At 50.4% G+C, this 62,277-nt stretch overlaps 1 protein-coding gene and 1 pseudogene across 1 annotated transcript; one reads left to right on the top strand and one right to left on the bottom strand.

Annotated features, from left to right (window-relative positions):
* Positions 1 to 36,122: 36,122 nt before the first annotated feature.
* Positions 36,123 to 45,457, top strand: LOC133766373 (guanine nucleotide-binding protein G(I)/G(S)/G(O) subunit gamma-5-like; annotated as a pseudogene).
* Positions 45,458 to 49,762: 4,305 nt separating this feature from the next.
* On the bottom strand, positions 49,763 to 50,527 carry LOC133766372 (inositol oxygenase-like). Its single transcript, XM_062200034.1, has one exon. It carries the CDS (start codon positions 50,525 to 50,527, stop codon positions 49,763 to 49,765), a length of 765 nt encoding a protein of 254 aa, XP_062056018.1.
* Between the last annotated feature and the right edge of the window lie 11,750 nt (positions 50,528 to 62,277).

Below are 62,277 nucleotides of genomic sequence, written 5' to 3'. Positions count from 1 at the left end.
AGTGGATTGCAAAATCCCAGCTCCATTTTTTTTCTTTTTTTTTCCCCTCTGGTAATCTTTTGTGGTTGCAAGCCAGCTTTGCAGAAGCATGTCCATATCATACTTTCCCTCCAAATTCCTCTAAGAAATTGGGAAATGCCTTTGTTAGACAGAGCACACAAAAAGTGTGTTCCTGGAGGGGGAAAAGGAAGGGAAAAAGAAGCCTTTTCCTTATCTCTCCATCTAAGGGCCTTGCACAGGGCTCCAAGCCCCAGACCTGAACTGCACTTTTTTTTTTTTTTTTTTTTTTTTTGCTCAAAACCAAGCTAGGCCTAGGCGTTTATAGAGAGTTTAATGTGTTAAATTTGTTAGCTTGTTTTTAAAGGAATTATTACACTGTTCGACCCTAGCATAATGAAAAGATTTGTAGGCAGCAAAGAGAAGGCGACGGAAAAAAAAAAAAGAAACCTATCTTTCATTTTTAAGAACATCAAAATACAAAGAATGAGGATTTTTGTTTTTAATTTCCAAAAAACATACCCTTGAAAGAAATCATAACCAATTTGAATGATCAGCCTGCCAGAAATCCACTGGAAGGATTCCCCTAATCCTTTGTTGGTGATTCCATAAACAGGTTTTCTGTAGCCAAACCACCTCCCTTTTCTGAGCCCCAGGTTGCAAACCCCTGCAGGGGCCTCTCCCTCAAAGACCCAAAGGGAGGGGATTGGGCTCGTGGCTGGACATCTTTTAGGGGGCCTCCAGGTAAGTGAAGGACCTCCTAGGTCCTGGCTCTTCGGAGGATCCTGCATTCTCCTTAGGCCTAAATGCTGGGAAACTGGCTTTGTCCAAGGAGAAGAAAGGCAAGCCTAGGAACAGAAAGGCGTGGGTGTTTCTGGGAGCTCCTCCCTTCAGCAATCGAGGGAGAGCCGGAAGTCTGGGGGTTAAGATGCAGGCAAAGAACCGTTGTCAGAAATCGTAGGCTGGGGAGAAGCAAATTGAGAACTTTGTCATTTTTCTGGCGCCTTGGTTACTTTGACCTTACGTCTGAGCTTCCTTAAAAGGAGCCTGTGTTTGGGTTCACTTCCTACTCTGCAAGAGGAGGGGAAGAGAGAGAAGAGGAAGCTAGGATGGCTCTGAGAAGGTCAGTCATCAGGCTTGCTCCTCTGAGGGCTCGCACTGTAAGGAGGGAACACACAGGAGGTGGGCACTGAGTTCCTGCTGGGAAGGGACCTGGTGGCTCCTGCAGTGCAGGGACCCCTGGGCACTCTGCCCCCGAGCCTACATCCTTGCACCCTGCCTCTCGCTGTTCCCATACCACGTAGCCCTTTGCTTTGCGTGTCCCATAGCTCACCTTAACCACCATGAACTAGGAGATGGATCATAAACTCATGGGCGCCTCCACGTAAAAACGGCCCAAGTTCAACTTGAAATGTTTTGCCACTGCCATGGCTGCACTATAATGTTATTTATAACTCTTCGGGGGTACGGGCTCTTCCAGCTGCTGAGAATATTGGCTGCAGACTACTCCCAGCTGCGGCCCTCACTGTACGTTATCTTGGATTCATCTTGTGACGGTTTAGGGGAAGTATCTCACCCAAGGTTATACTCCCTCCCAAGGAGGGAGCCAGCATCTGGCTGAGGCTGAGAGAGAAAGGCTTGGCCCTCTTGCCTTTCTCTGGGCCAGATGGAAGGGCGTGCTGTGGTTGGGATGCGGGTGAGTGACTGCCAAAGGTTCACACGCTGGAAGCTCTGTCCGCAGCGTGGTTGTGTTCCAAGGTAGTTGACCACTGAGAGGTGCAGTGTCCTGGAACATCTTGAGGTCATTGGGGGCTCTGCCCTGGGAAGGAGTTAGGGTCATTTTTCATGGGACTCTGGTTAGTTCCCAAGAGACTGGATTGTTACAAGCAGAGTGAGGCTGGCCCTGGAATCTTTGGCTTCCAGTCTCACCACTGTGATGCCATCTGCCACGAGACCCTCACCAGAGGCCAAACACATGGAGGCCTCTTGATCTTAGACCTCCAGCTTCCAAAACTACAAACGAAATAAACATGTTCTCTTGATGCAATAACCAGCCTTGGGGATTTGTTAGGGCAATAGAAAATGGACTAATACAGTCAATTTCTTCCTTCTAATCCTGGCCACCTCACTCCACAGGCGTATTTCCCAAGATGGCTCAGACCTGCTTCGAGGTAAACCAGCCCCGGACACCCAGCCAACCAGATCCATCTCCCAGGGACTGCACTGTGCTCTCGGAAAGTGGTACTCATTCCCTCTCATGGACCCCATCACCATCTGCTGGGAGGCATCTACTTCCCTGGTGACTGTCGGTCCCAAGCTCTTCTCGCCATATCCATTCCCAGACTCAACCTCAGCCCATTGCCTCGGTTTGGAGCTGCCCTTGCCGTCAACCTAGCCAACTGCCAATGCTGTCTCCACACTGAAACTCTTTTTGGAAAGGCAGAGCAAGAGGGACTGAGAGCAAGATAGCTTCCATCCACTGGGTTTGCTCCCCAGAGGCCCACAGCAGCCAGGGCGGGACCAGACTAAAGCCAGAAGTCAGGAGCCAGGAATGCCATCCAGGTCTCCTACGTGACTGGGAGGCATCCAAATCCTTGAGGCCCCTCCTGCTGCCTCCCAGGAAGCTGGAATCAGAAGCAGAGCCAGGACCCCAACTCAGGTACTCCCATATGGGATGTGGGCATCCCACGTGATGGCTTAGCTGACTCACCAGAATGCCCGCCTCCAGGAATCTTTCTAAAGATACTACCGCATCACCCACATGCTCAGACTTTGCCTTGTCTCTCCACTGAGCTTAGAGTGAGGTCTAGGCTCTAACAGCACTAGAAGGCGCCTTGAGATTCAGCCCATCTGCCTGGCCTCACCCTGCGTGCACGCCCAGCTCCAGGCTCAGTGAACATTTGCTGCTCCAAGTGAGCCCTCCTTCCTGGTGCTGCCAGGCCTGCACACGTCTTCCAGGAAGCCTCTCCTCACCCTTCCCCAGCCTCCCCTCTAAGACCTGTGGATCTTGAGGCCAAACTAATATCACTCACCCAGAGAAACCCTCTCTGACCTCTCCCCACACACAGAATGGATTTGGGGGCCCCTAGTGTATGTGCATAATTTGCCCTTTGTCACATGATATTTGCAATGTCTTTGACGTGGTCCCTGTGCGTCGAGAAGCCTGCAAGTTCAGGGACAACGGTTTCCCCAGTGCCATCACAATTAGCAAGACATTTAAAAATTATGTGTTCTGAACATCGAGATTAACACTTACAGGTTTTTTTTTCTAATGACATTTAAAGATGAGAGATGATCAAATACTTCATAGTCTGCTGTTAAACTTAATGATAAATATTTGAAAGTTGCTTTTTGAAGCTTCTTATTTAATACCAAAAGATCAAAATCCACATGTTACTGGAGAAACACCACTTGTTTCTGAAAAAGTAAAAACACAAATAGTAACAATGCACATGTATATTATAAACAAAAAGCAAATATTAAAATATGAACATAATAACCAGAAAATATGGCTGCAAAATAAAGCACGTTCATGTGTCAGCAAACAGAACACACTTAGAAAATATTGCTGTAGGCTTACAGAGATATGTATTAGAATAAATTACACAGTGTGGGAGGTTTGCTCAACTGTTGAAGAAACGCATAGTGACTTATTTTAACACTTATTTTACTTATTTATTTGAAAGGCAGAGTGACAGAGAGAGGAAGAGACAGGAAGAGAGAGAAAGAGAGAGACAAATATTTTCACTCTATTGTTTCACCTCCCCAATTGGCCACAGTAGCCGGGGCTAGTCCAGGCCAAAGCCAGGAACCTGGCACTCCCTCCAGGTATCCCATGTGCATGGCAAGAGCCCAAGCACTTGGGCCATCATCTGCTGGTTACCCCCGGAGAATTAGCAAGGCGCTAGCTAGGAAGAACAGCAGCTAGGACTTGGACTGTGGTGCTCAGTCTGACATCAGGTGCCAGCGTTGCAGGCAGCAGCTTAACCTGCTGCACCCCAGGCCAGCCCTGCAGATACCTCTAACACGCTGCTGCTTAGTTTTATCTGCCTGCTCCAGTCCCAGTGATAACATACCCGAACATGCTTAATTTTTATGAACCACTAAATAAGAAGCTTAGTGGAGAGTGTGTGTTCTCAACCATAAATTATTTGTTTAACCAAAACGTATGATTTTTTTTTGAAGCTCTGTAACAACAATGGCTAATGGAGCAGCTTCTATATAGGAATTAATAATTCTAGGATTAAGGTCTAGAAATGCCAATACATAAAAAATTTATCACTGACTAATTCAAAGTTCATAAATTGCTACAGGACATCACCGGTGAGGCTGATTTTATTGCAAAGGGGGAATGGGGTGGGTGGGAGGCCATTATAACTGTCCCTTTAGGAGTGAGCCGCTACTGCTCTTTGAAAGAAGACGAGACAGAATTACTTTATCTTCATGGTATCACATGTTGGGTTGCTGGCTATGCCTTGGCAAGGAACTTCATTGCTGTTTGGGAAGCCGCAGAGTTCCAAATTTGCCAGCCTTTTCTTTGGTAATACAGTATGTAATGTGCTATCTGGCAAAGGCTTTTAGGGGACCAACAATGTTTAATCCATTTCTATGAGATAAAGATAATATTTTAACCACACGAAGGAAATTACCTCCTGGAAAGAAAATCATGCTAAGGAGAGGGCATTTTGGAAACAAATGTTTGGAAATCACTTCTCAATTGATGGTGTTGTTAAAGGCCAGGTAAGAATACTGCCTCTGACAATGATCAGGAAAGTTCTGTAGTGCCGCAGCTGTGGCACAGCAGGTTAAGCCACCATCTGCAGCTCTGGCATTTATATGGGCGCCCGTTTGAGTCCTAGCTGCTGCACTTGCAGTCCACTCCCTGCTGGTGTGCCTGGGAAAGTAGCAGAGGATGGCCCAAGTGCTTGGGCCCCTTTGCCCACATGCGAGACCCAGGAGGTGCTCCTGGTTCCCAGCTCTGGACGGGCACAGCTCTGGCCTTTGTGGCCATTTGAAGCATGAACCAGTAGATGGATGATCTCTCTCTCTGTCTCTTCCTCTCTCTCTGTGACTCTGCCTTTCAAAAAAAAAAAAATCTTTTTGAAAAAAATGTGCATCATGATTAATAGTGAAAGATCATTTGTCTGTCGCAAAGTGGTACAAAATTGTGTGAGATTTATTTTTCCCACTACAACAGCCTTTAAACCAACTGAAGTGGATTAAATTAAACTTAGCGCAAGATCTTCAAATTCTCTGATGACCACGTGTTATGCCAAGTGTTCTAGTTTGAGTGTTATCCCTCAAAGGCTCATGCCCTGAGAGCTTGTTTCTCAGCGTGGCAATGTTAAAAGTCTAGAAGCCATGTGGCTGGCACTGTGGCGTAGTGGGTAAAGATGCCACCTGCAGTGCTGGCATCCCATATGTGTGCCAGTTCAAGTCCTGGCTGCTCCACTTCTGATTGAGCTACTGGGAAAGCAGTAGAAGATGGCCAAGTCCTTGGGCCCCTGCACCCATGTGGGAGACCCAAAAGAAGCTCCTGGCTTTGGATCGGCCCATCTCCAGCCATTCTGGCCATCTGGGGAGTGAACCAGATAGATGGAAGACCTGTCTTTCTCTCTCTCTCTCTCCCTCCATCTCTCTGTAATAAATAAATAAATAAATCTTTTAAAAACTCTAGAATGCCTAACAGGTGGGTCCCCATGGGAAATGATTAGGCTGTGAGGGTTACCCCACCACCACCAAGGAAGAGATTAACGCAGGTCTCATGGGATTGGATCAATTCCCACAAGACTGGGTTGTTAGGAGGGAGCCTGGCTTGCTCTCTAAATCCCTCCTCTGCGGGCACCCTCAATACCCAGCCCTGTTCTGCCAGATGCATTGCCATGCCTGGAACCTCCAGAACTGTGAACTAAACCCAACTTTTCTCTATCTAGCAGGTAGCCTCAGCAATCTTGTTACAGCAACAAAAAATGGACTAGCACGTCTTCAAGAAAGAAGCATGTTCCATCATACTAAACCCAAAATACTTAGAATTTTATTGAGAGCAAAGTACTTTGCACTAACTAGATGTTAACGACATTTTTAGTCTGTTGTAATTTCAACCTTCTTTTAACTACTTTTGTGTATATTTTTGTAATGTACACATTAGGATAGTGTTACCTCTCATTTATAAGTGATTTTTAAATACATTATAAGTAAATAGGTGAATAATTGAATATTCAAAAAAGTTTATTTATTTATTTTTTAAACTGAGACACTGGGCTAGAAAAATTGCTTGAGTGACCAAGCTCGGCTCTGCTCTCTACGGTAGAAACCTCTATGGTTTCACTTCACCAATTGCCTGCATTTGGGGAAATAAAATGCATGTGGCCCTGAGTAAACTTCTTCCAAGCGCCGGATAAATAGGAAAACATTCCACACGTGCTGTGTTTGCGAAGGCCATGAGAACAGTGTACCCTGGCCACACCCTGTCTGAGCTTTCAACCCAGCCTCTGACCAAATGTCAAGGAGGTCTGGGTTGCACCATTTATGAAGAGCTCCCAGGGCCTCCCCTCTGGCAGTGCCTCTTTGCCTACCCTTCCTCCCTCTTGTCCACCCCAGATAGTCACAACCTCCCACCAAAGAAAATGACCCAAGCCTGTCTTAACCCTAATTAAAATCAGCCAGATGAAAAATAACTAACTTGACCCAGCGTCCTTGTCGGTGCACGAGAGTGCCAGCTGACCGGCTGCAGACACACACATCCGCATGGTGCACCCCCTTGCTATGAACCAGCTGAAGCCAGGGTAAGCAGCAGTCACAGGCCCAGCTTTCTCCTTGCTGCCCTAGAAAGCCCAGACCCCCTCACTGGAGTGTTGGCTCCCCACTCCCAGCTGAACGCAGATCATCTGTCACACCCATGAGAACTCTGGGCGCGCACGCCTGCCCTTTCGATATATGGACAACCCTTCCTGGAATTCCCCCAAAACTTAATGACCGTGTATTACTTCCCTAAAAGCCAGTCCTACCAAGCCTGCAAGTCCTGGCTGCCCAGAGAGCCTGGTTTTTTGATAACAAGGTCATCTTGGCCCCTTGGCTTGGCCAACCCAAATATAGTCCTTTCTGCTCATGCCTGAAGTCATTGTCTCTGTGTTTCCATTGGCATTCATGCTAGACAAGAACCTAAGTCAACTTGACCATGGCCAATGGGAAATTTATGGCACAAGCCATAACCAGTTAAGTTACGCTAAGTTCTAGGAAACTTGCACCATGCACACGGCTCAGTAGCTTTGCAAAGGAAGCAGCAAATAAGTCCTTGCAGGTGCTGCCAATCTGCCGTTCTTTGAATCTGGTCCACCTTCCTTCTACCCTGCAAACGCAGATTGAGTTAAAAGAAACAAAAAGCCTTTTTCTTAGGGCAAAAGATAAACGTGTTGGCCCCTACTTGGCTACCTCTCAATGGATATATGAGACCACCTAACTCCACAGCCTGAAATACTCTCTTGCTCTGAGAATTTGGCCTGGGGCACTTCAGGCCAGCCCCTGGATAACATCTGCTCTGCCCTTGGCTTCCACACTATCTTTCCCTTCCAAGCAGTGCCCCAGCTGCTCTGTGGAAAGCCTGCCCCTTGCCTGCCTTTGCTCCCCCATGTACCATCTAGCACGGAGCAATGTATGAGTTCCAAGTCTCAGAGGAGCCCCGGCAGTGTGGAGCTCCCACACCAAATTCCAGGCTCCCTTGATGCTCAGCAAGTCCCCATAGCACCCTACAGTCTTTGTCCTTTTCCAGCCCCAACTGCTTAAACTTTGAAAAGTTTCTCACCTGATTAGCATAGAATAAGAGTGCCTATTAGTACTGCAGGCCCATTTCAGTTCTTAACTGTTCCCTGGGTGCAGAGCCAATTCCTGACATAAGGCTGGACATCAGGCCTCTGTTCCTGCTCCCTCAGATGCTGCTATGGTTGGAAAGTGTGCCCCAAAAGTGCATGGATGGCAACCTACATTTCCAATGCAGCAACGCTGGGAGGCAATGCCGAATGGGAGGGGCTGGTCATCCCCAGAGCAGGAGCTTGCCACAGCGGCTGCAGGGGCCTCGGCTGCTGCTTCCACACACCCACTTGCCCTTCCACTTTCCCTCTATGTCCCTGCCACACAAGGCCCCAGTTGTGGCTGCCCGATCTTGGGCTCCAGGCCTCCCAAACCTTGAGCTAAATAAACTGCTCTCATTTATAAACTACCCAAGCTCAGGTGTTCTGTTCTAGCAGCGGCAAATGGACTGAGACAGAGGCTGTGCCACAGGCACCTGCCAGGCTCCCCTCCTCCTTGTCTCCCTGACCACCCTAATCACCCCTTCACTGCACCCCCTCCATTCCTGGTTACCCCTTCTGCTTCTTTTGTGCCACGGGACAGCACTGGCCACCATCTGACGTTATGCTTAAGGCTGCCAGGTGAAATACGTGCGGTCTTTGGGACACACCTAACACTGAAAAAATTATTCATCATTTACCTGAAATGCAAGCTGGACTAGGTAGCCTGGATTTTTCATTTGCTAAATCTAGCAACCCTCATTAGGCTGCAGGTCGAATTCCTTTCTCTTCCAACAGACTCCACTCTCCAGGGAGGACAAAGATGTGGTCTGAGTCGCTGCTCTAAAGGCCCCCCATCCCGGGTATAGGCCTTGTCAGTTCTGGCACACAGTAGGCGCTCACAAGCGCTGCAGAGCACCGGAAAGCCACAGCGAGCGCACCCGCAGGGGATTTGAGCACTGAGTGAGCCAGGCCTGCCGCATTCCCATCTGGCCTCCTCCAGCTCCTCGGAAAATGTGCAATTGTAACGGGGATTCTGAGGACGCAAACATTTGCTTCCTGCTCCAGATACCGGATTAAGACCACCAGCACATCGCATGCTGCTAAACCTGGGGCGAGTGACAGCTTACAAATCCTAGTTATACCAATCAGAATGGAGCCATAAATTTGGCAATAAAAACAATCATACACACACACACACACACACCCTTACCCACTGTTTGCCTTGTCTAGAATCTTCCACTTAGGCACACCGTACTCCTTCCCCAAATGACACTCCCTGTTGCCACTCCTCCGAGCTTTCTTCCCACGGCTAAAAGGCAAAACGACATCCATCACACATCGTCCCCGACAGCCAGCCTTTAAAATACTTGGATGCTTCTAGGGTGACGGTTTGGGCAGCTTCATCTGCTGTTCTGACAGCTGCGCATGGTTAGTTTTGACTCGGTTACTTAGAGGAGACTTTGTAATTCTCTCCCAATCACTCATGTCTGTTTACTCAGCTAAGTAACTCTGGTGACCCGTGGCATTCCTCGCAGGGAGCCAGGAAGGAGGTGGAAACCCCAAAGACACACCTTGCCCATTCAACAGCAGAAAAGCCATGCTTTCTTGCCATGGGTCACGCTTTTCAGCCATGTTTTCTTTTTTCTTCTGGCTGTCCCATGTCCCTGTCCCCAACACACCCCACTAGAAGACTTCTCTACAGAACAATTATGAGCAATGTATGAGAATATTCCAGAACTTTCTTGGACTGGGATTAAAAGATGAGTTTATATTGATATGAATTTTTTTCTAGGGGCCGACACTGTGGCATAGTAGGCTAAGCCTCTGCTTGCAGCACTAACATCCCATATGGGCACAGGTTCCAGTCCCGGCTGCTCCTCTTCTAATCCAGCTCTCTGCTTGTGGCCTGGGAAAGCAGTAGAAGATGGCCCAAGTGCTTGGGCCCCTGCACCCATGTGAGACCCAGAAGAAGTTCCCTTCTCCTTCTTTTGGATCAGCCCAACTCTGGCCATTGCAGCCATTTGGAGAGTGGACCAAACTCTCTCTCTCCTTCTCTCCTTCTCTCTGGCTGTAACTCTCTCAAATACATAAATAAAAATTTTTTAAAAATTTTAAAATAGATTTTTTTCTAAAATTTATTTGAAAAGCATAATGATAGAAAGGGAGACAGAGAGAGAGAGATCTTCCATCTACTGGTTCACTCCCCGAATGCATACAGCAGCTGGGGGAACTGAGGGGAGGGGCAGTGGGAGACGGGATTAGATTTGGCCAGGCTGAAGCCTGGAGCCAGGAACTCCACTCCACTCCACTCAGGTGGCTGGAACCCAAATACCTGAACCATCAGCCTCTGATTTCCCAGATGCATTAGCAAGAAGTTGCATCAAAAGTTGAAAGACAGGGCCCGTGTTCTAGTGTAGGTGTAGCCAGTAAAACCACGGCCTGAGATACCAGCATGCCCTATAAGAGCCCATTTGTGTCCCTGCTACTCCACTTCCGACCCAGCTCCCTGCCTGTGGCCTGGGAAAGCAGTGGAAGATGGTCCAAGTTCTTGGGCCTCTGCACCCGTGTGGGACACCAGGAAGAAGCTCCTGGCTCCTGGCTTCAGTCAGGCCCAGCGCTGGCCACTGTGGCCATTTGGGCAGTGCACCAGTGGTTGGAAGAGCTCTCTACCCCTCTTCTGTCTCTCTCTCTGTGTATGTGTGTGTGTGTGTGAGAGAGAGTAACTTTTACTTCCAAATAAATAAATAAATCTTAAAAAAAAAAAAAAAAAAAGAAAAGCCAAAGTGGGACTTGGTCCCAGACACTCCAAAATAGGATGTGGATATCCCGAGAGTTGGCTTAACCCACTGTACTGCAATGTCTGCCTCAGTGCAAACATTCTGAAATCCATGCACAGCTAGGGCCTGCAAAAGTCACCAAGAAGCCATACATGGATTGCAAAATTTTTTGCACCAAAATAAACTCATATTTAAATTCCTATTTTCCATGAATTTTTTTAAGTTCCCCCATATTTCTCAGGACACCTTGATGTAGGGGAGAAAATGGCAAAAATGGTATACGGAGGTTGGCACTGTGGCTCACTAGGCTAATCCTCCGCCTGCGGCATCGGCACCCTGGGTTCTAGTCCCGGTTGGGGCGCCAGGTTTTAGTCCCAGTTGCTCCTCTTCCAGTCCAGCTCTCTGCTGTGGCCTGGGAGGGCAGCGGAGGATGGCCCAAGTGCTTGGGCCCTGTACCTGCATGGGAGACCAGGAGGAAACACCTAGCTCCTGGCTTCGGATCGGTGCAGCGCAGGCTGTAGCGGCCATTAGGGGAGTGAACCAATGGAAGGAAGAACCTTTCTCTCCATCTCTCTCTCACTCTCTACAACAACTCTCTCTCTCTCTCTCTGTCTCTCTCTCTCTCACTATCTAACTCTGCCTGCCAAAAAAAAAAAAAAAAAAAAGGTATACAGAGGGGCGGTGCTGTGGAGCAGGGGGTTAAGCTGCCATCTGCAGCACCAGCATCCCAGACAGGCACTGGTTCAAGTCCCGGCTGCTCCACTTCTGATCCAGCTCCCTGCTGATACACCTGGGAAAGCAATGGAGGATGGCCCAAGTGCTTAGGCCCCTGGTCCCATGTAGGTGACCTAGAGGAAGTTCCTGGCTCCTGGCTTCTGCCTTGGTCCAGCTCTTCTTGTCCTCTGTCCTAAATGACCACAGTCTGCCCATGTGCTATGCTTTTGTGGGTCTTGCCTCTGTTTCTCTTAGGACCTATGCACTCTCTCTGGAGCTGGACTGCTGGAAGGAGCTTCTTCTGTCATTCCCAGGAGACCCGCAGCCAGCAACTCTTCCAAGTCTAGTTAGCTTGAAACCAAGTAACCAAGTTTGTAAGAACAGAGACTAAACAAAGAAGAGGCGGAGCTTGAAGTTTAATCTTCTGGCAGGTGGCCAGCTCTCCCTCCTTTCCAGCCCCCAGACATGCCTTAGCCAGCTCGCTGTGCCGGCTTCACTAGGGCTCCAGTAGCCCTGGCAGTTGCAGCCGGAAGGATCAGACCCACGCTGATTACACACGTGTCCTTCGAAGCATGGTGCTCCATATGACCTCATTTCACCCACTCTCTCACTTGGATCCTGTGGTCATCCCAGGTTGCAAACAAGTTTAGGTAACCTCTTCAGTGCTTTGTCCCAACCAAAATACATGTTGAGACTTTTTTTAAAAAAAATTTTGACAGGTAGGGTGGACAGAGAGAGAGAGACAGAGAGAAAGGTCTTCCTTTACTGTTGGTTCACCCTCCAATGGCCGCTGCAGCCAGTACACCACACTGATCCGAAGCCAGGAGCCAGGTGCTTCTCCTGGTCTCCCATGCAGGTGCAGGGCGCAAGGACCTGGGCCGTCCTCCACTGCACTCCCAGTACACAGCAGAGAGCTGGACTGGAAGAGGAGCAACCGGGACAGAATCCAGCACCCCAACCGGGACTAGAACCCGGTGTGCTGGCGCCACAAGGCGGAGGATTAGCCTAGTGAGCTGCGGTGCCAGCTACATGTTGAGACTTAATTGCCAATATGATGATCTTCAGAGATAGTGGTGGGGGTGGCTTTTAAGAGATGTTTGGGGGAACAAGTCTTTAGCCTACTACTAAGACACTTCCATCCCAAATGGGATTAACTGGCTTCAATTCCTGATTCTGGCTCCTGACTCCACTTTCCCAAGTGCAGATCCTGGGAGGCAGTAGCATTGGTTCAAGCAGGTGGGTTCTTACCACTCATGTGGGAGACGGATTGCATCCCTGGCTCCTAGATTTGGCCTTGCCTTCACTCTGGCTTAGCCCTTCTGTTGTGGGCATTTTGGCGGTAAACACATGGATGAGAGGGTCTATCTGTATGCCAATCTCCTTTTTAAAATATTTATTTATTTATTTATTTGAAATGTGGAGTTACTGAGAGAAAGGGAGAGGCAGACAGAGAGAGATCTCCTATCTGCTGGTTCACTCCTCAAGTGGTCGCCATGGCAGGGCTAGGCCAGGCCAAAGCCAGCAGCTTCATCCAGGCCTCCCACATGGGTGCAGGGGCCCAAGGAATCAGGTCATCTTCTGCTATTTTCCTAGGCCGTTAGCAGGGAGCTGGATCAGAAGTAGAGCAGCTGGGACACGAACAAGTGCCCTCAGGGATGCCAGCATCACAGGCAGCGTGTTACGCACCATGCCACAAGGCCACCTCTCTCTCTCTCTCTCTCTCTCTCTGTGTTTGGGTCCTGGGGGACCCACCCCCATGAAGTAACTAATAACGCCCTTCTCACAAGGGTGGTTTGGCCACTTCTGAGAGCAGGGTGTTACAAAGCGCCGGCTCCTTTAATCCATTCCTCTCTTTGCACCGAGTCTTCCTGCTCTTCTGTGCTTCCACTGTAAGTGGAGCAGCACAAGGCCTCATCAGGGGCCAAGCACATGTGGCTGCCTGCTTTTGGACTTGCAGGAGTATGAGCTAAATAAACTTCTTTTGAATGATACAGTGATAGCAACCGAAAACACTTTCCCAAGCACGCGCCCATTAACAACCGGTCAGCATTCAGGCTCAGGCCGTCTGGCATCCTGGTCTATTTCTTCCAGCTGGACTTGCTGTCCAGATTTGACAGCCCTGAGTCAGCCACAGCCCACTAACAACCCCTCCATGGCCCAAATATTATTGACCCTGTGTATCTGTCTTCAAAACCCCCCACAGCTCTCCAAATAAAACCCTGATTATGTGGGCAGGCAGGGAGCTAGGGAGCAAAGAGGAGCCAGCGAGAGACACCGGCAGCCTCTGTGCAACAGCCTCATGCCACACAAACCCCTCCTGTTGGATCCAATATGGCTACAGGCTTGGCACGCCCATTTCCCGTCATGCACCTGAGCCTCCCTTCCCCTCCTGCAAGACAATATGATGAGTATATGCTGCAGCACCACTTGGAGACACCACGTGTTCAAGCCTGCTCAAATAATGCCCCATTTGAATATTCATTTAGAGCACCACCCCCTACCCCACTAAAGGATGACCCCAACTTTGGTGGGGGCCACTGCCCTTCTTTCCTCATGAAGACAGGTTGCCTGCAGTAACGGCTGAGTGTGTACTATCCCTTTAAGTAAATCTTGTTTTCCATAATACCTGTAGGAGGAAGAAGTTGGAGTAAGCCCAGCTGGGGACCCCATTGCTTGTAACACTAGATTTTAGAGGCTTACTCAGCTCTCAAAATGCAGCCCTAGCTTATCTCCCCAACCTCTTTGGTCCAAATCCCCTGGCTAGAAACACTCCTATCACTTTTTTTTTTTTAAATTAAAGATGTATTATTTATTTGAAAGGCAGAGTTACAGAGAGGCAGAAAGAGAGAGAGAGAGGGAGGGAGAGAGAGGGAGAGGGGAGGAGAGGTCTTCCAGCTGCTGGTTCACTCCCCAAATGGCCGCAACAGCCAGAGCTGCACTGATCCGAAGCCAGGAGCCAGGAGCTTCTTCCAGGTCTCCCACGAGGGCGCAGGAGCCCAAGTGCTTGGGCCATCTTTCACTGCTTCCCCAGACCATAGCAGACAGCTGGATCAGAAGTAGACAGCTGGGACTTGAACTGGCACCCATATGGGATGCCAGCACTGCAGGCGGCAGCTTTACCCGCTATGCCACAGCGGCAGCCCCTCCCATGCTTTTTAACATCACATTTTTAGAAGTCTTTCTTGTCTGGAGAAATTTATAGGAGCACAATCTCTTAACCAGGCACTAGACCCTCCCCTTTGTTGACGTCCTGGCCTGCCACTGGGCCAAGTCCTTCGGCCGGGCATTCCAGGAACACTCCACATGTCCCTAGTCACTGCGTTTATCCCTGGTCTCATTCACCATTGTCTCCTCAGAGAGTACCACATGGGGCAGGCATTGTGGTAACGCCCCGATCCCCTGTTGAAAGCTGGTTTGAGTCTCAGCCCCTCGGCTTCAGCTCCAGCTTCCTACGAAGGCATCCTGGGAGGCAGTGGATGATGACTCAAGTGCCTAGGCCCCTGCCATCCCTATGGGACACCCAGGTTGAATTCTGGGCACCTGGTTTCTGCCTGGCCCAGCCCAGTCTGTTGCTAGTATTTGGAGAAGGACAGGCTGACGGGTGGATTTTGGAGTATCTCTCTGTCTCTCTGCTTTTCAAATAAAATGAAAATAAGTAATTTTTTTAAAAAATTGCCTAAGGTCATGGAAGATACTCAAAAAATTGATGAATAATACAGAGATAGATGAATAGCTGAGGTCAAGGTTAAGGGCATTCAGACTGAGACATTCCTGAAGGATCTCAGAAATATGGTGAAAAATTGCTTCCCTACCCTATCAAAAAGTCTCAAGTAAAATGCCTGATAGGAAAAGTCCCCCTAAGTGACAAAGCCTTCAGGCCAAGGCAAGACCAGATGGTAATCTAATGAACATATTAGCATATCTAAAGAAACTCTGTCAATCAGAAGAGGGCGGTGGGTTCGTTTAGGACCTGGGAAAATAAGCTGCAGTCCACGGCAGTCAGAATTGGGCTTTCGCAGCGCCGACCCAGAGCCTTGCCTGGGTGGGAGGTGCCAGCTGATGCAGCAGGTGTCCCCCGTGGGGGGAACAGGCAGCAGACAGCTGAGTCACCCGCCTTCTTCCCCCGCCCTAGTTCCCGTGGGCCTGGCAACCCGCTTCCGCCTGCAGGATTGCCTAATAATAGCTCCCCTGTGTCGGTCTGCACCCAGCCTGGCACTTGCCTACACCCCTCCTAGAGGTCAGGCCTTGCCTAGCCCAGCTTCAGCTGAGTGATGGAGGGCTTGCTCAAGGTCAAACTGCAGAAGAGCTAGGGTTGTTGGACCCAGGGTCCCCAGCTTGGGAAGCAAGACTACCTGGCTTCCCCCTGACCTGTACCACCCCTGGGAGCATGCCCGGCTCCGCAGGAAACACAGCTGCCTTCTGCTGTGTGCCCTGCCTCCTGCATGGCTGCCTCCTGTGTGCCTCCCTGAGAAGGTGCATCGGGGAGTGAAGACCGAAATTTCACTTCCAAAGGCCTCCTCCTTGGCCCTCAGCTGCTCACTGTTTTCTGGACAACTCCCAAGAACACACTGATGCTCCCACACCTCCGTGCCATTCTTGCCCCTGCTGCCTGCCATCTCTCCCTTCGGAACCACCACCATTGGGTTCAGTGGTCAGAGTCCCAGCTACTCTTTTCGGATCCAGTGTTCTGCTAATGTGCAGCTTGGGAGGCAGCAGGGGATGGTCCACATACTTGGGTTCCTGCCACCCACGTGGAAGACCCGGATGGAGTTCTGAGCTCCTGACTTCAGCCTGGCATGGCTTGGGCCATTACAGGCATTTGGGAGTGAACTGGCAGATGGAAGATCTCTGTCTCTCTCTGCCTCTCTGCAGTTCAAGAACAATGAAAATAAATGATAATATTCTTAAAAAGCGTGGTTTGTTGGCAGCCAACATCCCCCTAGGGACAGAGGGAAATAAATGGGTGTTCTCCTCAAAGCATTGGACAAAACAAATCATTTAACAACCCAACTGTGAGACTTCTGCCAGTGAAAAGGGGTGGCCCTATGGAGATGGACAGTGGGCACAGTCCAGTGCTGACCCCACAAGGGGAAAGGTTATCCACCCCACGCACTTGGAAGAGACCCAACCAATGGATCAGAAGCCTGGGTTTGGCGGTGATACAGATGTGTGACCTTGGCACGGTCACTCAGTCTTCCTGAAATCAGATGCACCATCTGCATGACCAAAAGGACTGAAATGTAGGACTAGGAGTGGGGTTTTCTCTCTCTTCAAGGGCAGAGTAGGTGCTGAGCAAACAGCAAACCGAGCACTGAGAGGCACGCGTGATTTTCAGAGGATGCAGCCGGAAAGTGCGGCGCTTGCATCGTTCACTCCCCTCTCCCTGCTCCATGCTCCTCTCCCCGGCTCTGCAAGCCCAGGCCAACGCCTCCTTCAAGACTGAGCTGCAAACGCTTGCAAGTAGACTCCTGGTTATTCAGAGGAGCCCCTGTGAAATCATCTGCCCCCTCACGCCGTCATGAATATTCATCGTCACTGTGCTAATCACTCACAGAGGGTGTGCCCCTGTAATCCTGCTCCCTCTTCCCCCTCCTCCTTCCTTCCTTTGTCTGAGACATTCCCCCCACTCCTAAGCCTGCTAAGGTCTTCCCAGGTCTCCCCAGTCTAATTCAGGAGAAAGCTATTTCTGGTTTTGAGCTGAAGCACGCTTTAGCTTCTCTCCACCAGAGGTAGTTCTGTAAAGCACGCCCCACCCAGGCCCAACAACAGCTCTGGGTCCTCGCCATCCATCCTTCCTTGACACCCCTGAATCAGACAATGAGAAGCTCTCTGACCACACGGACATCTTGTGTGTTGTGCTGGTGCCGGGGAAGCAGCCAGAGGATGATGCCGTGCGGTCCAGTGCAGGGTAAACGAGGGAAAGAACGCTCTGTCAAAGCAGGCAGAACCAAATCCGCACAGAGAGAGGAACAAGTCAAGGTCGTGGGAGTGTCTGGTTAAACATTCAAAAAATTTTTCTCTCTTTTTATTTTGAAAGAGAAACAGAGACAGACAACAGAGGTCTTCCATCCCATCCCCTGGTTGACTCCCCAAATGCCTGCAACAGCCCTGACTAGGCCAGGCCAAACCCAAGAACCTGGATCTCCATCCGGGTCTCCCAGGGGAGTGGCAGGGACCCAACTACCTGGGCCATCATCTGTTGCCTCCCAGGATGCACCTGGGCAGGAAGCTGGGTGGGAAGTGGAAGAACCAGGTGCGCCAGTGTGGGAGGTGGGCATCCCAAGCAGAGCCCTAACTACTGCTGAATGCACGCCCCTTCTCATGAGCTTACATCCTTATCCCAGATGTCTGCCTCTCTCCTAACGCAAAACCATCTGTCCTTGGCGGCAGCAAGCGTGTGCAGGGTTAGACAATGCATGCACACATTTGGGCCAAGCAAGGTGCAAGGAAGATCCTTATACGGTGGGGTGGATGAGTCAGCGGAAGTGGCCTGTGCATTCCAGAGGCAGGGAGACCAGAACAAGGGCTTCTGCCATTGCCTTTTATGGCAGCAGCCGGAACTCTGTCCTGGCAGTCTCCTTAGGCATTTGATGGTACGCAAGTGTCTAAGCCATTTGTATCATTAGAGGCAGAAAGATATGAGGGAAGGGATCCTTTGTAAAGTTAGAAACTTAGGAAATTTTAGAATGGGAATATAAAAAAATGAAATTAAAAGGAAAATAAGGATAATAGCAGCTACCACAACTAGTAGGCTCAGATAAAAAAAAAAAATTCTATGTTATCCTCTACCCTGTAAGATACAGGGCAATCTCATTACTATCTTGAATTCTCTTGAAGGAGACCCATTATACTTTTCAAGCTTTTCAGGGCGAAAGGAAAAACCAACCATCGCTTCTGGTTTGAGTAAGAATCATTTATTCTTATCGAATGAGAAGCAAATTGCTCCTAAGTGCCAAAAATGTAGAGGATAAAAATGAATTGAGAGTGGTTTCTAAAGCAATATTTTCTGTCTTTTCCTTTGTCTCCTTAAAGGCCTGGAAATAAAATAGCTCATCAAAGAACGCTGTTTCCTTCTCCTATTAAACACACAGAACACTGCCAGGGTAAGAAAGGATGTGGGTGACAAGAGCTATTATCAAATTTTCATGGTTGATTTGTTAGTGGTTCCAGAGAGATAAATAATATTACTCTCCAATCCAACAAGGTCTCCTACCTAAGATTTGTAACATTATTTCTTAAATCAACATAGCTTTCTCTTTCTAGAAATTGTGGCAAAAACCAGGGAGTCGCTGGTTTGATTTAATGAGATTTACACAAAGGGAGTCGTTAGTAACCACAGAAACAGGGCAGGGTTTCCATAATGATCCTGTTTGAATGGTATTCCAATCTGAAAAGGGCCTTTTTAATTATAGGGTTTGGGGGTGGCCGGGGGCTGGGTGTGGAGATGGAAGGGGGTGGAGTGGATGCAGTTTGCACGGGAAGAGGGTGACAAGTCTCTCATGCTTTAAGAGGCTAGCAGGTGGGCTCCACTAACAAGCCCTAACCCCAGGACTCGGCTTAACCCTGGCAAAAATGTTTTTCCTTTTCAACCCCACACATTTGCTCGTTCTTTACTTCTTTAAAGTCTAAGCTCTTCAAACAGAGCTCCAGAGTTCTGGGGGTGTGGACGAAGGCTCGGGCCAGGATAGATCAGAAACGTGCAGCACGTCTGTCGGCTCGGCTTGGCAGTGCTGCTGGGGCTCTCGCCTACAGCCCGCATCAGCACCTCCCAGGCACCGCTGACCTGAGCTATTTGAAGCTGGTGACGCCAGAGGCTGCTGTCTCCAGGATTAACTGCACAGGAGCCAGGATTTTTACAGTGTTAGGACAAGCCAGCCCATTCGAATCTCTCTATTTTTAATTTTTTTTCTTTGAAAAAGCAAGAGGGACAAAAGACACAGATCTTCCTGTAAGACCCCCGACAGGTGTCTCACACTTTTACCGACCCCAGAAACACGATTCCAATCCAATCGCTGCAAGTGCATGAGGAAGTTTATTACATCTGCGCAGATGGGCCATCTCTGTGCAAGAAGAGAGGCCCCGACCATCAACTGCTCAAGGTATTTAAGACTAAAAACCACAACATTAGCATATCTCCATAGCATGACACAAAGGATCACAAGATAAACCGCAGCATGACGAACCATCATAAGATCCAGGGTGAGGGGACAGAAGACCTTGAGTAAGCATAAACACGGGGTCATCATGACCAAAAACTTGTCATATGCTCAGTTATCTCATAAACGCATTAACTAAAGTTCAATTAGCTCATGAAAGCATTTTGCAAGCCCAGCTATTTTGTACAAAAGCAGAACAATATGCAGTTAGCCAAGCGACTCCATTTTAAACCCAGGCTGCCTAATTTCTTTCTTTAAACCTGTCTAATTTCCTTCATTCCACTCTCTGGTTCACTCCTCAAATGCGAGGGCTATTTCAAGCCAAAGCCAGGCTCTCGGACTCAGTCCAGGTCTCCCCACCCTGCCGTGGTTGGCACAAACCCAGGTTGGCAGGAAGCTGGAATCTGAAACAGAGCCAGGATCCAAACCCAAGCGCTCTGATTTTGAATGCAAGCTCCCTAAGCTGCACATTAACCACTGTGCCCAAAGCCCAATCCCTTTTTTGTTTTTAATTAGGTTTATTATTATTTTTTAAAGATTTATTTATTTGAAAGGCAGAGTTACAAAGAGAGAGAGGGAGAGACAGAACGAGAGAGAGAGAGAGATCTTCCATCTGCTGGTTCATGCCCCAGATGCTGCAGCAGCCAGCTAGGTAGGTCTGGGCCATACCAAAGCCAGGTGCTTCACCTGGGTCACCCACGTGAGTGGCAGGGGCCCAGGCCCCTGGGTCATCTTCGGCTGCTTTCAAGACCTCTCTCTCTCTCTGTCTCTCCCTCTCACTGTCTGTAACTCTACCTCTCAAATAAAATAAATAAAATCTTTAAAAAAAAAAAAAAGAGGGGTGGGCATTTGGCATTGTGGATAAGATGCCTTTTAGAACGTCCACATCCCCTACCAAAGTATCTGAGTTTCATATTCCACCTCTGCTCTGATTCTACTTTCCTGCCGCTGTGTACCCTGGGAGTCAGCAGGTGTTGGCTCAAATGCTTGGGTTCCCCCACCCATGTCGGAGATCTGGACTGTGTTATTTTTTTTAAGATTTTATTTAATTTATTTGACAGGCAGAGTTACAGACTGTGAGAGAGACAGAGAGAAAGGTCTTCCTTCCGTTGGTTCACCCCCCAAATGGCGGCTACAGCCAGAGCTACACTGATCCGAAGCCAGGAGCCAGGAGCTTCTTCCAGGTCTCCCACGTGGGTGCAGGAGCCCAAGGACTTGGGACATCCTCTACTGCCCTCCCAGGCCACAGCAGAGAGCTGGATTGGAAGATGAGCAGCTGGGACTAGAACCGGTGCCCATATGGGATGCTGGAGCCACAGGCAGAAGATTAACCTAGTGCACCACGGCACTGGCCCCTGGACTGTGTTCTGGACACCTGGTTTCAGCCTGGCCCGGGCTTGGCTGTTGCTGGCATTTGGGAAGTGAACCAGTAGATGGAAGACCTCTTTCTGTCCTGTCTGTCTGTCTGTCTCTCTGCCTTTCCAATAAGAAGTTCAAAAAGAAGAATTTGGCTTCTCCTAAAGAGAGATCTGGCCTGGCATCTCTGAACGCTTAGAACTTCCTGAATAAATGACAGGAGTGTCCTTGTTATCCCTGATGGCCCCTTGCACCACACCTGGTAGTCTGTCCAAAACAAGTGGCTCCTGAGGGGCTGGGGGAGGCGCCGCCAGAGATGGTCCCTTGGGAAGCCATTCAACGAATCACACTTATGTAACCAGCCCCAGTAAACACCCTGGACACTGCTGCAGGAGGGAGCTGCCGGGGGTGCAATCCCATGAGCACTGTCGCCCATTGATGCTGAGGTCGCACGCCTGGCGTTTGGGGACAGCTTGGGGTCGCAACTCTTGCTGAGGCTGCCCTGGGAGTCTGCTTCTCAGGCTACTTCTACTCTGTGATTTCTCCCTGTAATAAAGGTGACCGTGAGTGCAACCCCTGTCTGTGCACCCTGTGAGTTTTTCTAGCAAATCCGTGACCTCAGATGTTATTTTGGGAAAACTTCAAGCATGCATCTGGTGTCAGAGGTCTTGGGTGGACTTGGCAGTCTAAAGAACTGAACCCTTAACCTCATCCTTTGGTCAACTCTGGCTGACACCCAAGAATTCAGCACAGGATAAATGGATTATTCCATAAGGGAAAAGGCAACCTCAGTGAATGACGTCATCCAGTGGGTGTGCGAGGAAATTGAGGACATCACCACACAGACCCCAACCAATGATCCTCCAGGGCTCACACACACTTGACCTAGAAAGGCCAGTCATCAAATGGGAAACCTCTTGTTTTAATCATCAAATCAAGTGCACTTGCCCCATCCCTCCCTTGGCATGACAAGGAAATGTCACCAAAAGGGCCACCCCTACCCCCACCCCCACAACGCACATTCTCTTGCATCTCCTCAGCTATTTCCATGGTCTCTTTCCCTATCACTTTCAACCGACTGGATCCTTTCTTTGGAAACACAGCACCTCATCTCAGTACTCCCTGACATCCCCGCTCCTTCAGTCACTACCCTCTCTCCCCCTTGCCAAGCAGCTCTCTACGTTCCCACCTGCTGGTCACACCTCAAATCCTGCCATCTGGCCCCATCAGAACGCCCCCTCCCAGGTCACTCCCCACGTCCCTGGTCTCAAACCCAAGAGGTACCCTTAGACCTCTGTAGAAACACTTCCCCCACACCTCACTCCGTGGGCCTTCCTCCAACTGCTCTGATCACACCATCCCAGTTTCTCTTGCTGGTTCTTCCTCTAGCTTGATCCTGAGCCTCCCTTCTCTTATCAGTCCCTCCCCATGCAATCTCATCATGGCTTTGAACATCACTGCATTTTTATCTCAGCCACACCTTCCTTCTGAGATTCAAAGCTATGTGTCCAAATGTCTCAAGGCCCTCTCCACCGAGCAGGAAGTGGAATAAAGGTTGTGAACCACCAGGAAGATGGCACTGAAGGCCACTGCTACAGGACAAACAGTATCTATGAAGAGGTGTACAAGAAGTCATTATTCTTGAGGCTGGCACCCGTGGCATAGTAGGTTAAGCCTCTGCCTGCGGCGCCACCATCCCACATGGGCACTGGTTGTAGTCCCGGCTGCTGCTCTTCTGATCTGGCTCAGCGCAGCTCTGGCCATTGTGGCCATTTGGGGAGTAAACCAGCAGATAGAAGACCTTTCTCTCTGCCTCTCCCTCTGTCTGTAACTCTGCCTCTCAAATAAATAAATCTTTAAAAAAAAATTGTTATTCTTACATCAAATTAAATCACATTTAAAAGGAAAGGCACCACAAAATACACCAAACACCAGAGTAAGGGAGAAGGTTTATTGTCGGGTGGGGGAAACCCGACAGGCTGCCTCCCGGTGCGCAGAGAGAACAGCAGCCTCTCCTAGGAGAACAAGTCTTATATAGCTTTGCGGAGGTCAGGAGGTGGGAGCGGCAAATCTCATTAGGGTGGAGGTGGAGCTAACACTTGTTCTTGGGCTATTTGGTCACCTGACTTCTAGTAGGCCAGGCTGGGCTTAGGAAGACAGCACCATTTTGCTAACATTAGTTTTATTTAAAAGTAGGCATCAAGAAATGGGACATGAGGAGCTCGCATTGTGGCACAGTGGGTTTAGCCACCACTTTTTTTTTTTTTTTTTTTTTTCAGATTTTATTTATGTGAGAGGTAGAGTTACAGTTCGAGGGAGGGAGGGAGGGAGAGGGGGAGAGGGAGAGAGGGAGAGAGGGAGAGAGGGAGAGGGAGAGAGAGAGAGAGAGAGAGATCTTCCATCTGCTGGTTCACTCTGCAAATGGCTGCAATGGCTGGAGCTAAGCAGATCTGAAGCCAGGAGCCAGGAGCTTCTTCTGGGTCTCCCATGCAGGTGCAGGGACCCAAGTACTTGGGCCATCTTCTATTGCTTTTTTTTTTTTTCCAGGCCACAGCAGAGAGCTGGATTGGAAGAGGAGTGGCCAGGATGAGAACCAGCACCTATATGGGATGCCAGTGCCACAGGCAAAGGATTAACCTACTGCGCCATAGCGCTGGCCCCTTAGCCACTACTTAAGATGCCAACATCCCACATTGCAGTCCCAGCTGTTCCACTTCCAATCCACTTCTAATCCAGCTTCCTGTTAATGTGCCTCAGAAGGCAATGGAAGATGGCCCAAGTGCTAGGGTTCCTATAACCCATGTGGGAGACCCAAACTTCCAAGCGAGGTTCCTGGCTTTGGCCTGGCCCAGCCCTGGCTGTTGTGGCCAACTGGGGAGTGAATAGTGGGGAGTGAATAGAGTGAATAGTCTGTCTTCCTTTCAAATAATTTTTTAAAAAACACTTCAATATGGGACCGGCGCCATGGCTCACTTGGTTAATCCTCCGCCTGCAGTGCCGGCATCCCATATGGGCACTGGATTCTGTCCCGGTTGCCCCTCTTCCAGGCCAGCTCTCTGCTGTGGCCCAGGAGGGCAGTGGAGGATGGCCCAAGTCCTTGGGCCCTGCACCTGCGTGGGAGACCAGGAGGAAGCACCTGGCTCCTGACTTCGGATCGGTGTAGCTCTGGCTGTAGCAGCCATTTGGGGGGTGAACCAACGGAAGGAGGACCTTTCTCTCCATTTCTCTCTCTCTCACTGTCTAACTCTATTTGTCAAATAAAAAAAAATTTTAAAAAGACACTTCAATATCGTTTTTCTCTTTTTTCCTCATTTTCTACATCAACTTAATCGCTAAGGCCTGCTGACTTTGTCTTCAAGAAGCCTTCCATTTCCCTGACAACCATCTGAGTTTAGATCTAAACTTCTAGCTTCTGGCTAGCCTCCCAATCTTGTCTGCATTTTACATAATCTGATCATTACAATTTCCAGATTTCAAAGAACAGAAATGTAATGGAGCGAAGATGTAAAAAATAAAGGCCTACTGGTGAGGTGCAAAGAAAGCAAAACAAACAAACAAAAACCACCAAAAATGGTGAGGAAAAAAGACTTGTAGAGGGGGATATCTTTTTTTTTTTTTTTTTTTTTTGACAGGCAGAGTAGACAGTGAGAGAGAGAGAGATAGAGAGAAAGGTCTTCCTTTGCCGTTGGTTCACCCTCCAATGGCCACGGCCAGCGTGCTGCGGCCGGTGCACTGCACTGATCCAAAGCCAGGAGCCAGGTGCCTCTCCTGGTCTCCTATGTGGGTGCAGGGCCCAAGCACTTGGGCCATCTTCCACTGTCTTCCTAGGCCACAGCAGAGAGCTGGACTGGAAGAGGAGCAACCGGGACAGAATGTGGCGCCCCGACCGGGACTAGAACCCGGTGTGCTGGCGCTGCAGGTGGAGGATTAGCCTACTGAGCCTCAGTGCTGGCTAGAGGGGGATATCTAACCAGGAAAATAAAGATCTCAAAAGACTTGGGGGATGGCATTGTGACTTATTGGGTAACCCTCTTGCCTGCATTGCCACCATCCCATGTGGTTACTAGTTCATATCACCACTGCTCCATTTCAGATCCAGCTCTCTGCTAATGGCCTAGGAAAGCAGTGGAAGATGGTCCAAGTGTTTAGGTCCCTGCACCCACATGGGAGAAAGAAGCTCCTGGCCTTACCCTGGCCATTGCAGCCATATGGGGAGTGAACAAGCAGACGGAAGATTCTCTGTCTTTGGACTTTCAAAGTAACGGAATCAATTTTAAAAAAAGACTTATACCCTAATGTTCACAGCAGCTTATTTATAATCTAAAACCTGGACATGGTCCAAATGTCCATCTCCAAGAGAATGGATAAGCAAACCACGGTATACTTGTCAAATGGAATACTACTCACCAACAAAAAGGAATAAATGACAGGTACACACGACATCATTGGTGGTCTGCTTTTCTTTTTTTGTTTTAAAGATTTATTTATTTGAAAGTCAGAGTTACACAGAGAGTGGAGAAGCAGAGAAAGAGAGAGAGAGAGATCTTCCATCCTCTGGTTCACTCCCCAATAGGCCTCAACAGCTGGGGCTGTGCCGATCTGAAGCCAGGAGCCAGGAGCTTCTTCCGAGTCTCCCACGTAGGTACAGGGGCCATCCTCTACTGCTTTCCCAGGCCATAGCAGAGAGCTGGATTGGAAGTGAAGCAGTCAGGTCTCGAACTGGCGCCCATATGGGGTGCCGGCACTGCAGGCCAGGGCTTTAATCCACTGTGCCACAGTGCCGGCCCCGTGATTTTCAAAAACATTTTTCTTGAGTAAAAGAAGCCTTGCACAAAAGAATGCTTTCTGTTAGACCTCATTTGTAGGGAGGCTTAGAGCAGGCAAAGCTAATCTATGGTGGGCGATCCCTGACTGGGAAGAGGCGTGAGGGAAACTTCTAGGAGGGGTGAGAATGTCCCATATCTTGACAGGGACATGAATGCCACAGGGTGTGCGGGTCTCAAAGACACTCAAGATGTCTACATTTCACTGTATGTCATTTTTAAAAAGATTTATTTATTTATTTGAAAGAGTAACAGAGAGAGAGAGAGAGAGAGATCTTCCATCACTTTCCAAATGACTACAATGACTGGGGCTCGGCCACAATGAAGCCAGGAGCCCAAAGCACCATCCAGGTCCTTACACCACGGGCAGGGGCCCAAGCCCCCAAGCCTTCCTCCACTGCTTTCCCAGACACGTTAGCAGGGAGTTGAATTGGAAGTGGAGCAGCCGGGATTCAAACAGGCACCCATAAAGGATTTCAGCACTGCAGATGGCGGCTTAATCCACTGCACCACAGTGGCAGCCACTGGAAAAGCCTTACAATTTTTTTTATCTTTTAGAACTGTTTCGGATTCACAGCAGAATTTGGAAGAAGGTACAGAGATGTCTCATACGCCCCCTCCCCCATTGTCAACAGCCCCCTCTGGAGATATATATATATATATATATATATATATATATATATTATAAATATACATAAATTGGTGATCCGACATTGACACGTCATTATTACCCCAAATCCATTGATCACATCAGGGCTCATGAATGGTGCTGTGCACAGCCTGAATTGGGACTCACGGGCCTACCACAGTGGAATCATGCAGTTGTTCCACTGCCCTAAAATACCTACACAACCTTCTCTACCTATGCACCCTTCCCTCTCCCTTAACCCCTGGCCGCCACTGATCTTTTACTTAAGTCTCCATAGTTTGCCTATTCCAGCATACCCGAGAGTTGAGTCAGTCAATATGTAGCCGTCTCGAACTGGCTTCTTTCATTTACTAACACGTGCTACCTTCCCTGCACGTCTTTTCATGACTTGGGAGCACATTTCTGTTTAGAGCTGAATAATAGTCCACTCTCTGGGTGTACCACCGTTTATCCTGTCTCCTACAGAAGATGAATTAGAAACTGGGCAGTTGTTTAGACTATGGTGGCGATACATGAATCTACACATCTGCAGAACTATAACACCTGAGGCACACACGTGCACTCACACACACAAATGAGTTCAAGCAAAACTGGGGAAACCTGAGTGAGATCAGTGGCTTGCAAACATCTTGGCTGCAATAGCGTACTGTAGTTTTGCAAATAGTTACCACGCGGGAGAATTGGATAAATCACACAAGGAAGCTCTATTTCTTACAGCTCTGTATGAATCCTCAATATCTCAACAAAATTTTCTGTTAAAAAGGATGATAAGAACACTGTATATATTTAATCATATGCATACTGAAATGTGTAACAGTGTAATAGTAGTGTTCTTTAATTAGAAATGCATTTTTAAGAAGATGATTTTTGGTTGGTTACAGGGATATTTAGACAGCTAGACATGAGATAAGGCACATATAATAAAATTATTTGTAGAATTTAGGTGCTGCATATTTACGGTACCATTCTTACATCTTCTTGGTATGTTTACAATTTTTCGTAAAACGTTGGGGGCAGGGAAGGTGGAGCTGGCTGGTTTTGACACAGTTGCTCACTGAGGCACAGAGACCTGTCGGTCCTGCCTGGCCGCCTTCCCTCTCCTGTGACTGGGTTCAGGATTGCAAGTTTACCGCTGCAGCAGCGCACACACCGCATCCCCACCGGAGCAAGGAGCAAGGGAAGGGTTGGTCTGCTTCTGCCATCCCTTTGTCAGGACACAAAAAGCTGTCCCAGACATCTCCCAGCGGGGCTCTGCTCAGCTCTCGCTGTCCTGCACGGTCTAACACGGCCAACTGTGCCTGCCAGAGAGGTTGGGAAGGATTAATTAGCTGTGCTATGGTGAACCTGCCTCCACTTTTGGTTGTTTAGCAAAGCCGACACCAAGCAGGCATGTGGCGGTACGGGTGTCTGCCACACCCACTGCCGATCACACTGATGGCTCCAAACCGGCAGGTGTGGACCCCTGTCTGTGATTCTAGCCTGTGGCTTTCTCTGCATCTCCACATTAGCTGGGAAGTACTAAGTTCCTCCCAAAATAATGTGATTTCAAAAGTGCCTGATGAAGACTTTACATGGCTGTTGATACAATGTGTCCTACGATTTAAGACTCCTAGTGGTATTGTGAGTCAGACAGCTGAAAATGGAATTTAACCCGGCAAAAACTACAGTAATATCCCAGGAAATGAGAGGCCTTGAATTGCCTCTTGTTTGAGTTGATATTTGTAGAGTACATTAAAAAACATCAGACCTGGGCTGGCATCATAGCACAGCAGGAAAAGCCGTTGCCTGCAATACCGGCTTCCTATGTGGACACCGGTTTGAGTCCTGGATGCTCTACTTCTGATCCAGCTCCCTGCCAACGGCCTGGGAAAAGCAGTGGAGGATGGATCAAGTGTTTGGGCCCTGGCACCCACCTGAATGAAGCTCCTGGTTTTGGGTTCAGGCTGGCTCAGCCCTGGCAGTTGTGGCCATTTAGGGAGTGAACCAGCGGATGAAAGAGTTCTCTTTCTCTGCCTCTCCCTCTGTCTGTAGTGTGTCTTTCAAATAAGTCTTTACCACATCAGATCTAAACGTGCATTCTCTATATAGGCAAATAATCTGAAGACTCCAAAGATGTCACTGAGTACGCTCCACACAGCTGAGTGTAGCAACCTGCTGGAAGGGGAGAGGAGAGACCTCGGTCCTGGGATGGGGCAGCCACTCATGGGTCTGCTGTCTTAGCGCAGGTGGCTGTTTTATTGACTTGGTGTGCTACCTGCTCCGAGAGCCTCTCTGTTGCAAAAAGGAAAATCTGCCATCTGACTTCCCAAACCCCTCCTCAGCAGCAGTACACCATTCCTATATAAGAACACCACAAATCACAGAAGGGCACGACAGCCCTCACTACCACCCTAATCCCGTTCTCCTGATGTGACCACTGTTTTTTTTTTTTTTTTTTAAAGATTAATTTTATTTATTTGAAAGGCAGAGAGAAAGAGAGAGAGATCAAGATCTTTCATCAGCTGGTTTGTTCCCCAGATGGCCGCATGGGCCAGGGTTGGGCCGATCCAAAGCCAGGAGCCAGGAGCTTTCTCTGGGTCTCCCATGTGGGTGTGGGGGCCCAAGTACCTGGGCCATCTTTCACTGCTTTCCCAGGCTCATTAGCAGGGAGCTGGATTGGAAGTGGAGCAGCCAGGACTTGAATTGACACCCATATCGGATATCAGTGTCACAGGCGATGGCTTTACCTACTATGCCACAACACTGGTCATATTTTTCTGTTTTAAAATGTTTTATTTTTCTGTATTTGAAAGGCAGAGAGAAACAGACAGACAGACAGACCTTCCATTCACTGGCTCACTCTCCAAATGCCTGTAACAGCCAGGGCTGGGCTAGGCTGAACCCAGAACCTCAGAACTTAATCCAGGTCTCCCTGTGACTGTCTGGGGCCCAGCCACTGGAGCCATACCTGCTTCTTCCCAGGGTGCACACCAGCAGGAAGCTGGAATTTGAAGCCAGGCACTCTCATATGGAATACAGATGTCCTAAGAAACTACATAGCCACTGCACCAAACGCCTGCCTCCAGTGACACATTTCTGTGTCATTATATCGTGGGTACAAAGTACACACAGTATGAATAAAATGTCATTTGCTCAGCCACTCTCACTTTTCTAGAATTTTAGAATGTTTTTAAATTTTTTTTCCTTTTTTAGTCCTTTTTTTAACTTTTATTTAATAAATATAAATTTCCAAAGTACAGCTTTTGGATTACAGTGGCTTTTTGCCCCTCATAACCTCCCTCCCTCCTGCAACCATCCCACCTCCCGCACCCTCTTCCATCCCATTCATGTCAAAATTCATTTTCAATTATCTTTCTATACAGAAGATCAATTTAGTATATACTAAATAAAGATCTCAACAGTTTGCTTCCACACAGAAACACAAAGTATAAAGTACTGTTTGTGTACTAGTTATGCCATTAATTCACATAGTATAACACATTAAGGATAGAGATCCTACATGGGGAGTAAGTGCACAGTGACTCCTGTTGTTGATTTAACAATTGACACTCTTGTTTATGGCGTCAGTAATCACCTAAGGCTCTTGTCATGAGTTGCCAAGGCTATGGAAGCCTTTTGAATGTGCCAACTCTGATCTTATTTAGACAAGGTCATAGTCAAAGTGGAAGTTCTCTCTCCCTTCAGAGAAAGCTACCACCTTCTTTGATGGCCCGTTCTTTCTGCTGGGATCTCACTCGCAGATCTTTCATTTAGGTCTTTTTGTTTTGTTTGTTTTTTGCCACAGTGTCTTGGCTTTCCATGCCTGAAATACTCTCATGGGCTTTTTGGCTGGATCCGAATGCCTTAAGGGCTGATTCTGAGGCCAGAGTGCTGTTTAGGACATCTGCCATTCTATGAGTCTGCTGTGTATCCTGCTTCCCATGTTGGATCATTCTCTCCTTTTTAATTATAAGCAATATGTGCCCATAAGATATACCTGTTTCCTTGAGCTAATGTTTCTGGGTTTATCAACAATATTTTGTTAAGCTTTGCCACTCAGCTCATTCCTTTTTTTTTTAAATTTATTTTTATTTTTATATATTTGAAAGACAGAGCTACAGAGAGAGGCAGAGACAGAGAGAGAGGCCTATCCATCTGCTGGTTCACTCCCTAAGTGACCACAACAGCCAGAGCTGAGCTGACCTGAAGCCAGGAGCCAGGAGCTTCTTCCAGGTCTCCCATGTGGGTGCAGGGGTCCAAGCACTTAGGCCATCTTCTACTGCTTTCCCAGCCCACCAGTAGAGAGCTGGATCAGAAGAGGAGCAGCCAGGACTAGAACCAGTGCCCATATGGGATGCCAGCTCTTCAGATCGGGGCTTCAACCCACTGCACCACAGCGCTGGGCCCCTAGTTCCTTCCTTTTAAACATCCTTTAGACCAAGTACTATCTTCAGATTCATTCCACAAGTGAATCTGAGCACCTACTGTGTGCCAGATAGGACCTGAGCTCACAATGGGGGAATAATGGTGAGAAAAGAAAAAGAGCACCCGCCTTCATGGGGGAGATGGACAGTTACAGGTAGAGTGAAGGTAATGTTCCAACTGTGGTACATGCTAACAGGTAGAGTCCACGGGTGCCATGAGAACACAGACAGGGGACGTCTTCCTCCACTTTCCGTTGCTATAAGAGACCCCCACAGAAGGAACGATTTATAAAGAAATGTTTTTCTTGCGGTTCTGGATGCTGGGAAATGCAGTATCAAGGTACCAGGGTCTGGTGAGGGGCTTCCTGTTAGGTGACGATCTGCCGGAGGGTGTCACATAACCAGAGAGTTGGCTTCCATTCCAAGGTCTCTCCCACAATTAGGGCCTTAATCTGTTTCTGAGAGCTGTGACCCCGTGATCTGATCACCCCTTGAACGCCCCACTTCCCGACATGCATACAGAGTTTCAGTACAAGGGCTGTAGGGACATTCAGGCCCCAGCAGGAGAGCTGACGTCACTAAAGCATTCCTGAAGAAGTGAAGACTGAGCGTCAGGCAGTAAGCAAAGAGCTGAGGGCTGGCTCAGGAGCTGGTGGGTAAATGCAGCTTCTGTACTCGCAGTGGGCCAATCCCACGTGTGTGCTCCACCGTCTCTCCCAGGGTCCCAACACGATCCATCCAGCTGCGTAGGGATAACTCACCCATCAGCAGCCCCCCTCCCCCTCCCAACACCACCTCCACCACCAGCTAAGCTCCATCACCTTCCCTGTCTCACTTCCCTCTTCTCTCTCAGGCTGCTTCCTGGAATCACCTCCCTAATAAGCCACCAGCACCCAGGGGAACCCAGAACAAACACACCGCCCCCTAGGCCACCCAAATAGAAACCTATGCAAATGCCATGCTTCCTACACAACCGCAGCTCCATACCAGCTCTGCCTTCCCCTCCATTCTGCACAAAATTTCTCAAGTGGAGGGAGAGGGGGGAGCAAAGATGGTATCTGAGACTGAGACTTGCCCAGCCAGAAGGGCAGCGGTGCCAACTCCGGAGCTTGAGAATGCCGGAAGAGAAGCTGATTAGGGTACAGATCCCAAGTGTGCTAATCCCTTGCAGAGAGAGCCTAGCACTGTGTGTCTCTCTTTAATCATCAAATACTTATTGCTTGGTTAAACTGTGGTCGGGATTGGTTATGCAATTTGTGGGGTCCAGTGCAAAATGAAAATGCAGGGCTCTTGTTCTGAAGTCAAGAGTTTCAAGATGATGACCACAGAGCCCCAAACCAAAGAGGGGACTCTTCTTCCAAAGACAGCCCTGTGCAATGCACAGGCCATGTGCCCATGAGGTCAGCCCTGGCTATGGCTCTGGGAAGACAAAGAACAGGTTAAATCTTCGTCTTTACAGAGCTCCTTCGCTATGGGGGCTGGAGGATGGAAACAAAGGGTTACAAGAATTACCCTTATCTTCAAGGGATGCATGCTCAAATATTTGCAGATGAAATAAAATTTGTCTCTGTTTTGCCTTGAAATAATCCGGGGGCCCAGGCCTGTAACACACCTGCAAGGCCCACAACCATATTAGAGTGCCTGAGTTCGAGTCCTGGCTTCCCTTCTGATCCAGCTTCCTGGCAACGTGGGTCTCCAATGTTGGACATGGACATGGACATGGACTTTGGGACTGGTGAGAGACACGTCTCACAGGGTCACTGGGACCTGGGTGTCATGGACACTGTGCAGGAGCAGACTGGTTGCTGGAAAGACCTGGACTGGGGAGACTAGACCTTCATCTTCTCTCACTTTGGGAGCAACACTGAGTTCTTGTGCTAGCCAGCTTAGCCAGCCATGCAAAATATGGCACAGGTGGCTCGAGCACGACCCGTGAATTCGCAGTTCTGGAGCCGGAAGTCCAAGATGCAGGTGTGAGCAGGTGCGGGTTCCCTGAGGCCCCTCTCCTTAGCTTGCAGATGGCCTGGCCTTTTCTGCCTGTGTGCCCATCCCCAGAGTCTCTTCCTCTTCTTCTAAGAACACTGTTGTTCTGAATTAGGGCTCTGCCCCTGTGACCTCATTTAACCTTCTTTGTGTCTTCCTTACGGCCTTGTCTCCTGCTACAGTCACAGCGAGGGGTCAGAGCTTTCGAATATGAACTTGGGAAGAGTGAGATTCATGCCCTCTGAGCTTTGACATCCTCTTCGTTGTAAAGTTTATCGGACACTAAATATAGGGCCTTAGCTCTGACCTATGTCACTGACCAGGTGGTGAGGGATGGCAGGAAAACCCGTGTCGCAGGGCCCCGAGAGGCTGAGAGGCAACCGCTACGGCCCTTTGATTTCTCCCGCCCAGGTGGTTGGTACAGGGATCAAAAGAGAAAATGCATTCGAGAGTATGTTGAGATTAGAAAGCACCGTAAACAGCGAGCTGTTATTATCACCGCTGCTCCTGTCCAGGGGATGGCACCTCAGCTACGTCACGCAGCCTTTCATTTTGTTGCTAAATGCCACTTCCTTGGTCTAAGCTCACTTAGACTGTTTGCTGCTAAATCAGTCACGCTTTGGCTCGGCTATGAGCGACAGAAAGCTCCAAATTAACAAGACAGACAAATGGAAGAAAGAACGAGCAATCTGCTCCAAGAAGTCTCCTGGGACTGGCGCTGCCGGCCCGACGTGGATGCAATCACATTATCACATTCACAGACTCGGGATGCAAGTGGGGACGCGGAAGAAGAAGGAAGACAGGGGTTGCGACCACACAAACTTTGCTTCTGTCCCACCTGCTGGCCGGGACACAGCTGCCGGGACACATCTGGCCGCAACGGAACTCAGCAAATAGTCTCTCCACTCCAGGTGGTCACAGGCTCTGCTAAGATTTTTATTAGTAGGAGACTCAGGGAAAGCAAATATTGCTGCAAACTAGGCATCTTTGCCTCATCACATGCTCTTGGGGTTCTCTGAACTTCGGCAGCCATGTGATCCCATCAACAAGAAGAGGTTGAAGGAGCAGAGACAGAGAGGAGGAAATACTCTCAGATGGGTGCAGTGTTGTAGTAAACACGGATTTTAACCCCTTCTGTCGGAATCCACAGTTGGCGAGCCTCACTGCAGCCAGGAAGCCTGTGCATCTATGAGAATATCCCTACGACAGAATCCAGAAGGCGACGTGGGAGGCGCGGACTCCGTTCTGCCGGAAGCCTCCCAAGTCCGTTCTGCCCTGGACGAGGTCAGGGCATCCGGTGTTCTCCAGTTCGTCCCCAGAGGGTTGTAATTTATGGAGATGACGGAGTGATGACACAGAGAGGCTAGGCCTTCGAAGGAAGAGTTTCATTACTCACCTGTCCTGAGAGAAGGGGGCACCCATGCCACAGGAGCCACACCCGGCGCTTGTCAGGAGGTGGACGGGGAAGCGGAGGCCAGCACCTTCACTGTGGGCAAGACAAGGCAAGGCAGCGTAAACACCACACCGTTGGGTAGCTTATTTATTTAATTCTATTTGCTTAGGAGGCACAGAGAGAGAGAGAGAGAGAGAGAGAGAGAGAGAGAGAAAGCTCCTAACCACTGGTCGGTCCACTCCCCAAACGCCTGCAATGGCTGAGGCTGAGCCAGGCCAAAGCTGGGAGCCAGGAACTCCATCCAGATCTCCCACGTGACTTTCCTCCAAGCACCGGAGCCATCATGGCTGCATCCCACAGTGCCCACTGGCACAAAGCTGGACTCGAACCCGGACACTCCGACATAGGACCTGGCCATTCTAAGGAGCCCCTTAATAGCTGCCCCAAACACCTGCCCCTTGCTGTTGTTGTCTTTTTTTTTTTTTTTTTTGACAGGCAGAGTGGACAGTGAGAGAGAGACAGAGAGAAAGGTCTTCCTTTTGCCGTTGGTTCACCCTCCAATGGCCGCCGCGGTAGCGCGCTGTGGCCGGCGCACCGCACTGATCCGATGGCAGGAGCCAGGTACTTCTCCTGGTCTCCCATGGGGTGCAGGGCCCAAGCACTTGGGCCATCCTCCACTGCACTCCCTGGCCACAGCAGAGAGCTGGCCTGGAAGAGGGGCAACCGGGACAGGGTCGGTGCCCCGACCGGGACTAGAACCCGGTGTGCCGGCGCCGCAAGGCGGAGGATTAGCCTAGTGAGCCGCGGCGCCGGCCGCTGTTGTTGTCTTAAAAGGTTTATTTACTAATTTGGAAGACAGAGGGACAGAGACAGAGACATCTTCCACTTGCTGGCTCACTCCCCCAAATGCTTGCAAGCACCAAAGCCGGGAGCCAGGAACTCAGTCTAGGTCTCCCGTGTCGGTGGCAGGAGCCCAGTCACTCGAGCCATCATCCGCCACCTCCCAGAGTGCGTATCAGCAGGAAGCTGGAATCAAGAGTTGGCGCTGGGTATTGAACCCAGGTACTCTGATAAGGGATGTGGGTGTCTTTACCCACCAGGCTAAACGACCCCCTCGGGTGAGAGAGTTTAAATAATTCTGGCAGACTCTGAGCTGAACAGGTGGTCTTTTCCTGCCTGGCTGGCCCCTGGCCCTGAGGTGATCTAATAGGGGGGATGTCCCGGCTTGCGTAAGAGCTGGGTAATGGTGGGGCTGGGGCCACAGACTCAGGGTCGGTTGGTTCCCATAGGCAAGGTGTGCTCCTAGACAAGTTGTCATTAGCCTTGGGAATTAGTGAACTGCAGACAGGCTGTCTGGCTCTGGGTCTGGAAAGCCCCCCACGCTGTCAAAACACCATAAAAGAAAACCATGATTAATGCAGGCAGAGCTGGAGCACACGGGATTTCCATCGGCAGGAGCGGTGCTTTACCACACACCCGCCAAGGTCAGCAGCTGCTGCATCCCAGCAGTGCCGTCCAGGCAGCACGATAGCTCATGCGGCTCTCAGAGAACAGGGCTGGAGTCAGGCCTGAGCCGAGCCCTGCTTGGAGCCGTGAGGTTCGGGGAAAAAGAAATACTGTCTCCAAAGCCCGCTGTCTACACGTGTAGAACAGGTGCAGAACTTGGGAGACCTGGCAAGGCTACGTGTGTCCACCTAGCATCAAGGCACTCACACGCGATGGAGGAACCCAGCTGGGCTGGTCAAGCTGCCTGGTCTGGGACGGTCCCGGAACATCCGGGAATCTCACGGAGAGATGCACCTGGAAACTCCGAGCGGAGGCCGCTTCCATCCTCACGGCACGGCTAGACTGTGATGACTGGACTGCCGGCCGGAGGCCCCTCACCCTGCGCTTCAAGGACCTCATCTATTCCCAGGGGAGCTTTGCTATCTGCCCTGCCTGTTTCATCACACCGAAAAAGAAGACACAATCTCTTGGTTTGGAAATAAACCACGATTTGTGAGATCCTGTTTTGTTTGTCCCCTGATTTTACCCATGCAAAAAATTGTCATCCCTGCAAGCACTGACCCAGAAGTCCACGAAGAATGGGTCGCTCCCTTCAGCACCTGCCCCTGGCCCGAGACACGCCTGGGTGAGCGGACAGAGGTCCCTGTCTGTGCCGATACCACAGCGCCAGCCGGAACCAGCGGGAGCAATGGCCATGGAAGGGGCTCCTGTGTCTCCCCGTGTGAGTGGCGCTGTGCTCAGGCTTTCTGGGCGTTATCCCACTGAATCTGCGGAACAATCGCATGGGGCAGCAGCTATTATTACCCCATGTTACAGATGAGGAAACTGAGACTCGGAAACTGCAATGCTGGTACATGGCAGAAGCAGGACTCTACTTTTTTTTTTTAAAAGAATAATATTGTCATTTTCTGTCTCTCCTTCTCTTTAAATTTATTTGAAAGACAGAGTCAGAGAGAAAGAGAGAGAGGTCTTTCATTCGTTGGTTCACTCCCCAAATGGCTGCAATGGCCAGCGCTGGGCTAAACTGAAGCCAGATCTCCTGTGTGGGTCAGGGGCCCAAGCACTTGAACCATCTTCCACTGCTTTCCCAGGAGCATTAGCAGGGAGCTGGATCAGAAGTGGAGCAGCCGGGACTCAAACAGGCACCCATAGGGGGTGCCGGCACGTTAGGCAGCAGCTTAACCCGTTATGCTGGCCCCCTGCCCATGATGTTTAGTCCAACTACTGATGAAAAGTGAAAACTAGGGGCTGCTTTGTGGTGCCGTGGGTTAACCGCTGCTTGTAACGCCACTGACATCCTGCATCTGAGAGCCAGTCCATGTCCTGGCTGCTCTGCTCTGATCCAGTCCCCTGCCAATGCATCTGGGAAGGCAGTGAAAGATGGCCCAAGCAATTGGGCTCCTGCCACCCACGAGGTAGACCCAGAAGGAGTTCCTGGCTCCTGGCTTCAGCCCAGCCCCAGCCTTGTGGCTATTTGGGGAGTGAACCAGAGGATGGAAGATCAATTTCTCTCTATAGCTCTGCCTTTCAAATAAACAAAATGAAACTTTCTTTAAAGATTAAAGAGAGAGAGAGAGGAGAGTTACAATTAGTAATGCCGCCATGACTGGAGCATAGTTGGTGTATTCATGATCTATCATGGCCTAAGAAATGACTTCATAACATAGTAACGTAAAAAGAAAAAAAGCCACCGGCCACGTCTCCCGGTTTCTGTGTCAGGAAGTCAGAACACAGCAGCGGGGATCTTAGATCTCAGCTCCACAGTGACTGGCCCTAAATCAGAAGGCAAAGTCATCTGAAGGGCCGGCCAGTCCCAAGTCGCTGGCTAGGGGATGTTGGGCAGCACATGCCCACGTGGTCTCTCTGTGCAGCCTGGGCTCCCTCACAAAGGGTCAAAGGGCAAGCATTGAGAGAGTGAGAGCGAGCGAGCCAGCCAGCTGGACTCTAATCTTGTCACTGCCTGGCCTCAGAAGTCAGCGCATCACACCTGCTGTGCTCCATTGGTCAGGGAAGGTGCCACTCAGATACAAGGGGAGGAGGAACCTCCCCGGAAAGTGGCAGTCTCCTTGTCGGAAGAGCATGCGTGGGGAACTGACTAGGTAGGTGTGGCTATCGATGGAAAATGTGATCTGCCACAGATGGTACCCAACTAACCCGTACTGGGTCAACCTGTGAGTCCCACATACCTGATCGCAAAGAAGTGATAACCTGGCCAACAAGTCAGAGCAGACTCTGAGAACCCACTTGTTGCATGGCCCCCAAGACTGCCCCTTCCAGAGCCTCTCAGCTCTTTGCTCATCACCAGCGGTCTGCGGAGGTGGCCAGCTAGGTCATGGGATTGTGAGGCCAGCGAGCAGGCCCTTGTCCCCCCTGGGTCCCCGTGGGCACTCGGCAGGCTCCCCCTCCCTGCTGGGGTCACCCGTCCAGGGCCCGGGAGCGTGCACTGGGAGAAGTGCTGAACTGCAGCCAAGCTGACTGGGTTTCAAGTTCCAGTTTGGCTCCCCACCAGCCGTGTGATCACAGACAAGGAAACTAATCTCTCCAAGCTTCTGTTTCCTCTTATAAAATAGGATGACTGACCTAGCCAAGAAAAATCAGCCAGAAACTGGCGTACAAGGCGAACGGATCACCACGTGAGCTTTCCGGATCTTACCGGAGCAGGGTCCAGCCCACGGCCCACCCACGGATTAGCTCCTAATTCTACAGGAGATGCACTTTTATCTGCTTTGCTCTTTACCTTCGAGGAAGACCCGCATTCTCTGCAGGGTAATGTTGACTGGTAGGTTTGCAAGGGTAGCAAAGATGGCTCCAAAGGTTACAGTTTTATTGCAGTCACTGGCATGAACCAGTTTTGTCTGTGCTTAGGAAACCTACTCCTGCCTGCCCACATGCACCTGCTCGCCAGTGTCCTCTGGTGCCATCAGGGATCTCTACAGGACTGCCACATGTTTGTTCTATGTTCACATAACCATCAGGTGCTGTACCAACATCCTGTGTACCACGGGCAGAAAAAGAGAACTAGTGTGAAGGCTGCTCACCGGACAAAGGCACCTGAAGAGGTCCAGGGAGACTTTCTAGACAGAGCCTTTGGGGGCGGAGGGGCAGATGTATTCAGAACAGGGGCCAAGTGAGGGGAACCAATGGAGCAATGCAGAAAGCCACGATCTGGAAAGGATAATAAATAATGCTTTGGAACCAGCCGCATGAAAGACCACGGATAACCTCACAGCTTCCCAGGTTGTAAAGCATCCAGATGAAAGCCAGCGGGTGTTACATGTTTAAGTCATTCACGTTCCTCTCTTGCTCTTTTGTTGCTTGGCTTTCCCGACCCAGAGGAAGTAGAAATATGGTCCCTGCAGTTCATAGCGAAGCTTCGCGCGCCTCTGCACGAGCCTCCGCGGGTGGCCTTTCATGGGTTGCGTCTGGATAGGAAATGAAATAGTGCTCTTGGTCATGAAGGTTCTATTTTTTCTGTGCTCTGCGGAGCGGCCAAGGGAAGGCCTGTGTGAACGCAGGAAGGGTTCTCATGACAGCCGGACTCGGAGCAGGTGTGAAACAGAGGCCTCTGTGGGCTTTGGGACGCAGGAACTTTTAGTTCTACAAATTAAAGAATGGCCAAGGCTGACAGTAGGGATCAGCCAAGCCCACCCTCCGTGGAAGGTCCTGGCGCAGGGAGCCCTCACCTGAAGGCGGATTCAGCTCTCTTTTTTCCACCTTTCTTTCTTTATCTATTTGAAAGGTAGAGGCAGAGAGAGAAAGAGACAGAAAAAAAGAGAGAGAGAGAGAGAGAATCTTCTTCCATCCACTGGTTCACTCCCCACATGGCTGCAACGGCTGGAGCTGTGCCGATCCAAAGCCAGAGTCAGGAGTTTCTTCCAGGTCTCCCATGAGGGTGCAGGGGCCCAAGGACTTGGGCCATCTTCTACTACTTTCCCAGGCCATAGCAGAGAGCCTGGATCACAAGTGGAGCAGCCGGGACTGGAACCGGTGCCCACATAGGATGCCAGCACTGCAGGCAGCGGTTTTACCACTAAGCCATAGTGCCAGCCCCTCCACCCTCCTTATCAACACTGCCCCCATCGACTTGGTCAGCTCTAGGTAAATGTGCTATTTGTACTATTTTCAGCATACAGCCCAGTAGCATTAAGTGCATTCCTATTTTTGTGCAACCATCACCACCATCAACGTCCAGGACTTTTTACATCTTGCGAAACTAAAACTCTGCACCCATGAGACAGCAGCTCTCCGGTGCCCCACGTCCTGTGGCTCTGCTCCTTGGTTCTCTGAATTTGACTGTTTTAGATAACCACGTGATGCACAATCATGCAATGTTTGTCCTTCTGTGTCTGGCTGATTCCACCCAGCATAACGCCCTCAAGGTTCAACTGTGCTGTAGCATGTGTCAGAATTGCCTTCCTTTCTAAGGCTAACAACCCATAATGTGTATACGCCACACTCTGTTTATCCAGTCTCTCATTGCTTGGTTGCCTCCACCCTCTGGCCACTGTGTGTAGTGTTGCTATGAACACCGGTACACAAAAATTGCTGTGCGAGTTTTACGTGCCTGACCACAGGCATTGCCCAGGATACCGACACACGGTCAAGACTCCCCAGTCTTCTAAGAGACTCTTGAAAACATTTCTGTCCAATCCTAATCCAGTTCCCACGCGTGTTCATGAAGAGCAAAGTTCTAGCTGCGATGAGCGTCTCAGTACAGCATTTCTCTTTATGTCAGCTCCAGCAGGCGTGGTCAGAAATTACTGGGTGATTGGGGGGTCGGGATAGCCAGTACAGCCCTGCCGGCCCGTCTCCCAACTTCCCACACTCCTCAGTGGTAACAGACTCAGCCCCTGACCGCACGAGGAATGCCAGGCAGTGAAGCGAGAGCAGTTGCATTATTTTTCTTGGGAATTTGAAACAACCATCTGATAGCGAGATTCGCAACAGAAGCTTCTTACGAGCCTCTGCCCTGTGGTTTTTTTCCCTGCTTTTAATCAGGAGCTGCCCCGCAGAACTGAAACACCCCTTTTTGGTTCACGCTTTTGAGTCAATTTCTATGGCTTTCTGTCAAAGAACCTCCAGTGATGGACTGTTCAAAGGCTGATGCTTGGATTTCGCCAAGACACACAGGAAGACCATAAAACCCATTCGTTGTGAAAATGATCTATTTTATTACGGTCCATTTCTCTCCGCGCATCCTCACAGATGTTTTTTAAAAACACGTTGCAGCCCAAAGAAAGTCTGTTCTGTTTCTCTCTGTATCTCCATGACCCTGGCCTTGTGTCTGCCTGTCTCCGTCTTGGAGGAGCAGGGCGAGGCGAAAGGACGATTGAGGAGGGAGGCGGGAGAGCTGAATGTTTACAGAGTGCACTGCTCAATCATATAAAAATATGGCAACTTCCAAAAGGCTGTCTGTTCTGTGCTCCCAGGAACACGCGCCTTTGTATGAGAGTGTGTTTCTCATCCTGTGTTTTGTTTAACTGTCTTCAGTTTCTGGCATAGCCTCAAAGTCAAAATTCACTTGGGTTGCAAAGTTATTCCCATCAGAGCGAGAATAATTGCGCGTCTGCCTTTTCCAAGATGTGCTTTTGTGTTTTCTTAAATGAGAGAACGTCTCCAGAGTCAGAATTTCTCCAAGTTCTCTGAAAACGTCTCTCCTTGCAGCCCGGGCTCTGTGACTCTGTCTTCTAAGAGGCCGCTGTTGGATGCCGCGCCACAAAGCCGCTCAGATGTGGGGTTGCTCTCTTTCTTCTGAGCCACATCAAAGGGCACAGATTGCTTCCTTTCTGAGAAGAAAACTCTTTAATGACAAGAAAGAACAAGACACCGAGCAGCCAGCTACCCCGTCAGGAAAGACACCGGCAATGCTAACTGTAGCAGATGATCCACTTCTGCAATCTCATGTCACCTTGAAATCCAAGCTCAATGTCTTACCTAGCAAACATGCCTTTGAAATGCAATTGGAGCAGGTGTTGGGAAGCTGCGGGTGAAGCCAAGAGTGCCTGGTTCGAGCCCCAGCTCCTCGGTTTCTGATCCAGCTCCCTGCTAATGCATCTGGGAAGGCAGCAGAGGATGGCCCAAGTGCTTGGGCCCCTGCTACCCACGCAGGAGACCTGGATGGAGCTCCTGGCTCCTGGCTTTGGCTGCTGCAGGTATCTGGGGAGTCAACTATTGGATGGAAGATCTTTCTCATTCTCTGTCACTCTGCCTTTCAAATAAATAAATCTTTAAACAACAACAACAACAATGAAATCATGTTTTCTTCTCTAAAAACACTTCATGGTCCTAGATTATAATGAAGTCTCAGGGACTGTGGCACAGTGGGTAAAGTCACCACCTGCAATGCCAGCGTCCCATATGGGTGCTAGTTCGTGTCCCTGCTGTTCCACTTCTGATTCAGCTCCTTACTAACAGCCTGAGAAAAGTGGCAGAAAACTGTCCTTGTGTTTGGGCCCCTGCCACCCACGCAGGAGACCTGGATGAAGCTCCCGGCTTCAGCTTCACTTAGTACTGGTTGTTGCGGCCATCTGGGGAGTGAACCAGCAGATGGAAGACCTCTCTCTGTCCTTCTCTCTGTAATTCTGATTTTTCAATAAATGAATATTTTTTAATCCTCAAATAACAGTCTAGTGATACTTATCTAATATCTAGCTTAAAATATTTAGCAACATTACAAGTAGATGTCAAAATGAGATAACAAAATTATAAACGTATGGCAAAAGCACAGGTGTTCCTGCACTTTGTATTTGAGGACCTTATCCTGCAGATACCCATGTATGTGCACAAAATTATACATGAAGATGACTTGTTGTAGCATCATTTTCTTGGAGCAAATTACCGCAAACTACCTGACGTCCACAAATGCCATCACATTCTATGCTCCCAGTGGATGACTTGCAGCTGTTAAAAGGAGGGCGTTCTTATTTACTGATACAGAAGGGTCTCTGAGACAAATTGTTTCCAAGATCAGGGAACCACATAATCAGAAAAGTGTGTCTGCAGTGGTTCCTGGCTCTGGATGCACCCTGCAATCACCCAGGGAAATTAGTTATTTTAAAAAGATGTATTCATTTATTTGAAAGACAGAGTCAGTGAGAGAGAGAAGGAGAGAGGGAGAGAGAGACAGAGAGAGATCTTCAATCTGCTGGTTCACTCCCCAAATGACCACAATGGCCAGCACTGGGCCAGGCCGGAGCCAGGAGTTTCTTCAGGGCCTCCCATGTTGGGTGCAGGGGCCCAAGGACTTGGGCATCTTCTACCGTTTTTTCAAGCGCATTAGCAGGGAGCTGGATTGGAAGTGGAGCAGCCAGGACTAGAATTTACACCCATATGAGATGCTGGCAGTGCACACAGCGGCTTAACCCACGGTACCATGGGACTGGCCCCAGGAAATTAATTTTTTTAAAATTCATTTGAGAGGAGGAGAAGAAGAGAGAGAAAGACAGAGACACACATACACAGAGAGCCACACAGAGAGAGCTCCCTCCACTGGTTCATTCCCCAAATACCCTCAACAGATGGGGCTTGGCCAAGGCCAAGGCCAAAGCAGGCAGCCAGGAACTCAATCCAGTTCTCTCGTGTGGGTGGCAGGAGCCCAACTACTTGAGTGAACACTCTGTCTCCCAGCTCAGCATTAGCAGAAGGCTGGGATCTGGAGCTTGAGCCAGGTATGGAACTCAGGGACTCTGATGTGGGACCAGGTATTAACATCTAGATTCCCACGGAAATTAAAAAAACACCGATAGCTGGGCCCCTTTACCCAGAGACTGTAATTTATATTTTCTGGAAAGCTTCCTGAAGTGATCTGAATGTGCAGCCAAAGGTAAGAAAAGCTGCTGTATGGTATGCTTCCATTTGTCCAAGAAAGAAACAAAACAAAACAAAAGCTCCACTTGCTTTTGTAAGCTGAGACTATGTGTGGAAGGGTGTCCAAGCAAACAGAATCAGAGGTTGTGCTGTGATGGGGACTGGATTTAGCTTTTCATTTTTATACTATTTCAACCACTTGGATTTTTGTGTCTTACAAACATATTACCTATTCAAAACCACATATGTGAACTACAGGTTTAGAAAGGATCTTCACAAATGCTACTTTGAAAAGAGCAAGTGAAAACTCTACAGCAAAATCATCTCCTTCTCCCCCTTCACTTCCACCCTCAGGGGCCAATGTTGCAGTGCAAGGAGAGAACAGCTGTGCAAATGGGTCCAATACCAGTTTCCAGGCACATCTGTGTTTCCACTGAGCCTAGGAATGGAGCTTGTCGTGCTGACTACGGGTAAGGAAAGAAAGACAATGCTTTATATCACCTGCTTCCCACCCACCCACCCACCCACCCAAGTATCCCTGCATCCTTGTAATACTTGAATAAAATGTTTGCTGCACACAGTCACAGTGTCCCTGCTCAGTCACGATGGGGAGAGAGAAATTTTAACTCATAACAACAATAATCCAAAGTGACAAAGGCTACCATAGAGATGTGGACAGGATATTTTGTTTTCTTAAATAGTTAGGATCCCCTGCACCAAGATGATGTGGAAGTGAAAAATTCATGGGTCAGGAAATTCAACCTTGACGATACCCTGTGTTTTCTTCCTTGGGACAGGTGCATGAGGGTGGGCACCTGTAGGAAGCGTCATGCCAACAACTGCCAAGGAGCACAGGGTATTACTTCTGGCTCAACACCTCTCCCCAACTCATCCATTACACTTGTTCTCACACTGACAGCATCTCCATATTCATAAATATGAATTAGATTAAATTTATCATTGGCTCCAACACAATTTCCTCTTTTTTTTTTTTTTTTTCATAATCTCAAATTCAGGTACTTGATCCACAATGCGTTCTCAACAATTCACTTCAATTTAGCAAACATCTGCTGAATCTCCTGTCTTCCCATCCAAGTCACCGTGCTGAGTACTGGCATACGAAACAAAAGGAGGCGGGGTCTTGTGGCAGGGGAGTGTGCCAGGCAGTGACTCAGAACTCTGTGTGTTGGCTGTGCCATGGTACGTGCCCATGCTGCAAGCCTCCTTCTATGCCAAGGTCATCTCAGGGAGCTGCAAGCGTGTGGGCTAGAGGTTGGCGTGGGGTCAGCCGAGGTGCTGTTGGAATTTGGCCTTGGGGAACAGAATGTGCAGTTTCATAAGGAAGGGAAAAGCGTGCTACGTGGAACTACACGTGAGGAGGTGGAGGGCTGCTGTGCTATCAAGTCCTAGATGCATCAATAATGACCACCAGTGTCACACATGGGGACAGCAGGAGACTAACCCGGCTGTAGGTTGGGGTCAGTTTGTGATTGTGAACTGAATTCCACCGCAGTGAGAAGCCAGCGGTCCTTGTAGCCAGGGGCCTGACATCACAGATACGTTCTTGAGAGAACAGTACCAGGAGCAAGGAGGGCCTGCGGTGTGTAGCCGTGAGGCGCAGGGAAGCGAGATTCAAAGCTGGACAACTAGGTAGGGACCCTTGTGCTGAGGACCTGAGCCAGCCACAGACAAGGGAAGGAAGGGAGAGAGAATTCGCTGGGTGGGGAAGAACTGTGAGGGCGGGGTGCTCACGCAGGGTGTGGCGCTCTGGTGACCACCAAGATGACAGAGCTGCACAAAGTTCGGAGCCCTTCCCCCCCGCCTGCCCCCTGGCCTGGCCTCGTGGACTCTGGACCCACAGACCTGCGACGGACGAATTGGCCCCCTGTGTCGCGTGTGCCACGTCTGGTTCCTCCAGCGTGGCCGCTATGAAGAAAGTGGTTCAGCAGCTCTGGCCGGAGGCCGGCCTCCACGGAGCGAAGCTTCCCCAGGCAGCCACAGACTTGAACTTGAAACAGCTCTGTCTGCGGAATGCGCCGCACGGCCCACTGGAGTATCTTCGACCACAAATCCCTTCAGACCCCGGGAAGTCTGCTCCTTTCTGTAGTCAAAGGAACCTGTCAGAGGGTTCCCGGACCGCTTCTCATTAACCGGTGAATACTCATTCATTCATTCGTTCATTCAAGAGAGATAAAATTGGAGCCTGTACAAACGCTTCCCTTAACACATGTGCCAGGATAGTCAAATTTCTACTTTTGTCAGTCCTGACATCTACTCTCTAAATTTTCATGAATTTCTACTTCACAAGGGTAATTATTTTATATACATTGGCAGCAGCATACAATAAAAAATTTTCACACACAAAAAAAGATGACAGAGCTGGGGCAGGCATTATGGCATAGTGAGTTAAGTCACCACATCCCATGCTGAGTGCTGGTTTGAGTCCCAACTACTCTCTCTCTTTCAAGACTTATTTATTTAAAAGGCAGAGGGAGAGAGAGAGAGAGAGGTCTTCCATTAGCTGGTTTAGTTCCCAAATGTCTGCAACGGCCAGGGTTAGGCCAGGCGTAAACCAGGAATCTGGACTCCACCTGGGTTTCCCATGTGGGTGGCAGAGGCCCAGGGACTTCAGCCATCCTCTGCTGCCTTCCCAGGTGCGTTAGCAGGGAGCTGGATCAGAACTGGAGCCACTTGGGGCCGGCGCTGTGGCGTAGTAGGCTAAGTCTCCACCTGTGGTGCTGGCATCCCATATGAGCACCAGTTCGTGTCCTGGCTGCTCCTCTTCCAATCCAGCTCTGCTTGTGGCCTGGGAAGACAATGGAGGATGGCCCAAGTGTTTGGGCCCCTGCACCCCTGTGGGAGACCCAGGGGGGGCTCCTGGCTTCAGATCAGCTCAGCTCCAGCTGTTGTGCCATTGGGGAGTGAATCAGCAGATAGTAGACCTTTCTCTCTGTCTCTCCCTCTCTCTCTATAACTTTGCTTCTCAAGTAAATAAATTTAAAAGAAGGAGGATGAGGAGATGAGGAGGAGGAGGAGGAAGAGGAAAAGGAAGAAGGAGGAGGAGAAGTAGTAGTGGTGGAGCCACTAGGACTCAAACTGGCTCTCCAATATGGGATCCGGGCATCACAAACAGCGGCTACCCTGTGCCACAATGCTGGCCCCACTACTCTGCTTCTGATCCAACTTCCTGCTAATGCGCCTAGGAAGGCAGTGGATAATGGCCCAGGTACTTGGGCTCCTGCCACCCATGTGAGAGGCCCACATGGAGTTCCTGGCTCCTGCTTTGGCCTAGCCAGGCCCAGGCCTGGTTGTTGTTAGCCTTTGGGGAACTGACCAGCAGATGGGCTATCTCTAACCCTCTTAAATAAGTAAAAAAAAAAAAAAAAAAAAAATTTAAAAAGATGACAGGTGTGGGAAGCACTGGAGAAAAAAGCCAGCTTGAGGGGAAAATTTACCACTTTGGTTTTGGTTGAGTTGAGTCTGAAATGTTAGCGAAACACCCAGAAGAAGACAATAAGAAATTATATCTATCGATGTGGCCTCAGGGGAGCGAGCTGGCACTGTCAAATCACATGTTACCATTACCCATTACATGTTGATGTGTTATTGGAGTCATGCACCACGTAACCATGCCTTGGTCACAATAGACCCCATGCACATGGTGGTCCCACAAGACTGCTTCGCCTAGTGACATCATGGCCGTCTCAGTTTGTGTGAGGGGACCCTGTGATGTTCCCTCCTGGCCACACGCTTCTCAGAACATATCCACATTGCTAAGCGCCGTGGGGACGGTGTTGCTGTGTGAGTGACATCTGTCCCCAGGATTGGGATGGGAATCGCTCTGGAAGAGACTGAGAAACACGGCTCCTGGCCTCAGGATGATGGAGAGAAGTCTCTCCACTTTCTGTCCTTGAAGCAGTTCGCAGTGAGTCAGAGCGAGGCAGAAACTGAGGTCACAGGTGAGCAGCGGAATCTGGATGCCTCCCAGGTGATGGTGGTACAGCCCCACCTCCTCAGGGTGTGTTCAAGACCCTGTAGCAGAGGCTGATAAGAACAGAACAGTCCCCAGCAAGCATCTCTGGGGGACCACCACACTTGCAGAATGGCCAAAGGCACCCCAGCAAATGAAACTAAGAGGGTGCACGACGGACCGGAGGTCAGGAGAGGAGACAGACAATAAGCAGAGGCTGTGGGGATGCCAGGTTGGTGACTGCGTGCTGTGGGAATCTTCTAGAAGCTTGTTGGATTGGTGAGATTGAAGTCAGACCATGGTAGAGGTGGGTCATAGAGCACAAGGTGGGGAAACTGAGGCAGCAGGTAGCGACATTTTAAAGGAGACTTTGTTGGAGTAGGAAAAGGAGCTAGGGGTGTTTGAGGAAAGCTAGGGCTGCAGGAGCCATGATTATGTTCATGGACAAAGGAGAAGGCTCCAGTGGAGAGCATGTGCTTAGAAATGAGCCGTGGCACAGTGGGTAAAACCACCACCTGCAGTGCCGGCATCCCATATGGGCACTGGTTCTAGTTCTGGCTGCTCCACTTCTGATCCAATTCCTTGCTGATGGCCTGGGAGAGCAGTAGAAGGTGGCCCAAGTGCTTGGGCTCCTGCACCCACATGGGAGCCTGGAAGAAGCTCCTGGCTCCTGGCTTCAGATCAGCCCAGCTTCGCCCCATGCGGCCATTCAGGGAGTAAATTAGCGGATGAAAGATCTCTCTGCCTCTGCCTCTCTGCCTCTCTGCCTTTCAAATAAATAAATCTTGAAAAAAAAAAAAAGAAAATGAGTTCATAAATCAGTTTCAGAAAAACCAGAGGGGCCAGCGCTGTGGCGTAGCGGGTGCAGTTCTAGGAAAGATGGAGTTCCCCAAACTTCCTGGCTCCCAGGAGTTACCCAGGGTCCCTGTCAAACATGGATTCCTCTGTACCTTTCCAGGAAAATCTGATTCACAAGGTCTGGGTCTGGGGCCCTGGGATTTGTATTTTTAGTAAATTCTCCTTGATGATTAGTAAGTGATTCTAATTACCAGAGACTTTGGGAAATGCTGTTTAGGAAAACATTAGAGCAAAGACAGAAAACAGAACCCATTTTAGGTATTTCATTTAAAGAAATATTTATTTTTATTTTATTTGAACAGCGGGGAGTGGGGTGGGGGGAGAATTTTCCATTCTCTGTTTCATTCCCCAAATGCCTGTAACAGCCAGGGCTGGGTCAGGCTGAAGCTAAGAGCCAGTAACTCACTCTGGATCTCCCCTATGAAAGGAAGCAAGCCAAGCACTCACCATCGCCAGCGGCCTCCCAGTGTGTGCATTAGCGGGAGGCTGGGTTCAAAGCAGAAGAGCCAGAAGCAATTGTCAGCCCCTACCCGAGCTGCTTGCTTGCTGCTTTCTTGCAGAATATTCAACAGTTCTAGCCCTGGGGACTGGCGTTGTGGCACAGGGGATTAAGCTGTGGTGTGAGACACCGGAATCCCATGGGGGCGCTGGTTCGAGTCCCAGCTGCTCCACTTCCGATCCAGCTCCCTGCTAATATGCCTGGGAAAGCCCCAAAAGATGGCTCAAGTGTTTGCACCCCTGTACCCATGTGGGAGACCCAGGTGGAGTTCCTGGCTCCTGGCTTTGGTCTGGCCCAGCTCCAGTCGTTGTGGCTATCTGGAGAGTGAACCAGGAGGTGGAAGATCTCTCTGTAACTCTGCCTGTAATTTATGGTGTGTGTGTGCCTGTGTGTGCCCAGAGGTTGGGGTGGGTCCTGGCACGCAGGAAGTGCTTTATTTCCTGCCTTAACGAGCCTACATGAGTGTTTATTTTATGATCAGTCATTAGATGCTGCATTTGTTTTATGCCCTTTTCTCTATGTGTATTATATTACTTCATAATAATAAATTTCATTGTATTTTATTTTTCTCTTTCAAGATTTTTTTTTTTTTTTTGACAGGCAGAGTGGACAGTGAGAGAGAGAGACAGAGAGAAAGGTCTTCCTTTTGCCGTTGGTTCACCCTCCAATGGCCGCCGCGGTAGCGCGCTGCGGCCGGCGCACCGCGCTGTTCCGATGGCAGGAGCCAGGTGCTTCTCCTGGTCTCCCATGCAGGTGCAGGACCCAAGGACTTGGGCCATCCTCCACTGCACTCCCTAGCCATAGCAGAGAGCTGGCCTGGAAGAGGGGCAACCGGGATAGGATCGGTGCCCCGACCGGGACTAGAACCCGGTGTGCCGGCGCCGCAAGGCGGAGGATTAGCCTGTTGAGCCACGGCGCCGGCCTCTTTCAAGATCTTTACCACCACAGGGGACAAGCAGCCATGGAGGGTGGTGACTGTAGATGGGTGTACAGGGCACTGTGCTTGAAAGAGGGGCCACATGTCACCAGGCCCCCCGGGGTTACGTGGCCAGGCCTAGGGGCCGGTTCAGCAGTGGGCGTGCCAGTCAGCAGCTCAGAGCAGCTGTACACGACTGGCCAGTGAGTCCCTGGTAGTAGGGTCTCACGGCCGCCAGGTTGGGGCACCTGGTGCACAGCTGAAACTTGAACTCTGGCACCCAGGGCGGCACACCCAGGTCCTGCTGGCTGCACAGCCGTGGGTGGATGCTGCCCACGTGCCTTGGGTAGAAGGCCTCGGAGGGCAGGGAGAACTTGCTGAACTCCATCGTCCGGTGCGTGTTCTCATCCCAGTCCCAGGACATGAGGGTCTTCTCCAGCCTGCGCTGGGGCGGGGACAGCCTAGTGCTGTGCTGTCCTGAGATGCTGGTCCTGGAAAGTGGAGACATGGAAAACCATGCAGACCTGTGGTTGGCGGCCCACAGAGAAGGCATCTCCGATGACCTCACAGTGGTCTGGCCACACAGAGCCAGGGCCCTCCCCGGGTGGTACAGGAGCTCCACAGTGCAGAACCAGTCTCCTCCCCACAGCACCTTTGTTGGTGTGGGTGCCTGGATGCTCTCTGCTGTCTGTCTGGAACACGTGGAAGGAGTTGGGGGGTCCACGCCCAGGTACAGCTCCTCCGGAAGCTCACCCACCCTGTTTGCAGCCTCTGGCGTTTTCTTGTAGAAGTCTCGAGCTGGGTGGGCTTCCTCAGGTGGAACCCACCACCAGGGCAAGAGCGTGAGCGGGTGGGAGGTGAAGACGCCGCTCAGGAGGGGCCGACGTGTGGTTTCAGAAGCTGTCCTTGACTTTGGCTGCCTTGGGGTTCCCATCAGGGTGGCAGAGAGGGAAGGGTCAGGGCTCCGGTTGGATGGGGGATTTGACCCAGCTCCATAAGGAGAAGTCATCCCACAGCCACCTTCATCTTGAGGGGAGTAGGGCTCAGGAAGAACTCGGAACGGTCCCCCGGGCCCGGATGCTCCTGCTCAGCTGTCCAGGTACCGCCTCTGCAGCCCTCGGTGGTCTGTTTTTAAAACAGTACCAAGCAATGCCAATCCAGGGCGCTCCCAGGAGGAAACTCCTTTGAGACAGGAGAGGAAGGCAGGGGGCGGGTAGAGGGTCATAGCCCCAACGGAACCCCAGATTTATTAGGGGCCTTCCAGGGCCCCCCCACATGAACACACCCGCCTCTTGGCCATCTCTCATCTCTCGTCTCGGAGCGGATTTGAGAATGCAAATGGCAAATTTGAAGGGTAGCGTTCAGGACACAGGAGGCTAGGGAAGGGACAGAGGACCATTGGAAAGGGACCGAGTGGTGCAAAGCTGGGCAGGGTGAGGACTGGGGAACCAGCTGAGTCCGCCTATGGCCAGGACCCTCAGGAGAAGTTCAGGTGGGGGTTGGGGAAGGCTGCCCCACCCCAGGAAAGCAGGGGCCTGTGTCCCGGGCCAGGGAACGTGTCCATTCAAAATGAGCCTTGTCAAGGTGTGGCGCTTCCACGGGGAGGCTGGAAACACGAGCTCGCTTAATATTTTTAAGTTGTGGTAAAATGCAGATAACATAACACTTACTGTTTTAGCTATTTTTGGTGTGCGGCTCTGTGGCACCAAGTGCAGTCACATGGTTGTGCCATCACCACTACCCATCTGGAGGATTTTTTACATCTTTTTTTTCCTTTTTTTGAAGATGTATTTATTTATTTGAGAGGCAGAGTTACAGATAGAGAAAGGGAGAGACAGAGAGAGAGAAAGGTCTTCCATCTGCTGATTCACTCCCCAGATGGCCGTAAAGGCCGGAGGGACCAGGCTGAAGCCAGGAGCCGGGAGCGTCACCCGGGTCTCCCACGTGGGTGCAGGGGCCCATGCACTCAGTCCATCTTTCACTGCTTTCCCAGGCCATTAGCAAGGAGCTGGATTGGAAGTGGAACTGTCAGGACTCGAACCGGTGCCCACATGGGATGTCGGCACCATAGGTGGAGGCTTAATCCACTACACCACAGTGCTGGCCCCCCTTCACATCTACCTACCTACCTACCTACCTACCTTCCTTCCTTCCTTAGATTTATTTATTTGAAAGTCAGAGCTAGAGAGAGGAGGGGCGGGGGGGGGGGAGGGAGAGAGAGGTCCTCCATCCACTGGCTCACTCCCCAGTTGGCCTCAAGCCAGGAGCCAAGAGCTTCTTCCGGGTCCCCCACGTGGGAGTAGGGGCCCAAGGATTTGGCCATCCTCCACTGCTTTCCCAGGCCATAGCAGAGCACTAGATAGGAAGAGGAGCAGCTGGGACTAGAACCGGCGCCCATATGGTATGCCGACGCCCCAGGCCAGGGTGTTGACCTGCTGTGCCACAGCGCCGCCCCCCCCCCCCCCATCTTTTAAAGCTGAGACTCTGCGCCTATTAAACAACCCTCTTCTCCCCCACCAGGCTCTGGCAAGCATCTGTCTACTTTCTGTGCCTTTGAACTTGCCTGGTCTAGGCTCCTTGCATAGTACAAACTACAGTCTTTGTCTTTTTGTACCTGGCTTATTCATCTTAGCACAATATAGTCAGGTTTCACCTATGCTGTAGCGAGTGTCACAATTTCTTTCCTCCTTGAGGCTGAATGATAAAACCCTTTATAAGTATAGCACGTTTTGGTGGCTGGTATTGTGGCATAATGGGTAAAGCCAATGCTATGACACTGGCATTTCTAATGGGTGCTGGTTTGTGTACCAGCTCCTCCACTTCCGATCCAGCTCCCCATTAATGTGCCTGGGAAAAGCTGCAGAGGATGGCCCAAATGCTTGGGCCCCTGCACCCACATGGGAGACCTGGAGGAAGCTCCTGGCTCCTGCCTGCCTCAGCTCTGGCCTTGGCAGCCACCTGGGGAGTGAGTGAACCATTGAATGGAAGACCTTGCTCTCTGTCTTTCCCTTCTCTAACTCTTTCAAATAAATACATAATTTTTTTAATAAAAAGATTTATGTATTTATTTGAAAGGCAGAGTTACAGACAGGCAGAGGCAGAAGCAGAGGCTGGGGCGGGGGTAGGTAGGTCTTCCATCCATTTGTTTACTCCCTGGATGTCTGTAACGGCTGGAGCTGTGCCAATCCAAAGCCAGGAGCTTCCTCTGGGTCTCCCACACTGGTGCAGGAGTCCAAGGACTTGGGCCATCTCCTGCTGCTTTCCCAGGCCATAGCAGAGAGCTGGATCGGAAATGGAGCAGCCGGGACTCGAATCAGCGCCCACATGAGTTGTCAGCACTGCAGACAGCGGCTTTACCCGCTATACCATCACGCCGGCCCCTATACGTAAATCTTAAAAAGAAAGTATACCACATTTTGTTTATCCATTTGGCACTAACAGATTGCTTCCACCTGTTTGCTGTGAAGCTCTCTACACACGTGGATGGACAAGGATCTGTTCAGTCCTTCCTTTCCTTGTTGTAGGAGGCAGGATCCATACAGAGAGGGAGAATTGCTGGATCATACGGTAATTCTATGGTTAGTTTTTTTAGGAACCACCATGCTATTTCATTTTATGCTTAGGAACACCATAGCTGTACCATGTTCTGTTCCCGTCAGCAATGTACAAGACTCTAGTTCCTCCGCATCTCTGCCAACACTTGCTGTCTGCTTTGTTTTGCCAACAGCCATCCCACGGGTGAGGCTTCAGTGTTACTCACACGGAGGAACTTGTCTTCCAATGATATCCAGACACTAAATGAGACCTTTTGGTACCTGGCTGAAGTGGATTCTCACGGCAGGTGGGGCCAGCAACTGCCCCTCCTTCTTCCCTTGGAACATTTGAGACTCTCGTCCGTTATTCTCCAGAGTGTGAAGTGTGTGAGTACAAGGGGTGGAGGGGGAGGAAAGGTCGCGGACAGCTCCGGAACGCCTAACATGTGTGGTTGGTCTTCCTTTTTCTCACTGTACAGCTCGGTGACCGTGAGCCAGTATTTCCGCCAGACACTCCGCTCCTGGACACCTCCACCTCTTTGCTCTTCTCTTTCTATCCTGTTTTTCTATCTAATCTTTAAGGATCTTGTCTTGACTTTCAGCGCACATTCTGTCCCTGTGCATAAATTAGGTATGGCTTTCTGCTCTTTACATTGCCTGTTTCCTCTGTAAATTACACCATTCATAATTTCCACTTTACTGCTTTTCTCCAACCCCTCTGGCTGCCATCACAAGTTCATAAATTCAGACTCAGCCATCCTGGGACTGGTGTCGTGGTGAAGCAGGTTAAACCACCGCCTGTGATGCCGGCATCCCGTATGGGCACCGGTTCCTGTCCTGGCTGCTTCACTTCACTTCCAATCCAGCTCCCTGCTAAGGTACCTGGGAAAGCCATGGAGGATGGCCCAGCGTGTAGGCCTTTGCACCCATGTGGGAGATCTGGAAGAAGCTCCTGGCTCCGTTGTGGCCATTTGGGGAGTAAACCAGTGAATGGAAGGTCTCCCTCCCTCCCTCCCTTCCTCCCTCCCTCCCTCCCTCTCTCTCTCTCTCTCTCTCTAGCTCTGCCTTTCAAATAAACAAATAGATAAGTAAATCTTAAAAAAAAAAAAAAGTCAACTGTCTACTTCCCAAAGTTTGGGAGATGCTATGGTGTGGACCTGGTATGGCCACACCAAAACACATGTTGACATTTCTAAAAATGTAATACATATTTTAAAAAATTTATGTGAGCGAGAGAGAAAGAGGGAGTTCCCTTTCAGTGGTTCATTCCCCAAATGCCTGCAACAGCCAGGCTGAACGGAGCCGAAGCGGGGAGACAGGCACTCCATCGGCTCTCCCAACCAGGTAACAGGATCCCAGGAGCTTGAGCATCACTGCTGCCTCCTGGGGTCTGCATTAGAAAGAAGCCGAGCCAGAAGTCAAACCCAGGCACTGTGACGTGGGGTGCAGGGATCCTAACCCGCTTGTTTGCTGTAAGGCCAAACGCTGAGATTTCTGTCAGTGTAACGGCACTGAGGGGTGGTGTGGCCTTTAAGGCGTGTTGGGGTTATGGGGCATCGCCCTCACGAGTGGATTAGCTTCTGTGGGTACCATAGGACGGGCACCCCGTCCCTTCCCTCTTTTGCACGCGCCCTGCTTTCTGCCATGGAAGCTGCACAAGGCCTCCACTGTGTGCGGCCACGCTTGGCCTAACTAAAACAAACCTCTTTCCTTTACAAATGACCATTCGTGGGTATTCTGTTATAGTAGCAAAAACTAGACCAAGACAGGACTCTCCCACCACGTATGCAGGGTCCACTGAAGGGCTGGCTGTGAAATGCTGCAGGCTGTGCCCAAGCACCAGGGTGGTGAAGAAGGCTCCCGGGCCCTGGGGCTGCTGAGCCTGGGTAGCTCAACAGTGCCAGCGAAGCCGGGAACCCGCGACAAAGCACGGACAGCCGCATTGTGGGGCGAAACGCGAGCTGGGCGGTCGGCCAGGTGATCCGCAGGACACAGGCAGTACTCTTTCCGGGTGACCACCAGGATAGAAACACAAAAACTGAAAAGTTCCTAAGGGCCCTTCGTGGCTGCATCACGTGGCTGGTTGTGAATTCTGTTGAGCTTTGCGGCCACACTGTGCCTTTCTGCTCCTGTTAGGAGCTTCAAAAACATGAACTCTGCTAAGGTCTTGCAGTCACATCAGTAGGGGCTCTGCTGCTATCTCTAGACAAGGAGCTCGCCCAAGGGAGGTGGATGCGTGTTTAAACGGGGAGAACTGCTTTGAAATAGGAGGTGTAAAAGGAAGTGCTTGGGGGCCGGCGCTGTGGTGTAGTGGGTTAAGCCTCCGCCTGCAGTACTGGCATCCCGTACAGACACCCGTCTGAGTGCCGGCTGCCATACTTCAATCTTGCTCTCTGCTGTGGCCTGGCAGTAGAAGATGGCCCAAGTGCTTGGGTCCCTGCACCGACGTGGGAGACCAGGAAGAAGCTCCTGGCTCCTGGCTTTGGTTCAGCCTAGCTATGGCTGCTGCAGCCATTTGGGGAGTGAACCAGCGGACGGAAGACCTCTCTCTCTCTCTCTCTCTGTCTCTCCTTCTATCTGTAACTCTGCCTCTCAAATAAATAAACAAATCTTTAAAAAAGAAAACAAAGGAAGTGTTTGCGAGTGTTGATGACATTCCACAGCAGCCTCAAGTGGCCAGGGACATGTACTCACTAAGAAACCTGTGTAACCTGCGGCGGATACCTTGCAAGTGGCTACTAGATAAATATGTTTATTGTCTCCAGAGTTTCGGCAGGAGTGACTTAAAGAGAAAGCCTATGGCAAGGACACCGTTGCTCCTTTAGTGCCACTGGCTTTTTTTTTTTTTTTTTTTTTTTTTTTGACAGGCAGAGTGGACAGTGAGAGAGACAGAGAGAAAGGTCTTCCTTTTGCCGTTGGTTCACCCTCCAATGGCCGCCGCAGCTGGCGCATCGCGCTGATCCGAAGCCAGGAGCCAGGTGCTTCTCCTGGTCTCCCATGCAGGTGCAGGGCCCAAGGACTTGGGCCATCCTCCACTGCCTTCCCGGGCCATAGCAGAGAGCTGGCCTGGAAGAGGGGCAACCGGGATAGAATCCGGCACCCTGACCGGGACTAGAACCCGGTGTGCCAGCACCGCTAGGCAGAGGGTTAGCCTAGTGAGCCGCGGTGCCGGCCAGCACTGGCTATCTTAAAAGCAGGTCCATGGGGCAGGTGTTTGGCCTGGTGGTTAAGACGCTGTTCCAGATGTTTGCATCCCGTATGGGAGTGCCCGAGTTCAAGCCCCGGCTGGGCCCCCAATTCCAGCTTCCTGCTAATGCGCACCCTAGGAGCCAGCAGTGATGGCTTAAGGGATTCAGCTCCAGCCACCCACACTGGAGATCCGGGTTGGGTTCCTGGCTCCTCGCTGCAGTCTGGCCCAGCCTCAGCTGTTGAGAGCATTTGGGGAGTGGACCAGTGGATGGGAAATTTCTCTTCATCTATGCCTCCAAATAAATACAAATTTAAAAGACAAAAGGCCTATTTACAACTCCAGACTTTGATATGTTCGTCATCTTGTCCTAGCAAGATACTGGGGACGCTTCAGAATGAGAACTGATGTCCTTGACCCTCAAGTCCATCAGAATCACTACCCTGGGTGGGACCCTCCTGCTGCCTGACTTCTTGTCATTTTGTTCCTGGCCTACACTGATCTTCAAGGAATAGTCTGGAACAAAGGAAGCCCAACCAGTGCCCTTGAGCTTCTCGCTAGTGGGCCTGGAAAAACAGTCAGTGGAGGGAGGGTAGGTGTTCGGCTCAACAGTCGGCACGGGGCATGGGATGCCTACATCCACACCCGAGTGCTTGGGTTCAAGTCCTGGCTTCCTGCTGATGTGAGCCCTAGGAGGCAGCCCAACTGCTTGGGTCCCTGCTACCCACATGGGAGACCGGGTGAGTTCTTGGCTCATTCCTAGCTATTGTGGGTATTTGGGAAGTAAACCAGCAGATGGAAGATCTCTGTTGCTCTCTGTCCATCTGTCTTTATCTGCCTCTCAAATACAATAAGAATATATTTTGTTAAAAAAGAGAAGAAAAAAAGCAGTTTGCATGGAAAATAAAACAGGAGCAGGTGTTGTGATACAGTAGCTGAGGCTACGTCTTGGGGTACCCACATACCGCATCAGAGTGCCTGGTTTGAGTCTTGGCTACAAGGTGCTACCACCAGTCCAGCTTCCCAACAATGCACCTGGGAGGGGAGCAGATGGTGGCCCAAATACGTGGGTCCCTAGCACCCATGTGGGAGACCTGGGTGGAATTCCAGAGTCCTAGCTTCGACCTGGCTCAGCTGTTGCAGGCATTCGGGGAGTGAACCAATGGATGGAAGGTACCAGTCTCTGTTCCATCCCCTCCCTCCCCCTCCCCGTCCCTGCCGTCACTCTGCCTTTTAAACAAATAAAATACATCTAATCTTTTGAAAGAAAGAATTGGTGGAAGCATATGAAAAGCAGTTTTTGGACAATCTGTGGGCTTTGCTGAGCCAGATAATGGGGGTTGAGGTAAGGCTATAATAATGACAAGGGCTATAATAATAATACAGTCAGAATTCAGTAGCAAGGTTCAGCAAGCAACCCAGTTGGCCCTCCTGTACCTGCAACCTCAGATTTAACCAACTGCAGTAGGAAAAATATTGTGTCTGTACTGAACACGTACAGACTATTTCTTGTCCTTACTCCCTGAACAATACAGTTTAGGGGTCCGTGTTGTGGCACAGCAGGTTAAGCAGCTGCCAGCGACATGGGCATCTCAGATGAGCACCTGTTTGAACCCCAGCTGCTCCACTTCTGATCCAGCTTCCTGCTCCTGTGCCTGGGCAGGCAGCAGAAGATGGCTCGAGTACTTGGGCCCTGCCACCCATGCTGGAGGCCTGGATGGAGTTCCGGGCTCCTGGCTTCAGCTTGGCTCAATCCAGGCCATGGTGGCCATTGGAGAGTGAACCAGCAGATAGAAGCTCTCTCTCTCTTTCTCTATTTCTCCCTCCTTCTCTCTGCCTTTTAAATAAATAAAATAAATCTTAAAACCAAACAATGAGTATGACATGCGTTTTCATAGCATTTACACTGTATCCGGTGTAAGTTGTTCAGAGAGGGTTCCCAGCACACAGGAGGGCCAAGGAGCTTCCACGCAGACTCCAGGCCACTTTAGCCATGGGGCTTGAGCACCCATACATTTGGGCATGGCGAGTGCCTGGGACGAAACCCTCGTGGTTACCAGGAGACAACTCTGCAGGCAGCACTGGGAATCTGTAATTCCAGTCCCAGCGTCCTTTCCCTGCCTGGAGGCCCTTGCTCCACTGACGCTCGGGAAATGTTTCTCCGGGCAGCCTGTGAGCGCTTAGCCTTCTGCAGGGCCCCTGGTCTCCTATCTGACAGCTGTGAGCCCTGCAGGCCACGGGCGATTCTCTCTTCTCCCTCTAGATAAAGATGGCGCTCTGGCTGACCACCCAGAATCCCTTACACACAGGCCAAAATCTTCCTGTGAGGGCGGGGATACGGGAGTAGATGTGTAGAGTAGAGAGTAGAGAGACCCCAGCATGGAGTCAGGGAGCCAGCAAAACCTGCAAGAGCCCCGTCTCTTTATAGTCAGTGGCTAGGCCCTTTTTTTCTTTTGGTTTGTTGATTGCTTGATTGATTTGAGAGGCAGAGTTACGGGGGGGGGGGAGGGGGAGGTGTGGGGGTCTTCCACCCACTGGTTCACTCCCCAGATGGCCACAACGGCCAAGCCTGGGCTGATCGGAAGCCAGGAGCCAGGAGTTTCTCCCAGGTCTCCCAAGCGGGTGCAGGAGCCCAGGCACTTGGCCATCCTCTGCTGCTGTCCCAGGCCATTAGCAGGGAAGTGGATCGGAAGTGGAGCAGCCGGGATTCAAACCAGTGCCCATGTGTGATGCCAGTGCTGCAGGCAGAGGCTTAACCTACTGCACCATAGCACTGGCCGGGGCTAGGCCCTTCTATTTCTCCTTCCGTGTGTCTGTGGGATGCCAACCCCTCAAGCCCACTTCCTCCACGAGGCTCAGACCCCCGCACGGCCTCCCAGCCAGCTGCCTTCTGTGAGTTCCTGCCCTCATCCCACTCCTGCTGGTATGTTATTCCCAGCAACAGGCACGCGGCGGCGCCCGCTCCTAACGCCTCACAGCCAAGCTCCTCGCACTCGGCCTCACCACGTGCACCCCACTTCAGCTCGGCTCTTCTTCGCCCCGCACCCTCTGTGCTGGCTACAACAATCTAGTCTCCGCGTCGTCGTGTGCGTCAGTCTCCTCTTCAGGAAACCACCCCCTCGAAAGCCGTGTGGTAAGACCCCCCTAACAAGACGTCTCCCACCTTGACCATGTTCCAGTGCCCGGCTCTGGTATCGAGCACATTCACACGGCTGCACAACCATCACCATCGCCCATTTCAAGAACTCTTCCTCTTTCAGCACTGAGCTTCTGTACAAGTTAACGCCCGCCATCCCACCTCTCCAGCCACCATTCGTTTTACTTCGGTCTCTTCGGTCTCTTCTCTTTCTCTCTCTCTCTTTCTCTCTTTCTCTTTCTCTTTCTCTCTCTCTCTCTTTCTCTCTCTTTCTCTCTCTCTCTCTTTCTTTCTTTCTTTTTTTTTTTTTTTTTGACAGGCAGAGTGGATATTGAGAGAGAGAGACAGAGAGAAAGTTCTTCTTTTTTGCCGTTGGTTCACCCTCCAATGGCCACTGTGGCCAGTGCATCTCACTGATCCGAAGCCAGGAGCCAGGTGCTTCTCCTGGTCTCCCATGCGGGTGCAGGGCCCAAGGACTTGGGCCATCCTCCACTGCCTTCCCGGGCCATAGCAGAGAGCTGTCCTGGAAGAGGGGTAACCGGGATAGAATCCGGTGCCCCAACCCGGACTAGAACCAGGTGTGCCAGTGCCGCAAGGATTAGCCTGTTAAGCCACGGCGCCGGCCATCTCCTCCTCTTTCTATAACTCTTCCAATAAATAAATAAATCTTAAAAAGTAAAAAAGTCAATAAAATGTAGGTTTTCTGCTCACTCAGGAATGGTGAGATTGAGAGGCCAGGAGGCAGCTGCTGCTGCAAAGATCACTCGCAGACTCATAGTCCCCAGAAACAGGAGGCGTGGCACGCGGGACCCCACACGGCAACATCAGGGGTGAGCAGGAAGCGGAGGGGCTGGGGGAAGCGCCCGCCCCGCCCGTGAGAACCTCTGTTGTGGTTTTCATAGGAAGCAATGGGCGAGGTGGCCAGTAAGGCACACAGCAGTGGATTGGCGAGTCTGGATGCTTTTTGCAGGCTCTGGGGCACAGGGGATGTTCCTAGGCTTCGGCCACCTGGCTCTGGGGTGAGTGGCCCTGAGGAATATTGCCCCCCGGGGACAGACTCAGTTTCCGAGAGGTTGGTCTGGATGGGAGGTTCAGCCAGGAGAGGCCTTTGGTCCCTAAGAGTCAGCTCACCCTGCAAGGGGCCAAGGACACCAACGCACCAAGAACACGGAGAAGGAGCTGGCGCTGTGCCCTAGTGGGGGAAGCCACCTCCTGCCACACCAGCATCCCGTGTGGGCGCCAGTTCCACATTCAACCCAGTTCCCTGCTAATGTTCGCTGCTAAGGCAGTGGAGGATGGCCCAAATGGCTTGGGCCCTGCATCCATGGGGGAGACCCAGAAGAAGCTCCTGGCTCCTGACTTTTCCCTGGCCCAGCCTTGGCGATTGCGGCCATTTGGGGAGTGAATTAGCAGATGGAAGCTCTCTCTCTGCAGCTCTGACTTTCAAACAAACAAATACATTTTAAAACACACACCCAGAAAAGCAGCGGTGTGGTGAATACAGTTGGTGAGTGGGGAGCACACGCTGGCTCTTAAATACAGACATCGCGATTTGTGTGTTCCAGGGTCCCTTGGTCCAAACCTGCCACTGTGCTAAGAACCCACTTAATCTCCTGGCCTGAGAATAATCGTCTAGAAAATGAGCCTCACTCTACCCCAATCCCTGTGGACTCTGTCTCCCTTTCAGCTGTCTCTTCTCTGCTCGCTCCGCATAGAAGGGTTTTAAGCCCGGACTGATAGATATCTCCAAGAGGTTAAGAAAATGACCTCAAAGGGAAGAAACTGAAGACTTTACTGGGAAACTGTGATGAGCATGGCTCTTTTTTCAAAGACAGAGAGAGGGGGGGAGAGAGAGAGAGGAAGGGAGGGAGGGAGAGAGGGAGAGAGGGAGGGAGGGAGGGAGGGAGGAGGGAGAGATGGACAGGAATGTAACAAACAGCACAATAAGATATTTTCAAATGCCGGTTGGTGGCTCGGCTGTGAAATTTCACCGAAGTCTAATGGTGAAAAAAGACTCTGAAATAATAAACCCAGCTCCAAATTAGGGGCGCCTGCAAATGTAGTAATTTCTACCTAAGAGGCTTTGTGTCCAAACATGTCATTTGAGATCCCAGCACACAAAGGAGAATGCCCTTGGAAACAAGGAGACATTGAGGCCCGCGTCCCTGGGGCACTGGATTTCCGCGCTGGCCTCAATAACGTTTTCAGCCACATTAGGCACCGGCTTCAGACCTGGTGGGAAGCAAATTTAAGTGTCTCTTTTAGGGGAAAACAATGAGAATGTTGTATTTCACAAAAGGAAGGAATTCTATCACTCTTCGGGTTGGCAGACCTGGCGGCTTTGTGATTAGATTGGACAGTAGCTCACGCTACTCTGATTTTTAAAACCTTCTCCAGGCTCACAAAACGTACCCCAAAGGGAGGAAGTGCTCCTTCCTTCTCTACTGAGTACCAGGTCTTTAACAGCCAAGGAAAATATTTATCCTGCTGGTATTTATCGCTACAGTTCCAGGGGTAAATGAATACATGAAAATATATGTATAAATGAAATATATAATGTTTCTCAAACCAGAGGCAGCCTGCTGTCTTGCTGATGTTGTAAGAACAATAGAATATTACAAAGCACAGATGACTCAAACTCACCAATTCACTCAGCGCTCACTCATTTATCTCATTGGTGGGTGTGCACTGTTGCTACCATGTGCCAGGCACTTCAGCCATGGAGGTCACAGGAGACATGAGTGGTGAGCGGGGTGGGCGGTGGGGACCTTCTGGCTTGCAGGTAGAGGACAAGACAGATCTTCGGGAGCTCAGAACAGACAAGGAGG

Source organism: Lepus europaeus, chromosome 9, assembly GCF_033115175.1.
Source record: "Lepus europaeus isolate LE1 chromosome 9, mLepTim1.pri, whole genome shotgun sequence".
Lineage (NCBI taxonomy): Eukaryota > Metazoa > Chordata > Mammalia > Lagomorpha > Leporidae > Lepus > Lepus europaeus.
This window is presented reverse-complemented; position numbering and strand designations above follow the sequence as displayed.

Bases quoted from the DNA above. Each gene is read 5' to 3' on its own strand.
- LOC133766372 (XM_062200034.1), bottom strand. From the start codon at position 50,527: ATGGGAACCCCAAGGCAGCCAAAGTCAAGGACAGCTTCTGAAACCACA.